The 72089-nt window shown below is 48.9% G+C and overlaps 1 protein-coding gene across 1 annotated transcript; it reads left to right on the top strand.

The window, feature by feature from the left end:
- The first annotated feature begins 44039 nt into the window (after nucleotides 1–44039).
- C3H16orf82 (chromosome 3 C16orf82 homolog) lies at nucleotides 44040–64696 on the top strand. The gene is made up of 2 exons (XM_041748526.1): nucleotides 44040–44069; nucleotides 64175–64696. Exons 1-2 carry the CDS (start codon nucleotides 44040–44042, stop codon nucleotides 64694–64696), a joined length of 552 nt encoding a protein of 183 aa, XP_041604460.1.
- Nucleotides 64697–72089: the final 7393 nt, after the last annotated feature.

Raw genomic sequence — 72089 nt, 5'->3', positions numbered from 1 at the left:
CACACAGAGTGAAAGCCCTAAGGCATAGGGAGAGGGACAGCAAACCCCCTGCCTCCCAGGGCCCAAGTGAGGACCCTCTGTCCTCCTCCACCAGGGAAGGGAGCAAAGAATAACCCTTCCACCTAAGAGGGATGGGCAGTGTCAGTGTCAGCCAGAATCGGGCCAAGAATTCTCATCAGAACTGCCTTCACATGCAGAATCCCTCTCAAGCCCTGACAGTCACAAAGCCCCCATCACCCGCCCTTTAACGTGCTCCCCGACTGCATTTCTCAAATTTCCAACACCCTACTTTCTCTGTACCAGTGACAGGAGTACTCACTAACTGCTGTGACGACCCTAAAGTATCAGAGGGTTAACACAACCACACGATCATTTCTCCCACACATCACACAGTCTGATGCTGGTAAAGTAGCTGGTTCAAAGTCAAACAGCCAGTAAGTGGCAGAGCTGGAACAGCCCAGCCCAGAGCTCCTGCCCCTAATTACTGCATTAGTGTCAACCTCTGGTAAGGTTCTGTTGTGTTTGTTTGGTCTGGTTGGGGCGACCAGCTCTACCAGCATATGGGGCTGCATGTGATGGGGGATAGCCAGTGGTCTCCCAAATGGATGCGCGTCAAGGCCTGAGGGACCCCTACCCCAGGGCAAGGAGATGTCCTGTTTGCCCTTAAGCTTTCCAACCATGGAGCACAATTCAAAGTTTTGTGAGGCTTGCGAAACAACAAGATTTGGACAAGGGCTTGATCAGGAACGTATGCCCAAGACCATGTGCAGAAATGCCAGCTTAAAGCATATTAAAGGCTGTTTGTCTCAAACCAGGAGACCCCAGCTTCAGGTGGAGCTTTCTGGAGCTATGTCACATCTTCTATAGAGTTCCTGACTCCCCACTCCTTGAGTGGACAAAGATGTATTAACGGCTAAGCTAATAGACCTGTTAGCCATGCATATGGTAGGTGCTCAATAAATACATATTTAAGAAAAAACTTCCTACTGGAAACAGTGGCAAATAACTGAATAAAGGAACGAGTGATCAGCATGTAGAATATATAAGCTGCCTCTTCTCTGCAAGCCTGTGTTGAGGTGGGCTGAATGTGTCTCCAGCACCAGATAGAGACCCTCTGGCCCCAACAAACAGCTTCTAAGCACCTTTACTCCCTCAGCACATCTAAGTGGTCTTGATCAGGGATTCTAAATGAAAAGAACTCATCAAACCAAGTAGACATGAGTGACAGGTTAGTGGCAGAAGAGTGTTTTGAGTATGTCAGGAGCCAGAGGCTTGCATGTAAATCCTAAGGGCCAGATAACACTCCTTTTTCCCCATCTCCTCATTCATAAAGTGTGTGGGGGGTCAGGGGAGGGAATGACGGTATCTGCCTCATGCAGTTGCCATAAATATTAGGTGAGCTCATATTAAATGTGAATTAAATGTTTAGAACGGTACCCAGGAAATGAAAAAATTCTGCGGATGTGTTTTTGACTATCAAAAATCTGACCAGAAAACCTAGCTGAAAATGGCCATTTTTTTTTCTGTTTGGCAATGAAATACCGTTCATTCATCCAGGGCCACAAAATGCTCCAGCTCCTGCCACAAACCTGCTTTGAGAAGCCACAGATACAGCACAGGATAAAACATTGAGATCCCAGATCCAAAATGTCAACTTCTGGGCAGTCTAGACAAACATCTTGGTCTTACTAATTCCCAGGAGTCTGCTTTCCCATCTTCATCCCAACAGACAAGAAGGTCCACCCATGATCCCTTATGCTGCAGCCCTGAAGGAAGTATACTTCATGGGTCTTCCAGGACCTTGGAGAGCTGCCCTAAAACTATAAAGTGCTGAGATCAATGCCTTTTAGGAGCCTCTAGGGAGAGTATTCTGGAGTCCCCAGAAAGTCAGTGCCCCTTTCCCATCCACCACGGCAGTCTCCTTCCCCACCCCATGCCTCTTCCATGAACCCAGAGCCCTGATAGGTTAAACAGCCATGGCTCCTGTGAGACCCAGAGATGCAGAGGCCATTTGTCCAGATGCATGGGGCTGAGAATCCGAGAGAGGCGAATGTCAGGCAAGATCAATAAAGCTCAGAATGGATTGGAGAAATGAGGTTTGAGCTTTAGCGTACATGTTTAGCCAAAGCCCTGGAGACCAGGATGGATAACAGGTGATGAATGCCGCAGTTGGCATTGTGGCAGCCCCAGGAGAGAGGGCAGGGAAGCCAGCCAAGAGGGGGGATCAGGAGGACAATAAAGAACCTTGGGCTGGGAACAACAGGACGTGGGTTTCAGTGTGAGGTCACCACTAATTCCCCATCTCTGGACAGAGTTCAGGCTCTGGAACCAAAGCTCTAGGTTCAAATCCTGGCTCTACCTCTTACCAGCAGTGTGACATTGGGAAAAATCACTTCCCTTCTCTGGTTTTCATGTGTTTCCTCTGAAAAAGTGGGGGTTAGGCATAGTACATGTGTCATGGGACCTTTGTGAGGATTAAATAAATCAGTAAGTGGAAAGCATTTGGAAGAGTGTCAGGTGCACAGCAAGCACCCAATAAATATTAGCTAATGTTATTAATAACAAAGAGCAGGTGGAGAGGCTGGTTGTTCTGGGAGGGATACAGCCAGCCCCGCGGACAGCTATTCCTATGCTTTCAACTTGGAATTCAAAGCACGTATCACAGAATGGCTCCTAAGAGCAGGTCACTTCCTTCATCCAGTACTCAACGAAGCAAGAATCACCTGTACCAAAATTAGGTCAACGTTTGGTTCTGTCATACTCATTGAGGAAAAGCACAGTGCACACAAAATAACAGGCAGGGGACTTCATGAGTAATTCAAAATCCTTTTCCAAAATGTGGGCTCTCCACTATTTTCTGTTCACATGCTGGCTAGGGAATCTAATCTCCACACAGAAAGCAATGGTCCATGTTTCACTCACCTGCCAAATCTGTAATGGCAACTCCCTGGGATGTTAGGTGGAGGGTGATTTTAAGATGTGGTGAGGAGGAGATCTGAGATCAACTGGCAATGCCTGCCATGGGCATTGGTGGAACAGGGGACACGTAATGCCATCCCTGGTTGAGTTTGCCTCCAAGGGGCTTCCACTTTGGAAAATCTAGGAGCTCGTGAAAGTCATCAGTGAGATGGAGGGTAAAAAGGCAGAATCAGAGAAATGGCTAACTAAGGGCCTGCTTTTTAGTGACAGGGTCCAACCGATAGAGCCATCTCTGGGATGTAGTCCCTTCTCCCACGGCCAGAGGGATCTATGAAATCATCTCAGCACAGAGAAAGGGGATGACGGATCTGCCACTTACATGCTGTGTGATTTTGAGCAAGCCCTTTCCTCTCTGAGCCTAAGTTTCTGCATCTATAAGATGAAATGGATAGAATTTAAAATTTAAGGAAGGGGTCAGATACTTATACTATTAGTATACTTGCTTCTGATGATACAGGAGAATGGGTCAGATTGGGGTGACATCGCCCTGAAGAGGGAGCCAAATGTCCACAGGGGGACACAAAAATTGGGGACATCGCAGCAGCTCTGTGGCTGTAATCAACATGCCCAATGGTCTATTTGAATTGCCTGGATTTCTCAGAGGCATCTGCAGTATGATATATCCAAAGTGAAGTTCTGATTCACAATATCTGCCAAAACTACTCCTACCACATATAAGTCAAGGTAACCATTTCTCACCCAGATATTCAATCCAAAGACCTTGGGAGAACCTTTGATTGCTCTCTCTGTCACAACTGCCCATCAGCAAACCCTCCTGGGTCTACCTCCAAGGATAGCCTGAAGCTACCTCTCTGCATTCTGTCCCACACCTGGGGTCTCCTAGTCTTCTCTCCTACTCCTCTTCCTACAATCTCTTCTTCCCACAGACCCACAACAGTCTTACTCTGATCGTGCCACCCTTGTTTAAAATCCCCCTGGTGAATTCTATTACACTCAGGCTAAAATAATTTAAATCTCCGACTATGGACTGCAAAACCATGCCGCCCACCTCACCAGGTAGTATTTAGCTCCTAGGAGAAGAAACATTTCTCGGGAGAAAAATAGAATCTCTATGGACAGGAGAAAGGCCTGGCATTTCGTGACTTTTTCAAAATATTTTCAATAGCAACTTGAAGGCTGTTTTGCTCATCTGACATTTATCTTCATTTGGCGTGGGAATGGTTGAAAGACATGGAGGGTGGGGGCGGGGGAGGGCACTGCTTATGAATGTTGGGTGGCGGCAAAAGAAACCTCTTAGGAATCCATCACAGACAGTAGCTGTGGCCACTCGGCTTGATGAAATCTGCCCCATCTGCTTTGATTTATTCAGCCGGGCTGCCCCCTGGTAGCTTGATTCATTTGAAGGATAATTATCCACTGTGTTATAAACGTCAGTCCCTTGTCCCCAGGACGTTGGTGTCAAGGAGGTTAGACAAGTGACAAGTGACAAAGCATGTCCGATCATTGCTCACACCCGGGAGAGGTGGCTAGCTGTGGTCAGGTCACTGGGCCCTGGGCATGTGCGCAGGGCTCGGCTCTGTCTACCTGTGCTGCTGATGGCGGTCCTTCTCCTGGCTCCCGCACTTCAGAAGTGCACACCTCGTGTCCAGCCTGCTCCTCCCCAAAGTGACATCTTCCAGGGCGGTGCTGTGACTCAGGCCCATGCAGCACAAGCCCACCTGGGGGTAGCAGGTCACTGTTGCCGGGTTTGTGCCCAATGTTCTGTTTGTCTCTCAAGATTCACTCTACCTGTTTCTACCTTCTCTGGGCCCAGGAGGCTAACTTCTAGCCTCAGTTACATCCTCAGCCTGCAACTTCTAGCCTCAGTTGCATCAGTTAGCTCCCTCGCAATCCAGCTTTAGGCTTAGTGTGGTGCCGATAGTTGCTGAGAGATCAGGAGGGAGAGGTCAGAGAGTTCTTTCTTCCCAGGAGGCCACAGATTGAAGTAGTTTTGCTTCTTCTAATCAAACCCACAGGTCCTCTAGGTGGCTCTCCTGCTTGCCTCCAGCTCCCTCTGGACTCTGCCCTGTCAGGCCAACAGGTGGTGATGGCTCCGCTTGCTGCTAGACTCAGAGAACATTGCCATCTTGGGCTGCTTGCTCTTAACCTTGCCCAGGCCACTGTCTGGAGTCCCTTCTATAAACTGCCCTCAAGTGTCTCTTGTAGTGTACCGTGTGCTTCCTGGCAGCACTTGGAGTAACACTGGGCTGTACCTTGAAGGCCCATGACTCCTCTGCTCAAGGATACAGGATGTCTTGGAGCAAGACATTTTCCAACAAATCTTTACCAAGCCATGCCATTTACGGGCACTGTGCAGAGCTGCTGTGATGTAGCCACAAATAAACACACGAGGAAAGCTCCTTGTCCAGAAGGGAGACTGGTGAGTAGTCAAGGAGCCAAGGGCTACAGAGGAGGAGGAGGAGGAGACAACTACTAGATGAGAGCTGAAAGTAGATTTGGAAGAGTCTCAGGCAGAAGGAAGCCACAGTGGCGCTGGAGGTGAGAGTATAATCTGGAAATCTAGAAGTCAGTCCAGCTGCAGAGTGAGACTGCAGATGCTGGGATTCAAGTGATAGTAACTGTATTCAAGCTAGTTTAAAATGGAAGGAGAAACTATTTGGTTCATGCAACTGGGAAGTTCAACATAGAACTGACTCCAGGTATAGCTGGATCCAGGGCTTCAAATAAAATTGTCCTCTCTAGCATCAAATGCACCTGGGTTGTAGCCCACCTCTGACCATGAATAACTGTGCAACAAGTAACTCAAACTCTCTGAGCTCAAACTCTCAGAGAATAAGAAATGGGTCATAAGGTCTTTGTGCGAATAAGTTAGAGAAACCACTTAGCACTGTGCCTGTAGCTTTAATACTGATCATTGTTGTATTGCTATTGGTGGCATTATTTTAGAGGAACACTGAGCCATGACCACCCAGGCCCCCTCCTACCAAATGCTTGTATTTCTGACTCTTGCTTCTTTACTGAAGCTGTAGATTGGTGGGATCAGGAGGAAATATTTATTTAAACCAGAGACTCTCCACCCTGGTTGCACACTTAGAATTACCCAGGGAGCTTTGTGAATCCTTATACCCAGATGGGAAGTGGGACCCAAGCCTTAGAGTGTAAGTCCTTGAGGTGTACAGGGTGAGCTGAGGATTGTTATTGACATGTTGTTCCTGCCGGCCGATTTTCATATATAAATCATCAAAGCCTCCAACAGATTTTGGAGACAGATGTGAATCTGCCCTCATTTACTCTAGAAGGAAACTGAGGCACAGAGTGGAGAAGAGACATAACGGATAGACTTAGTGATCATCATCCCCATTTCAGAAACAAGGACGCTGAAGCCTGCCCCAACAGTGGCTATGTGAGGGAACACATGGCATTTGTGCAGGAATCACATGGTGGCCACCATCCAGGTGGCCAGGAGCTCCCTGTTGGTAACAGCAGCTTCAGTGGAGGCACACGGCATTACAAGAGCTCCCAGGGGTTTCCACTGTGCAGCCCAGGGAGGAAAACAAAGAGCTGGCTTTCATCTGCCTTTGCCCTGGAACCCGAGCCAGGCCAGGCCCTCCCTGCTCTGTGTGTCAGTTTTGAAATCTAGCCAAGTGAAAGGGTATATGCAACGGAGGATTCTGGAACAGGAAAGAGAACATTAGTAATGAAATCTACATAAAGTCTATAGGTTATTTAATAACAACGTCCCAAGATTAACATCTGTTTTGATAAACACACCACAATAAGATAAGACGTGAACATCACAACCACATCCCCCAGGAAATCATGCTGAAGCCCCAACCCCCTGCACCTCAGAATGTGACTGTATTTGGAGGTGGGGTCATCGAGGAGGTGATTCGACTAAACTGAGGTATTAGGGTGGCCCTAACCCCATTTGACTGGCATCCTTACAAGAAGAGAAGAGGACACAGGGAAAGACATTAGGGATGTGCACTCACTGAGAGAAGGCCATCATCACAGGCCATGGGGAGGGGCCTCGGGAGAAACCAACCCTGCCAGCACCCTGTTCTTGGACTTCCAGCCTCCAGAAGCCTGAGAACACAAATCCCTGCTCTTCACATCCCCTCAAGCTGTGGTACCTCATCTGGCAGCCTGGCAGACTACTACAGCCTCCTAGGCATCCTCCTGCCCACGAGGGCTCCTGAAGGAAAGGGGAGAAAAAGAAGAAGAGGAGGAGTAAGGAGGAAGAGAGGGAAGAAGCAGAGAAGGAGGAGATGAAGGCAATGAAAGGGAAACAAGAGAAGTTTCCAGAAGAAAAAGAAGAGGATCCCTGTGTTTGAGTCCTGCCCAGGACCAGCTGTACAGGTCATGAAAACATTGACAACCTTCCCTAATAGTTGGTGAACAGCTGCCCCAAGTGGTCCCCAGCCAGCCTGTCCCCAACAAGACCCCCCAGCTCTCCTCCAATCCACAGGGCTTCCTGACACAGTCTTCCAGCCGCCGTTGTCCTGAGAGGACGGAGACATTCAGGCCAGTAATAAATATTGAGATCCTCATCCTGTCCCCCTACTCCTTACCCATAACTCCGTGTGGCCTCAGGTGGCCTGACTTCCTGGTACCCTGTTTCTTCATTTCTAAAATCTTAGAGTTTTTTCTGAGAGTTCAGAGAATTTGCACAGGGAAAGGTCTCAGTACTGGTGGCTGAGGGGTCCTATCTCTACTGCCTATTAGGAGTCTTGACTGTAGTTGTGGTCACTAGGGGACAGTTACAGTTGACAACTCACCTGTGCCTCCTGGCTGCTGTGTTGCTCACACACCTGTCATAACCAGGAGGAGCTGGGGTAAGGAGTGGTCTCTTGGGTTGACAGACCAGCCCTACGGACAGTGTGCCTGGACCCCACAAGAGCATATCCACTGACCTCAGCCAGCACCACCAGGGTCTAGGGACCTCAGGTTCCAGAGAGGCTCCCCAAGGGGGCCTGATGATGTGATGGGGACTCACCCTGGGAGTCGCAGGGCTGGATTTGGGAGGCTGAGGTCAAGCCAGAATAAAGAACACAGGCCAGGAAAGCTGAGACATTGGCCAAGAATGGGGAGACAGATGTTTAGGGGAAGCCAGCTGGTGTTCCTCAGATCCTCAAGATTGGGTGTTGAGGCTGCAGGGCTGGGCCAGCCCCCTTTCTTGATAATGACTTACAAGCACCTACTAGGTGCATGTGCTGAGCTAGCTGGTCTGCAGTTACGAGTAGCTCAACCTCATCTCAGTCAGGTCTTGCCAAAGCCCTGTAAACCAAAGTCCATTTCACAGACACAGAAAATTGAGGATGTGGAATAAACACTAACTTGTTCAAGGCCAAGTAGAATACATGATGTAATCCAAAAGGTGACATCCTGTTCAATAAATGTTTAGACACCATCAAAAAAAAAAAAGTCAAGTAGAAAAGCCAAGATGGAAATCCAAGTCTCTGTGACTCCTACACCCATGCTGCCCCATGAAATCCTAAAATCTTCCTTCACTGGGGCTGGTCTGCTTTAAGGTATGGGCTGCCCACTGGGTAGCTGGGCAGGAGCAGGCCAGGCAGGGTGAGGCTGGTGGCCCTGGTGTCTGTGCCCACACCTGGAGGCTGGTTGTCCATCTCTCCCAGGGTCTCAGACCAGATGGGAGGAGGGGGAGGAAAACCAGTGAGTGGCCACATATGAGGCCCTGACTGCTGGCGACAGGTGGGGTAACAAACACCATGGCAGTGTGACCATGTCAACAGTAATCGCTTCCGCCACACTGCTTGCTGGGCTGCGACATGACTAACAGGGCTGCAGGTGGTGTGACAAGTCGGAGAATGAAGATTGAGAAGCACAGTGGAGGAAGCTCAGTGCCCTGAAGTAATTACTTCCTGCAGTAAGAGAAGAAGAGAAGTCACACCCACACACTATAGCTGGAACACATACCACCCCTCCTCCTCCTCCTCGTCCACAGGCACCTACAGCCTGGGGGTGCCTGAGCCCCTGCCATTCTTTGAGGCTCCTGACATATTAAAAAATAAAAGAATGCCCCCAAAAAACCTCACGAGTCACGGCACATCTCTAGTGAACATATTAACATTTTAAAACCCTCAGGAGAAAAAAAAAAGGCAAAGCAATGTAATTATACTTTTCATAAGATAATTATGGGAGTTCTAAAATATTATCAATTCCGTGTTCCCTATGGGCAGTGAGGTCCGGGTTTGGGACAGAAATTTAAAGTTTGAGAATAAATGGCTTCTTTCGAACCTGTTGGTGGATCTCTGAACATAATGGTATGTAAGTCTTATTTGGATGTGATGTCAGGAATCTAAACCGTGTGTACATGTGTGTACATTTGTGACTACACACACGCGTGCGCAGCACTTATACGCCAGGTAGGGCACACGATAGAGCTTTGTCAACAGTCATGCATTTAACTCTCAAAAACCTTAGGAGTAGGTACTGCTATCAACCCTATTTTCCAGATGAGGATACGGAGGCAAAGAAGGGCTGATGACTCGCCCAAGGTTACACAGCTACTGAGTGGCACAGCTGGGATTTGAGCTGGGGACATCTGGCTAGAGAGTGCGTGTTTGTGACCCCCACGATAGGTGCATCTCTAAGTCTTCGGAAAAGGTGGGGTGTGGGCCACAGGGACCTCCTGATCTTCCTCCTCCACCAGAGGAACACAGAGGTCCTGCAGGTCAAAGCTATTCCCCCAGAATAAAGGGGAAAGGAGAGAAAATGAGTGGGAGATATCAGAAAGGGAGACAGAACATGAGAGACTCCTAACTCTGGGAAACGAACAAGGTGTGGTGGAAAGGGAGGTGGGCAGGGGGTGGGGGTGACTGGGTGACGGGCACTGAAGGGGGCACTTGATGGTGTGTGTTATGCTAAATGTTGGCAAATTGAACTCCAATTAAATAAATAAATAAATAAATAAATAAATAATAACCAAAACTATTCCCCCAGAGCATGGCTGCATTATTTTGGCATGTCCATCAGCAGCAGACCCTGCAACACCTGCTTGCCCTCCTCAGCTGAGCACTGCCCGGTCCCTAGGCCTGGAGAGAGTGCATCTCAAGCTTCACCAGGGCTCCCCACTCCTGCAATACGCCCCTCACCCCAAAAGCTCCAGCTGTTCTGCTTCCAGTGGATTCACCGTGCTGAACCAAGACTGTGCATTCCTGTTCACCCACTGGATCGGTCTTTTGACATTAGCACTGACAAAAACTAATGGGGGCTGGGGCGCCTGGCTAGCTCAGTCGGAAGAGCATGCAATTCTTAATCTCTGGGTCATGAGTTCAGCCCCATGTTGGGCACAAAGATTACGTACATAAACTAACAAACTTAAAAAGAAAAAAAAAGAACTAATCAGGTCTGTGGCAGCGCCTCCCAGCTTGGGCTCCACTCACAGGGTCCCCACTGGTCTCCCCACCTTTCTTCACATGCCTCGCTCAAATACCTTCCCCAGAGAGCTCTTTCTCCTCTGGTTATGTTCACTATCACCCTGTTTAATTTTCTCCATGATACTGAATCTAAAATGCCCCAATCTATTCAATTACCTCTTGGCATATTGACAGTCAGTCTCCATCCAGCAGAAGTTAAATTCAAACGTAAAAAAGCTACATCCCTAGCACCTAATGGTTGGCACATTCCGTTTCTTGAGGGCTCGAAAAATGTTTGTTGAAGAAGAGAAGACTGAGGACCCAGCCTCAGCAACATTTCCAGGGAAGAGGAGGAGATGGTTATTCTATAAGTTAACATTCTCCAACAAGTTGTAAGTTACCATGTGGACACAACTATTATTAAGACCTCGGCACAAAAACCTGGTAGAGCAATCAGTATGGACATAGGAGTGGGTCTGCTTCACACAGATTGAACTAGAAGCGGTCAGACTGTGAGAGAGTGGTCCATTTGCTCACTCCCCACCAAATAATAGCCTAAGCCCAGGTCCCTGCTGTCTCCCGCTATCCTCAGGCTAGCCCAGGCTGGACTTTTGCCCACATACCCAGCAGTGGGAGGGCACCAAAGAGCAAAGGGAAGGGAGGGCCACCACTTTTGCTGTTCCGAAAGGAGTCGTAGGAGAGGAAGCTGCCCTCCCCTGAACACCTAATGTGTGCCAGGCTTTTTAGTTCAGAGGTCTGTGCCTTCAGAACCTCGGGGTTTTATCTCCATAACATTTATAGTGCCCGTTGTACAGATGAGAAAAGCAAGCTCAGAGAGGCCCTATAATCCACCCAATGTTCACAGCAAAGGAGATGAGTAACTCAGGCCTGCCTGGTGCCCCAAAGTTTCATCACGTGGCAGGGACGGGTGCAGGCTGGTTTAGTGCTCCCTTCTTGCTATGTGATTGTATTCATTTCCTATCTCTGCTAGAACAATTACCACAAACTGAATGACTTCAAACAGAATATTGTTATTTTATAGTTCTGCAGGTCTGAAGTCCTGAAACAGAGGTGGCTGTATTCCCACGGGAGGTCCTAGAAGAGCCTCTTGCTCTGCCTCTTTCTTATAAGGACCCTGGGATGACACTGGACCCAGCAGATAGTCCAGGATAATTTCCCATCTCAAAATCCTTAATCTCAACACAAAATCCTTCATGTGTTCCCAGGGTGAGGATGTGTGCACCTGTGGAGGACCATCATGCCATCTGCCACAATGACTTGGAAGATCCGTCACCCCGATCCCCATCGGGAGGAGGGTAAATGTTGATCCTATAATATGAGAAAAAGTATCTGCGCCCAAGAGAGAGTCAGAAGAAGTGCTGAGGGCAGCTACGGGGGGAGCCTCGTGCGGTGCTTACATGGTGTGTGCAAGGGGCGAGGGGCCAGTCCAAGCTCTCTCTACCTCTCTATGGTTAACTCACTGAATGGCCAGAATGGCTTTCTCAGGTAAGCCCTGACTTTACGCCGCTTTATAGATGAGGGGAACTGAGGTGCAAAGCAGCCAAGGGTCTTGCCCAACCCAGCTGGTAAGTGGTGGGGCTGAGCTTCCAACCCAGGCCCAGCATCTTGAGCACTCTGCCTTGCAGCAGGACCCTCAGCCAGGTCCTGGCTCCTCCTCCCCACCACCGCCACCTGCATACAGCATCCAACTTTCAGGAACTCCTTCCTGACATGACTCAGCTTCCGTTTCTTGAGGACTTATGATGTGCCAGGCTCTGGGGCTCTAAAGTCCCTTGAGCACATTCTCTCTGAATCCTCACACAATCCTGGATAGAGACTCCCTGCTTTGTAGTGACAGGATAATAAGAGGACCAGAGGGGTGAAAGGGGTGAGAAAGACAAAATCGAACCCTTGAACTTTAAAATCCAGGCTGTTACCACCACGGAGCCCTCTACAGCTGGGGATGGTGGCGGGGTGGGAGGAGGATGCCAAACCTCCAGACAGGCTCCCTCCCCCCAGTCCAGCGGGTCTGTGGAGCCATCACCTCCCTGCCCAGAGCCCGCTTTGCCCTTCAGCAGTGGCCCAGGGGCGGGGGAGGCAGCGTCAATAATGTATGACATCCGAGAGATAAAGCGTGTCCATAAATGCTGCTGGCAGAAGCTCATCAATGGTGCATGGGGGTTTTATGTTTCCCAGCTCGGATGAAGGCAGTTCCTGCCTTGCCTTGGGCCAGCATAAAGATGTGACCTGCAAAGGTTACATTTATCTCCAGAGACAGTCCCCCACCCCGGGCGCTGGGGCTGGCACTCCAGTGACATGTCAGCAGCATCCCCTCTATGTCCTCCTCCCACCCAGCTCAGCGGAGCCCAGCTCAGGGCCATGGGAGTTGCTCCAGCTGGGTCCTACACCACCTCCTCCCATGATTTAAATCTCTGCCCATGAGGCTTCAGTCTCTGAGGTGGAGCCCCATGACTCTAGATTTAAGGATCCCTCGGGGACTGAATGGGGATCCTTGGACATTCAGAATGCAGGTCCTAACCCATACTTACCTTCATTTATTCATTCACTTCTTCATTTGTTCATTCCCCAGAAATGCATCGAGCAACTGCTTGGTGCCAGACCCTGCTCTAGGTGCTGGCAAGGAGTGGCAACCAAGACAGAGACTTCCTCTTAGGGAACATTCGATAAATGAAGTACACAGCATGAAGAGCTTCGCGCCGATTTCCATATGTGGCATTGAGGAGCAGAGATGGGGCACCCCCATTCAAGGTCACAGTTTGAGTCACAGAGCTGGTTGTTTTCTTTTAAAGTTTCCTGACTTGAAACCCCATTAAGGGATGACAGCCCTGTCTGGAAACCAGAAAGATGCCTTGAATGTAAATCTCAGGAGGGGAAATCTGAACTTGGCAAGAGTCCTGGCCCATAGTAGGTGCTCAAGAAAATATTTACAGAAGGAAGGGTCCAAGGAAGGGAAAGAGGGAAGAAGGGAGGAGGCTTAATTTCAGGGGTGATCATGTTTTCTGCTGAAAGAGACAGCGAAGCTGACAGTTTTATTGTTCAATTGTTTCGTATGGATTTTGAATAAAAAATAAATTGGCTTCTTTTAAAGAGGACAATCCTGAAAAGCCTGGGAGACTGGTGGTGAATCATGCATGACTCCCTTTGGCTTTCTTCCTGGCAGTGGGAACTCCCTGTTTGTAGCCACGAGGTCTTAATGCTCAGTGGGGGTGGGATAACCCCCTGCCTGCCCTTCCCCAGGCCTGGCCCTGGGGCCCCAGGGGAAGGAAAACAGTCTCCTGGGGGAGCTCCTCTACCCCCTCTTGCTGCTTCACTCTGCAAGTAACAGCCTGTTGAGTGCATGGTGCCTCTGACTATGTGATCTGCCTCAGACCAGGTACCTGCTACCTCCAACCCACTCTGGGATCTTGGGCAAGTCTCTTCCTCATCTGTAAAATGGGCATAAGAGAATGTGCCTCCCAGGACTTCTATAAGGATTAAATGAGATATCCGTGGCATGTGTGGCACAGAGCCAGCCTCAGATTAGGTCCAAAGCACGAGTTAAAGGGTTCTCAAAGGTGTGAAGGCGACTCTCTTCACCAAGGAGAGAATAAGAAGGATTAAGTGGTTTTAAAAAAAAAAATTCAATAGAATAAATTTAAAGATCTAATTGGCTTTATTTGGTGATTCATGAATCGGGTGGCATCCCATCTAGCAGGTAGGAAGGAGCCCTGAAGATGAGCTGGACAGGCTGGCAGGCTTTAGTAGGCAGAAGGAGGTGGGGCGAGAAAGTTGTTCTGGCGAAGAGCTGATTGTTCCAAGTCAGGTCACCTTCCTTTGGGGGACCACGGGGCGTATCAGGGGAATACCCCCTAGTGCTGACCGTAAAATTCGAGGCTGACCCCTTAGGGGTACACTCCCGAGAGAGGCTTAAAGTTTAGTTGGGTTAGGGATTAAGTCTGATTGGGTGATATGAGTTTAGCATGAGTGACTCCATTTTGGGCACAACGTCCCTTTTTTTTTTTTTAACAAAATAAAGGAATGAAACTTGGTTGGGGGCAAACCTGGAGAAACTGGCTCAACTTGAAAACAGGCAGATGGAAGCCTTTCCCAGAAAGACCCATTTGTCTTTTGTGAGGGAGGGAGGTCAAAAGGGAACCTCTAAGAAAGGGCAAAGAGTAGAAGGAGAAACCCAGAAATCAGTTAGGATTCTTTTCGCTGTCCTTTGGAGAAATCAACTTAAAACAATTTCTTTGAGGGGAATGGATTGACTCAGGTAACTTTGAAGTCCGGCTTCAAGCATAGCTGTATCCAGATACCAAAGAGTGGTGTCAGGAAGTGTCTCAGTGCTGTTGTTACACTTGGGCAAGCTTCTCCCCTCCCAATGTAGCTGCAGTGGGCAGCTCCAGTGTAAAGAGAACCTCTTTTCCAATAGGTCCAGCAGAAGTCCCAGTGCTGGCTTCCACTGGCCCATCTCAGCTCGTATGCCCATCCCTGAACCAATCACTGTAGCCAGGATGGGTGGCATATGCTAACTGTTCAAGTATGGGTCACTCATCAGCTTTGAGGCTAGAAGATCGCAGCAGCCCCCCACCCCGGGAATCAGTAGGATCAAGAGTGGAAAGGACAATTTCCCACAGGAAGATCAGGGTACTGTTTCAAAAGATGGAGACCTGGCCGCTGGGCAGGCAACAATGGCAGAAGGCTTCTGGGGATGCAGTGGGGATGGTTTGCTTGGTGCTGACTCGATCCCACCACTACCTGCTTTCATTTCCATCTCGAGCCATATAACACCAGCTCTGACCTGGGGGATCCAAGCTGCTCGCCCACCTCCTATCCACGTGTGGAGGAGATGCTCATCAGTCTCCCCTTCTGTGTCTGGAAGACAAGCTCCCCCTTTGCCCATCACATAGCCAATGGCTTATATAAACTAATTCAATGCTTGTCACCCCTGCCCCCATTGTTAATCTTGGGCTTCATCTGGTTTAGCTCTGGGATTGTGCTTCTGAAGCTCTTCTTGCTCTTCCCTCCACTTCAGACTGAAGCTGGTTCTTCAGACTGGATGATGTTTGACCTTGGCATTCTCTAAAATATGACCTGGACTCTCCCCTATGGCACTTCCTGACCACATGGAAAATCATTTCTCCCAAACAGGCACAGAGACCCCAGGTCTACTAGACATGACACCCTCACCCACTCCCAGAGAGGAAGAGCCCCTGTGAGATAATAGAAAACATATAGATTGGTCTCTGCCCTGGTTCCAGACACAGAGCTCCTAAAACTCTTGGAATTTCCTATGACAAAGGGCTTTAAAGGTGTCTTTTGTTATGTTTGTGAGGTGGCTTTTGAACCTCACCTAAGGATGGGGGTTGGTTGCCAGGACAATCAATCCTGTGACTAGGGGACTGGAACTTTTAGGCATAGCCCCTTTTTCCTGGGAGCCCAGAAAAACTGGAGGTTGAAATGATCACCAATGGCCAATGATTTAATCAAGTGACTATACAATGAAGCTTCCATGAAAATCCAAAAAGACTGGCTCAGAGAGCTTCAAGGTTGGTGACCACGTGGAGATTTGGGGAGACTGGTCCTCCTGAGAAGGGCATGGAAGCTATGTCCCTTCTCCCATGCCTTGCCCTATGTGTCCCTTCCATCTGGCTGTTCCTGAGTTACATCCTTAAAATATATATATTTTTTAATTTATTTGAGAGAGAGAGAACATAAGTCAGGTGAGGGGCAGAGGGAGAAGCAGTTTCCCCACTGAGCAGGGAGCCCAATGAGGGGCTCAATCCCAGGACTCAGGGATCATCACCTGAGCCAAAGGCAGACCCTTAATCAATTGGGCCACCCAGGTGCCCCCTAAGTTATATGCCCTTTTATTTTATTTTATTTTTAAAATTGATTGATTTCAGTGAGAGAGTGAGAAGACGGGAAGGGGAGGGGAAGAGGGAGAGAAAATCTCAAGCAGATTTGGTGCTGAGCAGGGAGCCCAACATGGGGCACATTCTCATGACCCTGAGATCATACCTGAGTCAAAATCAAGAGTCAGATGCTTAACCGACTGAGCCACCCAGGCACCCCAAGTTATATTCTTTTATAATAATCCCTTAACCTATGGGATCTGATGCTATTTCCAAATAGTGTCAGAATTGAGTTGGATTGTCAGTCACCCAGCTAGTGTCCCGAGAATTGCTTGTTGGAGGTATGGGGCACTCCCTACACATGGTGAAACTGGTTCCCAGATCTATGTTAGCCCCTGGTGACCAGAATAAGTTCAGCTGCTCCCAGACTCCAGGAAACACACTTACACAGAGACAGCTCTAAGTCATTACTTTTTGCCTTTTTCCATTTGCCACTTGAGACATCCTCACCCGATTATAGAAATGTTTCTGACAGGCATATGTATTCATTACAATAAAGCTAGGTGATGGAACAAATAAACCTCAAAACTTCAGTGGCTCACTATACACTGAACTTTTTTCTCCCAAATGTGCATGTTCCCAGCCAATTGCTGACATTGCTTTCAGGGAATCAGCAACCCAGGCTCCTTCCACCTTGTGGCTCCATTTTGTGGCTCCAGCACCCCTTTGGTCCTCAGAGCCTTCTACATCTCCCTAGACAGTGAGTTCAACTTACTTCCTAGAGGTCCCAGACCAAATGTGACCATTAATGGGGCCGCTCACATTCCATTGGTGACTCTAGTCATGTGATCACACTTGGGAGCAAGGGAGACTTGGAAATGAAGCAGCTGTGGTGACAGTCCTCACATTAGGGAACAAACAATTCTGCAAGGTATCTGGCTATCTCTGCCACAGCATAATCTTATCATTTTATCATTAGTTGCTAACCGCAGGTAAATTGCTTTTTAAATTGATTTATGTTGTGTGGAGTCTCCATGTATTAACATCCACATTTCGGTTCCTCAGTTATGATCACTGTGTTAACCAAAAATGTGTGGCCTGCAGCAAATCAGGGCATTGCCAAGTTTCAACTTGTTGGAAGCTTGTTGAGATTCAGAATGGTTGGATCCTGAGGCATAGCCACAGGAAAGGATTCTCACAGTGATGCTGGGTCATAAGAGATTTAGATTTTACATGGCACACAAGAGGCTCTATTTGACATAAGTCAGCATCCATAATATCCCTTTAAAACTCCCCAAACCCAGTCTCCCCCTTAGAAAATCTGGTAAAAAAGTGACATTTTTTAGTATATTTACACAGACTGCCCAGTGGGGATGAAGCAAGAGTGTGCCCACACATAATGATCAGACAATGCCAATTGGATCTACCTCTTATTCAGTCTGTGACCTTGAACATATTACCCAGCCACTTTGAGCTTCTGGTTCCTCATCTGAAAAATTAGAATAACAATATTACCTATCTCCCAAGAGTATTGTCATCACCCAGTGCCTTTACAGTGTTTGGCACAGGGCCTGCCACATAGCAAGCATTCAATAACTATTAGCTGTTACTGAGCTTCAACTTAGGAAGGAGTAATGTCTACTGATTTACATTCCCTGGCTTTGGAACACGTTGGTTCAGGATGTGTTGGAGGATGCACCTTTTGGGAGCACTAGGTGATTCGATTTTGGAAGTCCTGGAGTGAGAAAGGCCAGGGGGCCCTGAGGCTGCCTATGGCCCACTCTAAGGAGCCCAATCACCTGGCAGTGCGAAATGGTCATCTTGACCTCAGTGGGGTCTGTACTAGCCTTCGCGTGAGGGCAGGGCAGGGACAAGACTCTGCAGGACCCGAACTAAGCACTGAGCCTATAGGCCACATAGGAGAAGAACCATCGTAACTTATGCACCTGTGCCAGCCTCTTCTGACCACACACAAGTGTGCAGGGGTGTGCACACACCTGCACACACACATACACACATGCTACAAGCCCTGTTGTATCAGCTGCACTTCTGGAAATTTTCCCACAGGAAATCATTGGATTGGTGCACAAATATTTATGAAGAGGGATACTGATAAGGATGGAAAACTGGAAACAACCTAGCTATCCAACAACAGGGGATCCGTTATACAACATTATACAACAAATGGGAAGCCCACAGCATCCATTAAAAAGGATGGGGCAGATTTCTATTGAGATGGGAAAACATTTCTGATGCCTCATTTAGTGGAAAATCAGACTGAAATAAGCTTCCTGATTAAAAAAGCACAGAGCCTCTGCCATGTACCAAGAACTATACCAAAGACTTTACATATATTAACCCACTTTAATCCTCACACTAACCCCGAGACCCAGAAACTGCATGATGATAACGCCTACCAGTGAAAAGCAGAGTCTAGGTCCCTGATGGGGTCTTTGAGCTGTGCACTAGCCCCAGAATGCCTATATAGTTTTCTTGTTGCAAATAAACAGACAGACAAACCCCAACCTCCCTAAGCCAGAGTCAGTGAGGTTTTCTGTTCATTGCAGCCAGACACAATCCTAATTCATACAATCTGTAAATGGCAAGGATGGTATCTAACCACACCCTGCAAAGGTGGCAGTACAGAGTCAAAAGTACAGAAGATGTGAGATCAGACTTCTCTCTGGGCTGCACTGATCCACTGGATTCTTCTCCAGGCAGATGATCCCTGCTCTCCTCATTGCCTGGCACACACACCTGTCGTGGCCATCACTGGCTCCAGCTGGCCCAGCTGGGCTGCCCCCACGATTAGGCAGCGGAGCCCAGGGGAGCCAGGATGCTCCCCAGGGTCACTCCTCCCTGAGCTCATGGCTCAGGCAGGTTCATCTCCGGAAAGACACTTTGCATCTCTTCTGCTCATTGCAATTCAGTCACGTCAGAGCAGCCCACAGGACCTGAATGCAATTTTCTCATTGAATTATGCTAAATCCTTCAGGGAAGGAGGCGAAATTATTTAAAACCTATAAAAACTAAAGCAACATTCTGGCTCTATATTTTAACTTTCTGATCATTATTTAGAGTTAACCTTTTCTGCTGCTAAATCACAAACCCATTTTGCTGTATATCAGGCAGCATGGGCCATAAGGCATGGAAAAAAAAAATATCCAGGCAAAGAGTATACCTGGGGATTGCTTCCTGGGCTCAGGCAGATAATAGAAATCGAGGTGGCATTTTGCTCTTACAAATCAAAAGTATCAGGAGGTGATTCATTGAAGCAGCAGAAAAATGAATTGTTGCCGCGTTGTTATAAATATTAGAGCAATAGATTAGGGCTGAGGTGTGTTTCTGTGGAATAATACACTGACTGGCCAGACGAGAAGTCATGGAGCAGGCAGGTGAGGGACTGAATCCGGTGCCTGGGATCTCGGGAAATCATTTCTTCCCTCTGAGCCTCAATCGCCTCATATATAAAACGACAAATATATCTATAACTCATTCAATTATGAAGTTAGTACTGGTTTTTATCATCATTTCTGAAGTGGACAAAACAAGGCACAGAGGTGCCCCGTGACTTGCCTCTGCAGGGAAAAGTGGCCCGATATCCGGCTGCGGCTTCAGGGACAGAACTGCTCTGCAGGGTAAGTAAAATAATGAACATAAATTGCTCAAGACAGTGCTCATTAGCATGTTGTGGGTGCTCAATAAATGCTGGATAAACAATTTGTATAAATTTGTTTTTATAGGGGCACCTGGGTGGCTCAGTTGTGTCTGACTCTTGATTTTGGCTCAGGTCATGATCTCATGGGTCATGGGATGGAGCCCCATGTCAGGCTCTGAGCTCAGTGCTGAGTCTCCCTCTGCCCCTCCTTCCGGGGGCTCGTGTGTGTGTGTGTGTGTGTGCGCGCACACACTCTCTCAAATGCATAATTTTTTTTTAGAATTGTATTTGTAATCAAATACATATGTTTGTATAAGGAAGTTGTGCCAATAATCTTATCAGTAGATCAGCCTAATTCCCATTTATCATATGTCCAGAGCACCTACAGCAAAACCCCCAAATCAGTCAGATGCCCCTTATTTGATGTTCTTATAGCACCCTGTATTTTTCCTTTGTGGCATTTTAATGCAATTGATTATTCATGTGATCAGCTGGATCATACGCAACTTCTGCTCCAGCCCCATGAGTTCCAAAATCATGGCAACAGGTGTCTCCTGCTCACATCCACAGCATCTAGCACAGCACCCAGTATGAGTATTCATTCACCCATTCGACAATGTCAGTCAGGTGTTTGCCATCTGCCAGGCAGTGTTCTAGGCACTGGAAACAAGCCCCCCTCCTTGAGTCCAGAGAGGGCATCCAGACAGTAAGTAAGCAAACTAGTGAGGACTTGGTATATCAGTGCTGGCCTAGCCCGTCTGGGCTGCAACCAGAAAATATTGTTGACTTAGTGGTTTAAAGAACAAATATTTACTTGTCATCACTTTGGAGGCTGGGTGTCCAAGCTCAAAGTACCAGCAGATCTGGTGTCTTCGGAGCCCCCTCTGCCTGGTTTGCAAATGACTATCTTTTCAGTGTATCCCCCACACGGCAGAGAGCAAGAAGGAGAGAGACCCTACGTCTCCTCCTCTGTGTATAAAGGCATTAATCCCACGATGAAGACCCCACCCTCATGGCCTAACTACTTCCCAAAGGCCTCATCTCTTAATACCAACCCACTGAAGGTTAATATCTCAACGTACAAATCTGTGGGGATATGACATTCTGTTATAACAAAGGGTGGAAGTGAGGGAAGAACCACACCAGGGTGGGGAAGGGGCATTATTTTATGGAGCATACAGAGAAGTTCTCTATTAGTAAGATGGATGGGATGGGGCGTGAAAATTTCTGTGGAAAGAGCTTTTCAGGCAGAGGCAAATGCCAAATGCAAAGGCCCTGAGGTGGAAACGTGCTTGGATGCTCAAGGTCGGTGTTGCTGGCGTGGAGTGGGTCTGGTTCTAGGAGTGAAGATGATGAGGACATGGGGCACAGATGGGGGTGGCTAACAGATGGATGAGCATGTGAAAGAAGTGACAAGAGACAGGGACGATCCCCATGTTCTTCTCCACATTCCCAGACAAACATCAAGTGACCTACACAACTCGGGGTTCGTCAACTTGGCAACACTGACGAGCTCCAAGCAGCTAACACAAAATCTCAGGGTCTCTGGACTAACAAAGAGGGACAGGGCATGGCCACAGTCTCCCAGTTTCCAAAAGGCTGTCATTGAATTGGTTTGGGATCATTCCAGGGGCAAGGCTGGGACCAACAGCTCACTCTCCCATGGAGGCAGAAGACAGGGACAAATATTCAAAAGTCACAGTAGCCAGATTTCTTTTTCTGGAAAGATGTGATAGACATGCTGTCCCCTTTCCTTCAGTGAAGCACAAGCAGAACTCTGGATATGGTTCAGACGACAAACCTCAGAAGCCTGAAAGGTAGAGATAAGGACCAGTCAGAAAACTTGGTACCCAAGGGGAAACACGAGGGTGAGTTCGTTGGGTTTTCCTTCCCCCTCACCCCACCCTGCACAGATCTCTTCCCTGCTTGGAACCTGAGAATGCAGCCATCTGGAAAAACCAACAACAACAAACAAAAGTAAGCACTGACAAAAGCCTAATCTGTCCAGTTAGAAGACAAGGGAAGGGGAGCCTAGCACAACAGGAAACTTCCAGGCAGTAACCAGGCTACTGCAGCCAAACACTACAGAACAAAAACCCGTGGCCATACCACCACCCACACCAGCAAATACCAAGGGGAGAGCCCACCTCTCCACGCTTGTGAGGCAGTAACAAGCCTCTGATCTCACCCCAAGCCTCCCATTGGAGTGAGATCAGAGAAGTCAGAACAGGGAACAACCAAGCTGCTAAGTCGACCTCAGTATTCTATTTTCTAAAATATTGTTGAAGATAAAGCACACTCATCAAGCATAGCATTTGTGCCTAAATTAAAATTGCTACAATATAAGCAAGGTACATCTGCCTGGTGACTGAACAACAACAACAACAAAATACTAATATCTGATAGTAAACAGCAGAAAGAACCCAAAGATCCCAAGCAATCAGGAGGCTAAGGTGATTGGTTCAGGGATATGCATGCGGGCCACACGGTCCAGGAACAGGTCAAAGACTTTCCTTCCAGCTTTAGAGCAGAAGTTTTATGCCGCTCCAGGGAAAGAAAGTCAGTCTGAGATGGAACCAACACAGAGAAAACAGAGCTCAGTGACGGAGACAGACTGAACTGAGTGACAGCCTTTAGGACCTGGATCAAGCCAAATCTGAAGCTATTCTCTGTCTCTTCTATTACCTGAACTAACAAACTCCTTTTACATTTAAGTTGCTTTGGTTTGCTTGGTTTTTGCATCTGGCAACCAAGAGTCCTAACTGACAGAAACAGGTGTTACATGAGCTCCTCACGCACTGCAGATGTGCAAGCAGAGGTGGAATGGTAGTCTGGGTAGGATATGATAGCAGCATTTCAGCCTTAACAGGAGGTTAGACAACAGATCCTCTCTAAGGTACTTTCCTATTCAAGGGATAATCTTCCAGGGCCTTCTTGGTGAAGTTCTAGGACTCTTTGTTAAGTAGTTAGGCCTAATGCCAAAATTAACCAGAAGGATGAATCAGCCCAGTGATCACTGGCTTATCTAGGCCCTTCTCTGAGATCCTGTCTGGTGACTCCTCACTGTGGACTGCAATGTCCTGTGTGATCTGGCCATTGCTCATCTCTCTGACCTCACCTCATCCCACTCTACCCAAAACTCCCTCTCTTCCTCATCACTCCTTAAACAGAAGCATGTTCCTACCTCAGGGCCTTTGCACATGTTCCCTCTGCCTGAAATGTTCCTCCTCCAGACCTTTCCATGGCTAGTTCCTTCTCAGCTCAGCTCAGAAGAGGTCCCCTCCTCAGAGAAGTTCAGTCATCCCTGATTGTCAAATCTAAATTGCTTACCCCTACCCTTGTGCCAGGGACTTTCTGAACCATTCCCATGTCTTATTTCTTTCATAGCATTTTTAGTCTGAAATTACCTGAAATTTCTCTTGTTAATTATCTACATCTCCCAGATAGAATGTAATCTCCATGAGAGCTATGACTCCATCTGTTGCATTCACTGATATATCCTTGGAGTACTGATTACTGCCTGGTAGAAGGAACCAAGTAAAGAAAGAAGCAATAGGGAGAAAATAGAAACAAGGGACAGATGCCAAAAGCTAGGATTGGGAACTGCCATACACGAGGACTTTCTATCCCCTGGGGACCCCCTAAAGCAACCTCCAGGAATTCCGAGGTCCCTGATGGCCACGCAGGGAATCAGCTCATCAGCACACTTAACATCCCCATTCCCTCTCTTATTTTTCTGCTCCCTCATTCCTGCTTCCTGGAATCACCTCCTCAACTGAGTAACTGCACCCAAATCTTTGTCTAAGGCCCTGTGTTTAAGGCCACCTAAATGAAGACAAACTCTTAGCCAGTTCCACCCAAATACATGTAGAAATGTTCATCACAGCCTTGCTCATGGTAACTTGGGACAGGAGCTAAGGTAGGTGCCCAACACCAGAGGAACAGATACTATGAGGGAGTCAGATGTTGTAAAATAAAGGAAAAGCCACAGGGGAAGGTTTCTGATACATAAAGTTAAAGGAAAATATAATGGGATATTGCTGCCATAATTAAAAAAAGAAAACAGGGGCTTAGTCAATTAAGCATCTGACTCTTGGTTTTGGCTCAGGTCATGATCTCGGGGTCATGAGATTAAGCTCTACATTGGGCTTCACAGTCAGCGTTGAGTCTGCTTCAGATTCTCTCCCTCCTGGATCCCTGGGTGGCGCAGCGGTTTGGCGCCTGCCTTTGGCCCAGGGCGTGATCCTGGAGACCCGGGATTGAATCCCACATCAGGGCTCCCGGTGCATGGAGCCTGCTTCTCCCTCTGCCTGTGTCTCTGCCTCTCTCTGTGTGTGTGTGTTACTATCATAAATAAATAAAAATTAAAAAAAAAAAAAAGATTCTCTCCCTCCCTCTCCCTTTGCCCCTCCTTCCTCCTGCTCTCTTTCTGTCTCTAAATATATGAACAAAATCTTAAAAAAAAAAAAAAAAAGAGGTGCCTGGGTGGCTTCATCAGTCAAGTGTCTGTCTTTGACTCAGGTCATGATCACGGGGTCCTAGTCAAGCATCAGGCTCCCTGCTCAGTGGGAGCCTGCTTCTCCCTCTGCCCCTCCCCACACTGTGTTCTCTCTGCTGAACACACACACTCTCAGTCTCTCTCTCTCAAATAAAATCTTAAACACACAGACACAAACACATACACACACACATACGGACTTAAAACCAGCATGATATATTTCTCCAAAATACATACTTATTTAAGAACACATTTAAAATGCATTAGAGTGGCTGCCTCTGGGGGAGCAGTGACATGGAACAAGAAATAGGAGAAAACGTCTATGGCACTTCAACATACATTGTGTGTCAGCACCACACAACCTGAGAAGTGTGGTTTATTCACTTCGGTTCAACTGAGGTCCAAAAATACAAATGAAAAATCATGTTACCCCAGATCCATCCTCTCTTCACCTAAACAGCTTCCATTCACACAGCTTCAGAGCCCAGGGCATGACCTACCCGACTCAGACAGCATCTTCACTATGTGCCCCCAACAGCATCCAGCACCTCTCCCTCTGCACATCCATGCCCAGGACCATTTCCCATTTATTCTCGTCATTCCTAGTCCGTCTCTGTCTCCTCCATTCCATTCTGGCTTTAGGACAGCAACAAATACATTTCCTCTCTCCCTTCTTGCCCCACCCCCTGCTTATATCCCAACACCTGATGTAGCATTTGGTACTCTGCAGATTGCAGACTGCATGGCTGAGTGAGTCAAGACGTTCATGAGAAATCCAGTCTTCAGAGCCATATGCATGCACACCAGAGTCACACTGGCTTGTGTCACACAGATCAGACAACATGTACACTCAGAAAGCACGTCACAGAGCCAGGCCACACGACACACACTAATGACATGGAAGCACACATCAAATGTGCCCAGATGTGCACACACGCAGAGGCCTGCACCCCACAAAGGCACAGGGCTCCAGCTTCCATTCACTGTCAACTAACTCCAGCCTGACCCCTGCTCCCGCATCACCTGGACCTTCCCCGGGAGCATCCACACACACCCCTCCCTGGGCAATGGGAAGCCCCCACTTCCAAAGGCAAACTGCATTTTCTATCCACTGGTTTTTCCCTTTTAAAATGTCTTGTCCAGCTCAGGCCCATACCCAGATTTGCTCTGGAAGTCCCATACTTCCCTCATGAGAATGTGCCCAGCTTAGCTGGCAAAACGAATCAAGCTGCCTCCAACCCGCCCACCCCTTCAAAGCCTGGCCTCTTGGGGGCGGGGGGAGGGTGGATTTGGCAGGATAAACAGATAAAAGGCAGACTGCTTTGTCCTTTCAGAAAACAAAAACAAAGGGAGCAGTCAAGGAAGGGAAAGCAGATAACACTAGAGGCGTCTAGAGAAAGGTTTTCACGAAAACCATGGTCCAGAGAACTGTATGCTCTCCTGCCCTTGGAAAAAGAACCGGTGTGCCGTTATTGGAGGTAACCAAAGTTTTAATTAGAGCCCAAACCCTGAAGAGTAGATCCCAAGAAGGCAGGAGCTGATCTGCTTGGCATTGCATGGGGCCTGAAAACACAAAGGGCACTCAGTGAATATCTGTGTTTTGGACAATCAGACGCAGACAAGACCAAAGCCTGTGGGCACACACACCTTATTATCAGCATTAAGTAAATGTCAACTATGATAAAGCAAGGGCTTTATATTTGTTATCTCATTTAATCTTCACAACTCTGTGTGAAGGATCAGAAAAGTTTATTCACTTGTCAGAGAACACACAGCTAGCAGGAAGCAGGTGCCAGTTTGGAAACCAGATCTTTCATTCATTCATTCATTCATTCATTCATTCATTCATTTGGTCTTTTTTTGCTTCTAATACTTGCTGAGCACCGACTATGTTCCAGGCTCTGTGGTGGGCTCAGAGAACAAAATATTGAACAAAAAAGAATATTCCTTAAGACAGTCTTCAGAATGGGAGAAGATGTTTACAAATGATATATCTGATAAAGGGTTAGTATCCAAAATCTATAAATAACTTCTCAAACTCAACACCCAAAAGACAAATAATGTAGTTAAGAAATGGGCAGAAGACATGAATATACATATTTCCAAAGAAGACAAACAAATCGCTAACAGATACAGGAAAAGATGTGCAACATCACTCAGCATCGGAGAAATACAAATCAAAGCCACTGTGAGATACTACCTCACACATGTCCAAATGGCTAAAATTAACACCACGGGAAACAAGTGTGGGTGAGGATGCGAAGAAAGGAGAACCCTCTTACACTGTTGTGGGAATGCAAACTGGTGCCGCCACTCTGGAGAACAGTATGGAGCTTCCTCAAAAAATTAAAAATAGAACTACCCTAAGACTCAGCAATGGCACTACTAGGTATTTGCCCAAAGGATAAAAATGTGGTGATCTGAAGAGGTACTTGCTCCCCAGTGTTTATAGCAGCAATGTCCACAATAGGCAAAACATGGAAAGAGTCCAGATGTCCATCAACTGATGAATGGATAAAGAAAATGTGATACACACAACACACAATGGAATATTATTCAGCCATAAAGAAGAATGAAATCGTGCCATTTGCGGTTGACATGAATGAAGCTAAAGTATGTTATGCTAAGCAAAATAAATCAGCCGGAGAAAGACAAATACCGCATGATCTCACTCATATGTGGAATTTAAGAAACAAAACAAAAGAACATAGGGGAAAAAAGAGAGAGAAACCATAAAATGGATTCTTAACTATAGAAAACAAACTGAGGGTTGCTGGAGGGGAGGTGGGTGAGGGTACAGGTTAAATGAGTGACGGTGATTAAGGAGGGCACTTGTGATGAGCACTGTGTAAAAATATGCATTTATGTATATATATTCCCCTGTGATCTAAATGAAAGTGGTATTTAAAGAACTGGAAATATGTGAAAAGACTTACTAAAATTTAGTAGGTAGATCAGAGGTATTTGGGGATTGACTGTATATAGAGGAGGACAAGTACGAAGTGACAAAGTGGCGGGGGGTGACTTGTCCTATTATTGTTATTATTACTAGCAAATATGTAACACTTGCTATGTGTCAGGTACTGTCCTGTGTTAACTCATTTACTGAGTTAATTTATTCTCGGGAAGCCTCTCGGCCTATACCACTGTTGAGCCAACACACAGAAAAATAAGGCTGAGTGACTTGCCCAAGGCCACCAGCTTGGTAAGTGCTGTGGCTGCAGATCCCACGTGCCACATAGCCACGGATAACACTACATACACTCAGAGAACTTCTCTTTCCCAATCCCAGATCTGTCTACCCCAGATAGGTTGAGAAGGAGTGAAAGGAAGGCAAGCCAATGGTAATCATCCTTGCCTATTTTCTCTGCTCCAGCAAAGTGTCCAAGAGATCCCAGGATCCAGGACACCTGAGGTTGGCCTTGATCTGGCCTAGATGCAGACCACCACTATTTTTGCTGTCTGCTTAAGGGTTTAAGGCGATGGCTACTTCCAGGCAGGGCAAAGTGGAAGGTCTTGGAGTTAATGTGCTTAACTCCTTGGGGAAGCTCCATGGTGCTAACCCAAAACTACTTGTCCCTGAGACTAAAATTGCCATCAAGAGTTACAGACAGAGAGCAGCCCCGGTGGCCCAGTGCCTGCCTTTGGCCCAGGGCCTGATCCTGGAGACCTGGGATCGAGTCCCACGTCGGGCTCCCTGAATGGAGCCTGCCTCTCCCTCTGCCTGTGTCTCTGCCTCTGTGTGTGTGTGTGTGTGTGTGTGTGTGTGTGTGTGTGTGTGTCTGTCATGAATAAATAAATAAAATCTTTTTAAAAAAAAGTTACAGACAGAAACAATCCCTTTACTTATTAATAACACTGCTTTCACTAACCAATGTCATTCACATTGATACTCAAAGTATGGTTCTGAGATCTTGTAAGAAATGCAGAATCTAGGCCTCACTCCAGACCTACTCAAGTGGAATCTGCATTTTAAACAAGATTCCCAAGTGACTGTCCACACGTCAAAGTTTGAGAAACACTAGTCTAGGCCACACTTTGGACCTCAGGCTCAATCCAGGGATTTGACACCATCCTCAGAGAAATCCCATCTCATTATCCATTAGCCTCACTACGCTTGAATATTCAAGCTATTTCCCCAATACACCATTCAAACAATTTGGCCTATTTGTGAATAAAGTGTTGACAGCAATCAAGACCACCCAATGGTCTCTCTAAACCCTCCTGTGGAGTATGTCAGGTTTTTTTACGTTTCCTATGGGGACCGCTGAAGGAATTCCTTATATCTTCCAGGATGAGAGACAAGAGAGCATTCAAAGAAGAGGAAATTGCGTTCAGTGATATGAAACCAATCCAGTGAATGTTTGCCCAATGGTCTTTCCAACAGACAGTCACCCATGATCTTTAAGAAATAAGAGGGTGGAGGTAGAAAGCAGACAGGCTGTGTGGGAACAAAGCAGAGAATGCAGAGCCCTTTTCCAGAAGCAAAAGTGACCGGGCAAGGTTGAAGGAAGAAGTGGTGATAGGGTCATCTGAGACGTCTTGCCATTGCTTTTTTATTCTTATGTTTGTTTTTTAAGATGGAGAGACTTGAGGATCCCTGAGAGTGGACTGGACAACCCCTATGAAGACCAATGTGGTTCCAGCTGGAAGCATTATAAGTGCATGTGCTCAGGCACCAAGCAATTATGCTTCCAGGAATGCATACAACAGAGGTGCCCGGCACGTGTGAGAAATGATGTGTATGCCCCCAACCTATGTTGGATAGGCACAGCAGCCTCCTCTGAACCTGTGGAAGATTGGACAACCCAAGTGTCCATCAGTAGGGCACTGGTTCCATCAACTATGGAAAATCCATCTAATGTGATGCCATATGGCCGTAAAAGGGCTGGGGAACTTCTTTGTGTGCTGATATGAAATGATCTCCCAAGACACATGAAGTGAAGAAAGGGAAGATACCCAACAGTGTGTAATGGGACCACAAACGTAAGGACTGGTTTGTGTGCCGAAGATTCTCTGGAGACATACATGGCAAGTTTGGGAGTCTCCTGGAGGGAAATTGGGTTGTAATGACAGGGTAAGAGGAGGACTTGCACTTTTGAACCTTCTGCTTCTTTCTCTATATTAATCAACTATTGCTATAAAGTCAAAGATCACAAAATCTCAGACTGGGCTTCGCCAGGCTGGACTGTGGGCTACAGGTTGGATATGGGTGGTGGGCTGGGTATGCTCCACACATCTCTGTCTCCTGGTTTCCCAGGCATGATGACAAATAAAGAGCAAAAGGAAAAAAAAAAAAAGGACAGCACACACACAGCTACTCTAGAGACTTATGCTCAGAACTGACTTGTCACTTCTGCCAAAGCGAGCCCCAAGTCAAAGGGCAAAGATGCACACTCTATCCCCAGGGCAAGGAGCTTCTGAGGTGCCTGGCAAAGGGCACAGGCATAGGAAGAGGTCGCCCAGAGATATATTACCTGTCCAAAAATATGTATTTTTTAAATGGAAAAAGATGATATGTAGGCAAAGGCACACACACACACACACACACACACACACACTAGTACCAATGAAGAGGAACCAACAGAGGGAGTAGAGGGGCCTGACCACACCCAAGAAGAGATCCTCTAGAAGTAGAGGCCTGAGAGGGGGAGCGGATGCATCCAGAGCCCGGCTGGAGAGCATGGAGCAGCCCAAAGGACATCATGAGGAAGAATGCATGAAGGAATGGGTATACGCACAGGAAAGCTCATTCTCCACGCAGCAGCCAGTGTGCCCTTTTAGAAGTATCAACTAGATCATATGACTTTCCTGCTCAAGACCCTCTACTGTCCTTTTAGAGAAAACCCAGAGTTCTCACTACTGTCTTCAAGGCACAGTGCGATCTGCTCCTGCCCCTCTGATCTCTTCTCCCCCACTCTCCTCACTGACTGTGCTCTGGCCACACAGGCCCCCTTTATTCCAGCCCCAGGGCCTTTGCACTGGCTGCTTCCTTCCTTAGAACACCCTTCCCCAGCTCTTCTCAAGGTTGGCCTTTCAGTGGTGTTCAGAGCTCACTGTCATAGTCACATCTCTGTAAATGGACTTTCCCAGAGTGAGCACACACGTGTACACAACCAGGCATGCCTATCTCTCTTCTCTGTTCCATTGTCTTTCCAGCACTCACCACTGCCTGAATCACCATGTAAATGAATTCACTTGCTCACTTGTTCATTATGGCCCCCTCCATTCACACACAAGCTGTATGGTGTCAAGGACTCTATCCTACTCATCACTGAGCAGCAGCATCTAACACAGTGCCAGGAACACAGTAGGTGCTCATTTAAAAAAAATAAATTAAGTATGAATGAATGAAAGGAGGTAGGAAGTTGAAAGACTCTCCTGATAATTTCTATCATCTCTATGAGCTAGGAGATCAGATCATTTGCTAGGAGGGAGGGAGATGTCATCTGTTACAGGGAAAGGGAAGCTAAAGAGGTCATTGGGCGTATCTAGGAAATATGAAGGATGCAGCTGAGGCTGGAGACTGTGAGATTGTAGCCATATCATTCAAACAGCGTCTGTGGGTTCTTCTCCCTGCCTGTACAATGAAAAATATGAAGGAAAGTCCGAGATCCTGCAATCAGATCTCCAGGAAGATACATGATAGATGGATTGCTGTCATGACTCCAGTCATCTCTGCCTCCTTCTATCCATGCCCTTTGGCACTGCCCTCCCACTGGACACTGAGATTGACCCCCGGACTTGCTTTGGCCAATAGGATTCCAGCAAACTCGGCACAAGCTGAGAATTTTTTAAATGTTTGTATATTTTGATTCCCTCTCTTGCCGCTCTGCTTCTGCCATGAGAACGTGTCCAGCCTAGCTAAGGCTATCCTAGATCAACCAGTCCCCAGCGGATCCACCAGCTGACTGGAGACGCATGAGCAGCGACCCCAGCCCAGGACGGCCAACCTCACCAACTGGCCCACAGACTCATGAGGAGCCATAAAGGGTTGTTGTTTTAAGTCATGAACTTTGGGTCGGTTTGTTGTGTGGCATTATAAGGACAATATGTAACTGATAGAGGGTATGGCATAAGGACAAGGTCGTGAAGTAACTAAGACTATTGGCCAAGTGAGCGGATGACCCTAAGTAATGTCATACCACCACTTTCTACTGTATCACTCAGAGAAGATCACCCAAAGGCTTAGAAAAGACTGGCCCCAAGTGTTTGAGGCTGGTGGAAAACTCTATGAATACAGAGTTCAGTTCAGGCAGATCTCCCCAACTATGGTCCATAAACCCCAGGTTTGGGTGGTGAGAGAACAGATAACGAAGGCTCTGGATAATGTGACAGGAAGACAGTTGGGACATCATCCCATCTAATCCCAGCAGCAACCCCAGCTGGTAGATGTTTTGTCCCCATTGTACAGATGGGGTAACTGAGGCTCAGAAGGAGATGGTGCTCGTCTGGAGTCCCACAGTTCTTGAGTGGGAAAGCAGGCATTGGCCAGTCCGGGTGGCTTCCAGCACATGGGCTCCTGAGACAGAAGGCCCATGGAGCAGGACACCCCCAGCCCTGTCCTCTCTCCATGCCACTTCCTAGCACCCAAACCCACTCTTCCTTGCCCTAACCGGTCTGCTGAGCATTCAGCCTGGTAGACCATCCCCTTTGTTTAAAATCTCTTCAACAGATGGAAGGAAACTTGGCAATTACCTCTGCACACAGCTTTAAGTACACATACTGGCCAATCTTTACAAATTTAATTGTCTATAAAATTACTCTGTGTGCAATTCCCATATGGATCTTCAGGGCCTGGCCTGCTTCTCAGCCAGTGCTCTCTCCCAGGCGGGGGCACAGCTCCTGATTAGGAGCCATCAGCTCTGTGGGGTCAACACAAAATGAAGCTGCTTACCATATGTGTGACTCCGAGGGGTGACAGACCAACCTGGGGTCTCGGTTTCCTCATCTGCGAATGGCAATAGCCACAGTATTTGCCACAGGGCTGGAAAAGTGAAAAGCAACACAGGTAAAACTCTTGGTACTGTGCCTCACACAGTGCGGCAGCTACTACATTTAAAGATCTTAACCCATGCTTTCCCCTTCTATCTTCTGGAGCCCTTTGTCTCTGCATTCCTCAGCCCTGGTACTTAGGCACGCATGCACAGACTCAGGGGACAGGTGGCTCTGAGGAAGAAATGAGATGCAAGAAATGAGAAGGCTTTAAAGCTTCCAAACACTGAGCCCTGCCAAATTCAAGGTATAAGGTTCATACCATAAGGAGCAGACTGGAAAAGGAAGAAATGAAGAGCCAGGGTACCAGTGAGGAGCCATCCATCCTCCAGAAGATAACAGAAAACTGACCTTGACCTAGATAAAACCTCAGCGGGACTTCAATGGTCCAGGTGATGGACGAGGCCAGCAGGAGAGCTGTGTCAGAGGTGGCAGCATCATCCCAGATGGCCAACTGCCCTCCCTGTCGTCGAGGGGAGCTGCTCCAAACCAAGGCTGGAACCTTCCATGGAGACAAGACAGCTATTGGGAGGCTTCCAGGACGGCCTTCTCACAAGAAGGCAGGCAGGCATCATGTCCAGGTAGCTTCTCCCAGAACCCTCCAGCTAACATCTCTCGTCTCATTGGTCCAAAACGGGTCACCTGTCCACCTGTGAACCAATCCCTGGGGGAATGGCTCCAAATCTGTATGAGATTGGATAAATCCAAGGAGAGCTCATCCTTGGGACTATGGGTCTCTCCCCTCCAATCACTGAGGGGCTACTAGGGTCAAAGTGGAGCTTTTTAATTAGTGAGTTTATGTAAAAAAGTTTATGCTACAGGGCCTAGACTAGAAAAAAAAAGAGCTTACTAGATATTATATTATCCATCCTAAATTACCCCTACTCTGAACAACTTCTGTGGGACACACTTTAATTCATTCAATAGTTCTTTATAAGGAAGTTCCTGTGGGGCTTTCATGGTCAAGGCAGCTGTCATTGTCTCTTCTAGAAGACGGCACCCAGAAGGCAACACAGCTCTCCAGGAGATCTGACCAGCACAGAGCATTGGGGACCTATCATCTCTGGTCATGATAACAACAGGTAGCTAACATGATTGAGGGGTACATTGATCTACATAAGAGCCCTCTGACAGTAAGCCCTATTAATTACCCCCATTTTACAGAAGATGAAACAGAGGCACAGAAAGTAGCAGTAACTTGCCCAAGATTACACAGCTAATCAGTAGAAGACTGGGATTTAATCCAAATAGGCTTGTTCAAGCTTGTAGGCTCTACTGCCTCTCCTTCTGTGGTGCCACGGAAGTTCACAGAAGACTTGACAGTAGTCATTCATTCGTTTGGCAAACACTTATTGACGGTGGCATGCCAGACCATCTATGATACATTTACAATTCATTCATCCACTTTTTCAACAAGCATTTCTGAATGTCCGTTCTGTACCAAGCACTGTATTTAGTGCCAGGAGACACAGTGGTAAAGAACCCTGACCTAGCCCTCACCTTCATGAAATGCACAATCTACATTTTCTTGCTGGTAGTGCAGAGCACACAGTCAGCTAAAAGCTCAGGACTGTCATGTAGAGTTGTACGGCGTGCACACTGCACAATGGCACCCAGCAGATGGGGTGAATGAGGGCTGAAATCCTCACCTCACCAAATCGTGTGCTCTGGCACTCAGCGGAATCCATCCCCAAAGGCATTTTTTCTGTCAAGAAAGTTGCCTTGGACCTGCCAAGCCATGGTCGGGCAGTGCCACATCCACCCAGCAGGGGGCACTTGCTCTAATTTACACAAACGCAATATGTAGAATTACCTGACCTTGTCAAAGCTGCTCCCACTCCCACCTTCTGTCTTAGCAAGTCAGGGTTTTGCTTGTGTTGGTTGCTTGTTTTCCAGAAGACCTGCTGCTAAACTATGCCTTTGGTTCCACTAAGTGTCCGTTAGAGCATGTTTGACTTGAACCCATGACTTAATATGTGCTGCATTTCATCTCCAAAGAGCTGGTCCTCTTGCAGCGTACCTGGTAGTAAACTCTTCTTCATGAGGTTTTGCATCTTAAGATGCCCATCACTCACTCAGGAGCCTCAGGGCGAACCAGGGACACCCACTTCGGAGGTACAAAACTCTTCCCCTGAAAGGGAGACAGAACATAAAGACTCCTAACTCTGGGAAACGAACTAGGGGTGGTGGAAGGGGAGGAGGGCGGGGGGTGGGGGTGAATGGGTGACGGGCACTGAGTGGGGCACTTGACGGGATGAGCACTGGGTGTTATTCTGTATGTTGGCAAATTGAACACCAATACAAAATAAATTTATTATAAAAAAAAAACTCTTCCCCTATAATCACAATTGAGTATCCATCAGCCCAGAGAATCCCAGGCCTGTCTACGTCCACCCCAATCCCAAGCAGAGTTGAAGCAGCAGAGACCAGTGTTGCCACTGGATGCAAGCACTGCCCAGGGCCCCATGGCAGAGGCTGTCAACCCTGCACATGTCTGCTTTCAGCTGCCTTCACCATTCCCAGGCACCCCGGCTCCTGACGTGCTTCATCCCGACAGCCAGCACCTGCCCTGTTCTCAGGAGACCCGCCTGCAGGCTGCTGGAACCACTCTGCCTGCATGCATGAAGGGCCAGAAGTGGCTGGGGGCTATATCCCACCTGCCCCTCGGAAGCCCTTAACCAATGACTTGTGGTGGGGGAATAAATACTCTCCTGGCTGGCTCCAGTGAGAAGGTGTCACCCACATGTCTCTGGGGCCACCCTGTGGAACTGAGCCTGAGGTCCACTGCGTGGGGTGGACCTTGCCTGACCACTTTGGCCCCGGCCTTCTACCTTTCTGTGTCATTTCTCTCCCCTCTGACTTTCCCTGGGAATGCTTCCCAATAAAAATCTTAACACACAAAGCTTCATCTGGGGATAGGATTCAGGGAAACTGAACCTAGAAATGGCCCAGGCCATGCATGCTGGGCCCCCCTTTGTCCCTGCCCCTTTCAAAGCTTGCTCCAGAATTTCAGGAGACGTATGTCAAGTACCACTTGGGGCCAGGCCTGAGCCATTTACCTAAATCCGATGGTCCCCTATGGAATCGATTGCTCACATTTTTTTCCCCAGACCTCCATGAAAAATGATTTGCAAAGCTCTCTCTCTCCATCCTCTCTCTCTCTCCCTCTTTTTCTTTCTTTCTCTCTCTCTCTCTCTCTCTCTCTCTCTCTCTCTCTCTCGTTAAAGTTGGGTGATGGTGTTCAAGGACTCCCCGAGATGTTTCTCTAACTGACAGCTTTATGGGACAATAGCCACTGATGTTATATGTGTCCTCAGATAGGCAGGTCTTTTTATACTGTGTGTGTCCCCATAAAAATGATTGGTTTTAAGTTGTTATTCTAATATTGCTGTGATTGTAACATTGGAGCCGACAGTCTCCAAAGGAGATGCGTATCGAAGCCTGATGAATAGAAGCGGGGAGCTTCCATCTGTCTGTGCGGCAGCAGGATGAGGCTGATAGGCCACTGTCCACCGGTGGGCCGGGGTTCGAAGCTGGTTATTTTGAGGTTGTTATAAAGATGATGATTAATAAGTGATAGCATCGTAAATAATCAAAACTGCCTCCCAGACTGGATCCACCCAGAAGCGGCTCACTGTGGCCAGAGAAGGAGGGAGATGAACAGCATCCAGAAGAAGTGCAGAGAGAAAAACACAGATACACACAGAGGGACAGGCTGGGGGTGGGGGAGGGACGAAGCAAAGAGTTCAGAAAGAAGCAGGGACACAGGGACACGGGACAGACAGACAGTAGTGGGAATAAGGACACAGGGAGACCCGTGGACAAAAGCCCAGGGCTGACACAGGGACATAGAGCACCCCAGACACAGCAGACACACACACAGAGGCAGAGACACGAGCAGACTTGGAGACAAGAAACAGATGAGACGTCGAGGCAGAGAAGCAAGGTCAGCACAGACGGGGAGATGGGGGCAGAGGTGAAAGAAGCGGAGAACAGCGAGCAGGAGGAAGCGACACAGGGTGACGGATCAGAAGGCATGGGGAAGCCACGCTGACAGGCAGAAGTAGGCAGCAGATTTCAGAGGTGGCGGAGGAGGGGAGGAGGGAAAGCAGACTGCAGGCAAACCGGGCGGGCGGCAGGGGAGCTCCCTGGCCAGGCAGAGTGGGGACAGCCTGAGGGTTGGAGTCAGGCAGCCTGGCCCCAAGCCTGGTTGTACCACCTCGGGCATGCTACTCAGCCTTTCTGTGCCTCAGTTTCCCCATCTGTAACCTGGGGCACCCACTCAGCCCTCACCAGTGGTCCCCAAGCCCCTCAGCACGCCTCTGGGACCCCTCTTCTGTGGGGTTCACGCCCTCGTGTGAAACCCTGAGGACCTTCGTGGACCCCAGGGCTGGTAACCAGCTTCTACCAAACTGGATATGGCAAACCTGCTGGGATGTCACTTCTGAAATTCGGTCACCAAGGCCTGGGACTAATCCCATCCCCGGAGCTCTGACTGCAGCAGAGAAGACCACCCTATGGGGCCCTAGGGAGAGGCCCTGGACCCGAAGCTGCCAGCAGCCACAGGAGTGAGCTCAGGTGGGGATCCCAGAGTGTGGCTCTGGAGGCACCCTCAGCCAGGGCACCCAGCTCAGATGGACTCTGATTCCTGACCCACAAACTAAGGTGCTTGTTGTTTGCAGCCTCTGCAGTGGGTGGAAGGGGCAGTAATTTGTTCTGCAGCCACCAGTAGCTGACGTAGACTTTGGTACCTGGGAGCGGAGTTCTGCTGTAACAGGCGTGTGGGAATGGCCGGTGGGGGCGGGGGGACAAGCAGAAGGCAGGTGCTGAGCGGGCACCGAGGGGTGTGTTGGAGGGAGCCTGCGTTGCCTTGGACGGGCCTCAGAAGTCTGGACAGGGAGGACACAGCGAGGGGTCAGGAGGACATGAGCATGGGATCGGAAGGGGTCACAGAACACCGGGCAGCATTCCTGCCCTGGGGAACACGGAAAGTGGGAAGTGGGCCCGTGACCAGGGTGCTGGGCAGAGCTTCGGAAGGCGCCCCCTGGCTTCCCCCTGCTGCTCTAGTGAAGTGCCACAGCGCCTTCTCTCACGGTGCCCCGCATGACGGGCCTGCCAATGACGTCCCTGCCTGTTGCTGCCATCGTGATTCACCACAAACTTAGCGGCTTAAAGGATGCAAATTTATTACCTCTTGTTCTGGAGATCAGAGGCTAACATGGGTCTCACTGGGCTAACATCACGGCCTCGGCAGGCGTGCACTCTCTGGGGGAGAATCCACTTCCTCCAAGTCCTTGCCTTTGAGGTTCCTAGAGTCGTCCTGCTCTTGGTGGCGCAGCAGCTTCCAGTAGCTCTCTCTCTGACCTCTCCACCTCCCATCATCACGTCGTCCCTAACTCTGCCACCCACCAACCCGCCTCCTCCTGGAAGGACCTTGTGACTGCACCCGGCCCGCCCAGATACTCAGGATGATCTCCCCATCTCAAGGTCCTCAGCTCAATGACGCCTGCCTTCCTGCCACATGAGGAAACACAGGTTGGAATATGGATGTCCTGGCGGGGGCAGGGGGCTGTCACTCTGTCCGGTACACCCATCTTCGAGCATTTATCCTGGTTGAGACCTTACCCAGAATCCAGTCGTAGAGACTGTGCACACAGAGCTCGACACAGCCTCTTACTAACAACATGTCACATAACCTTTCCAAGCAGTTTCCTCATCCGGAGGCCAGAATGCTAGCTCCTACAGGCTTTGCCCTTTGTCAGTTATGTTTGCCCGGGGATCACCAGTGCCTAGGAGAGTCTGGCATCACATCCGGGGCCTAATAGAGACTTACTAAATAAGAAACAGTACCTACTGCATAAGGCCGTCATGAGGATTTCAAAACATCAATGACACCGAGTGCACAGTGCCAGGACTGAGGGCAGGGGCCTCCACCTGTCAGCCTGGATCATTACTAGCTGGGGCAGGGAGAGACCGACAGACAGCAGACAGATGGACCAACAGAGGCCTCCAAGCAGCAGAAGGTGGAGCAGAAACAGTGGGAGAAGGTGAGGGAAAGAAGCAGGAGACCAGCTCACCTGGTCTCTCACATCATCCACTCAGCAAGGTGACTGCCTGGAGGCAGAGTCAGCAAGTCAGGAATAATTTGTTCAGATAAGACCCCCATCCTAGAAGCAGAAAGGGGCAAGCAGAGACAGAGATCTCCTGCAGGGCTTGATACTGGGGAGGGAGAGGCTGAAAGGCTGTCAGCTAGAGGCAAAAAGAGAGAAGCTTCTAGGTCCTAGATTTGCCCCATATGAAAGATCCTATGATTTGTGAACACTCACTACGTACACTGGGTGTTGTGTTATGTGCCTGCTATATACATAAAATCTCCTTTATTCCTCTCAACAACCCTGTGGGGTGGGAAGTACTCTTATCACTGCCCTTTTACAGATGAGGACAGGAAGGACAGAAATGTTAAGTAACCTGGCCAAGGTCACACAGCCAATAAGTGCTGGAGGGATATTCAATCCTAGGCAGATTGGCTCCAGATACCTTGCTTGGACTTCACAAGGAACTGCATTGCTGTCACAAGGTGACACAACAATGCTGTTCCTTGTGAAGCCCAGAAGTTCTTAACCCACAGCCCATAAAAAGCTTTGAAGAGGTTCACATCCTCCAAAGTTACATATAAAATCACAGTGACCTGCAGAGGTGTACCTGCACATATGCCTATACCTGGGGCAGCAGTCTACATCTTGTATCAGATTCTCTGAGAGAATAAACCTCTGAGAGGTTTATTGCTCAAAGAAAGGTCACACACTGATCTAATGTAGCTCACTTCTCCTCATACCCATTTTACAGAAGAAGAAACTGTTCCCCAAAGAGATCATGCCTGGCCCAAGATCATCTAGCAAATGAGTCTTGGAACCCCTGGGCCATGTCCAGGACTCTCCTTCCCCAGAGCTCCCCAGGGGAATGGGAGGGGACCTCTCTGGGCCCCGCCCATTATCCTGTGCTGATGGATGCAGCGGGACACCATATTCAACCCCAAATCCCTATCCCTATGCTGCCCATCACCGCCCAACAAAGAACCCACTGGGTTCCTTCTCCTACAGAATACTCATGTTGAGGAAGTGGGGGCAGGGCTCAGTAACAAAGGGGGTGGGGGCTCCTGGGTTCACCCTCCCACCGCCAGATGAAGAAACTAGCTCAGGGATGAGAGCTAAATTGATCATGAACTGATCACCTTAACCTCACAAGTGACCAGCTGAACCCAGTCAGAAAAATATCACCAGGACTTTGCCCTGCCGAGACCACCTCCTCCTCAGGTCCCCCAAGTGTTTTGTTTTTTAAGATTTATTTATTCACTTATTTATTTGTTTGTGAGAGAGAGAGAGAGAACACACAGAGGGAGAGGGAGAAGCAGACCCCCACTGGGCAGGGAATCCAACACGGGGCTCAATCCCAGGACCCCGGGATCAAGACCTAAGCCAAAAGCAGATGCTTAACTGACTGAGCCACCCAGGTGCCCCTTATCCCACTGTTTCTAAGCCAAGCTAGGGAACTGCTGAAGGAAATGAGGTCTTGGACTTAGCCAAGGACCAAATCATGTGGGGTCCTGTAGACCATGGTAAGGAATTCAGATTGTATTCCCAGCACCATGGGAAGCCATGAGAGTATTATCAGCAAAGAGCGTCCTAGGTGCACTTATGTTTTAATGGATGTCTTTCTGTTGGATGGTAAAAAGACTGGAGAGGAGAAGAGGTGGAGTCAGGAACACTAGCTAGAAGGCTATTGCAGTGTCCACATGAACCAAGGATGGGAGAGGGTAGAGGGGTGGTATACCCAGAAGATGCTGAGCAGACAAGATCACAGGTCCACTGGTCTCACTGTATCTCCGTGTATTGGTTAGCGGCTGCCAGGAGAGTGCTGTGTAACAAGCCTCACTTATACCAGTGGCTTAATATGATCACTTCTCTCACTCACAGGGTTGCAGGTTGCCCACAGAAGTTCTGCTCCTTGCATCTCAGACTGAGGCCCAAACTCAAGGGCATGTGACTAGGTGAGGAAAGCTTCTCCCATGTCATAAGGCAGAAGCTCCCAGAGTGGCAAACAGAATCCCTGCTGCTGCTTAAGGCCTGGGCTCAGAACTCCCACGTGGTCCCATCAACTTACAATCTAGTGACCAAAACAAGCCAAGCCTTTGAGCAAGCCTGACATGGAGGGGCGGGGTGGGAATATCTTCTGAACAACCAACTAATCCACCACCATCCTGCAGATACTCCTTGGTGCTCAGCTACTCTCCACTCCTCACTATCCTGCTCCAGGTGGTCCCTTCCCGAAGCAACCAGACCTTCCTGCTCAGGGAGTCTCAAATGCTAAGCACTTCTGTGATATATGCTTTCTGTAGAGTATCTGTCTTAATCCTCACAGCCATTCTAGGAAGAAAGGACATTGGCCTTTCTCCATTTTACAGATGAGAAACAGGTTCAGAATGGTGACACAGTTCATCCAAGGTAAGCCAGGAAGTATCAGAACCCTAAAGGCCAACTCCAGAGTCTGGCATCTTAACTAACCATGCTCTTTGCCTCCCTAGACCTGAGGCACAAGTTGGGACTCACCTTGGAGGATCCAGAGTCCACACACCCCAGAAGGGGAAGCGTGGCTTTCAGCTGACTGCATTTAAGCAAATCACTTCCCACTCAGGCTCCTCACCTGTGAGATGGACACACGCACACTTTCCTTACATAGATGTGAAGGTTAGAGCCTAGGTATGCCACACACCTAGCACATGGTAGGCTCTCCACGGAAGTAGGAGACAGTCCCCCAAAGGCAGTATGTGCCAGGGAGGCAAAGATCTCCTTCCAGATAACTATGTCTGTTGCCTCTACACCCTGCTCTCTGCTCGCCACCTCTCCAAAAACGTCACAGTTGACCCACAGCTGGAGAGGACCGTGTCAACAGTCAACAGTGCCCATTTTCTGAGACCCTTGTCTGTTATGCAGACAGAGAAACAGCCAGCAGAGCATTTCAAGTCCATTTGACAAATGCAATTAATTTTTTCTGCATTAAATTGTCTTTTCCTGACCATCCATATGGACACCCAGGTAGGTAGAAAGAGAAAGGGACAGAATGAAAGGCTATTAATGGCACTCCTTGGCCAGTGATGGGGTGTTCTGAGGGTAAACTCCAAGCAGTCCCCTCATCGCACTGGAAACCAGGCTGGGGCCCATCAACGTGGCACTTGGGCTGAGGAAATTTCAGGGCTCTCACGTGCATGGGCATGTGCACGGGGATGCAGTGGCACATACTGGCCCACCTGCCCAGGATTCTCTGAGCTTCCCCCTGCATCTGTAGGGAAGTGTCAGATCCTATGGCTATGGCATCCTACTCTGTGCCTCAAGTGCTCAAGCTGCAGGCACATCTCCGATCGAGGTCCTGAGCCAGGCCTGATCACATTGGAAGTGCATCTCACAGTGGAAAGAGATAGAAGGAGACTTGCTGCCCCAGGATCTCAGAAAACGGGCACTGTTGACGGTTGACACGGTCCTCTCCAGCTGTGGGCCAACTGTGACATTTTTGGAGAGGTGGCGAGCAGAGAGCAGGGGAACAGACATAGTTATCTGGAAGGAGACCTTTGCCTCCCTGGCACATACTGCCTGTGGGGGACTGTCTCCTACTTCCGTGGAGAGCCTACCATGTGCTAGGTGTGTGGCATACCTAGGCTCTAACCTTCACATCTATGTAAGGAAAGTGTGCATGTCTCCATCTCACAGGTGAGATGTGCCTGGAGGAGGCTCCGACAGCTTACACCCAGGGCCCCCACCTCTCTAAACCCTGGCCTAATCCACCAAGCTGTGCTTCTCTCTGAGGAGCTGCCCAGGCTCTTTTCTGGCACCTCCTTGGCCATTCCCTGGCTTTCTCAACACAGCTATGCCATGAGCCACTCATGATTCCCAAAACCAGCAAGCCTGGAATGATCCCCAAAACCAGCAAGCCTGGGCCAACCAACAAATCTCTTCCCCAGAAACAGTCCTCTGCCCAGAGCCATGTCGTACCACATGACCCTGATAGGCACACCCACAAGCCAACTGAAGTGGGTTACTTGGGACTCTGTGCACTCATGTGAAATCCTGGGCTCCAAAGACAGACCTCCTACTCAAACTGGCTGAAGCAAAATGCAAATGTATGAGTTCATGGGGACAAAACTCCTAGGAGAGTAGAGCTGAGGCTTAAGCTGAATCCAGAGGCTCAAAAAACAAAAATTTATCAAGACTCCATCTTAACTCTGCTTCCCCCTAGATCGGCTTTATTCTTCAGTGTCGTGGATGACCTCTACCACTGCTTGGCTATCCTACCACCATTGCAACTGAGCACAAAAAGAATGTCTCTCTCCCAAAAGTCCTAGCAAAAGCTCCAAGGTGAGGACCTTACCTAGCTCATCCTTACCTAGCTTATATGACCATCCTGGAAAACAAAATCACAGTGGCCAGGGGCTAGAAGGTGGTGACTGACTATGCCTGGGTCACAGGCTCACTCCTGGAGCTGGGGCATGGGGGGAGGGGAAGAGTCCTGCCTCAGTCTCATGGACTCAGGGGCAAGGGGTCTGGGAGGCATTCCCCAATAGCAAATCACGGAGCTACTACCAGAAGAGTGGGTAGATGCTGAACAGACCCCAACAGACATTCTGGAAATCTCTCAGGGACGGGGACTCCACATCCATCAATGCAGGCTCATCGCGTGGGTAGAGGTATAAGACGGGAATCTGTAAGGCAATGATCCGTCCACAGAGAGCAGGAAAAATGAAAAAGGAAGTAGGGAGCAAAGAGACAAGAAACCAAGTCCTCCCTAGCTCAGTGAATATTTCCAACTCCTCAGTCCCTTGTAAGGCTAGACTGCTAACATTCCCATTAAGTCCAGGAGGAAAGAGATTGTGGCCAGCACATGTTTTTCTTCAAGGAGCAACAATCCCTTTCCCTTTGTGGAAGCACTTCTGCCCCTCCTGGCTCATGGGGTTCAACTGAGGCTGGCCCTCCCTCCGTCCCACCAAAGCCAACAGGGAACACATGACCCAGCCTAGCCAACCATCTCACTCCATGTCTCTTCTGGAGGAGTGATTGGTTCAGAGACAGGCACACGAGAAAAGTCAAGCCCCTAGGACTCCATTTCTAGGACCTTTGTTGGAATCTCTGGGGCAAGGATGGTCTCTCTAGGAAGGACGGCTGGGATGAGGGCTGGTGTCACCTTAAAGCCATGAGGGAGCCTGAGGAAGAAGCCAGCAGAGAGGGAAGCAGACGAGGCAGGTGGAAACATATTCTGAAGACATTGCTCAAGCTTCTAGATCCAGCTATGCCTGCAGACAGACTCCATCCCCTGGAGCTTTTGGCTATGCAGAGCAATGAATACCCCTTTCTTGATTCATACTTTAAAATTGGACTTTCTGACACTGGTAATCCAGAGGGTGCTGATTAATGGACTCTCCCTCAGTCCCTTCAGTACCTACTGTTCGCTTAGTTACCCAGGAGGAAGCAGATAGAAATCAGATGGAGCAGTAGGAGCCTGAGGAGGGTATCTCCCAGGAGAGCCTCAGTGGCAGGTCCTAAGTGCCACCAGCTTATCTATAAGATCCATCCTAACCCATCCCAGACAAATCTGCCCGATGTACAACATGGCCCTACAGCTCTGCCTGGCCCATCTGGTGGGCTTTGGAGAGAAATCTCCCACCCATGGCCCTGGACAAAGCCTCCCTGGGCCCGGTACTCAGGTCTCCTTTTTTCAATCACTCCATGAGTGAGGACAGGGTTAAGACCCTAGGGCACTGCCTGATTCCTGTCTATTTGTAGAGGAGTTACAGAAGGATAGTGGTCCCAGGTTCTCCTCCTGCTGGTGCCACGTGACATTCCATAGACAACCCAAACCCAGCTCATGGTCGGCCTGACTCATGGGCCCAGCAGCCATCTGAACTCTGCTCCTGCTGCATTCCTCGCTCCCCATGGGAGCTCTGGGAACCAGACTGCTAGAGTACACGAGAGTGTCTGTTGTGCCATTCGCTGAGGTGAAGGTGAATGTGATGCAAAGAGCACAAGCTTTTTTTTTTTCCCACATATTTTTTTATTGGAGTTCGATTAGCCAACATATAGTAACACCCAGTGTTCATCCCGTTAAGTGCCCCCCCCCCTCAGTACAAGCTTTGAAGTCAGATCTGGGACCCCAGGCAAGTCATTCACCCTCCCTGACACTTAGCTCCCTCATTTGTGAAATGGAGAAGTGATGTCTATCTTGTAGGAGTATGTAAGGAATAAGTGGGAGAAACATGCCTAGCCCAGGGCCTTGTGGGCTCTGAGTAAATTCATGTTGCATAGAAGGAAGGAAGGCAGAATAGAAGGAAGAAGTGTGGGAGGGAGAGAGGGACCAACCTAGCATTAGATTCAGCATATTACAGATGCTCAGCCCTCTCTCATCCCCTCCTACTCCATCTCCCATTTTGCCCCCTAACAACCCAACCACTTCCTATAGTATTCTCCGATATTGTCTGGTCCAGTCCTGACTCCACCCTTGTAGCCATCAGCCCTTGTCATAGATTACTCTGCAGCCACACCCCCCAGCTCACCTACCAGAGCCACAGCTATACTGCTGCCAGAGAGAAAGTGAAGCATCCAGCCTGGTGGTTCCAAGCCACAAGAATCCCAGAGCAACCCTTCAGATGCAGCTTTGCCATAGGCCTTCTCCTTGTCCATCCTGGAAATCTGGAGCAGATCAGCTGCACGTGCAGCCTGGCACATCTCTTGAGCACCACCCACCTGAGACATCAGGCAGCAGAAGCAGGTGCTTCTGTTTACAGAACACCTATTTTATGCCAGGTTGCAAACTGGTACAAACTCACTCCAGCCCACAGATGTGTTCTGTTTGGCCTGACAGGTGTTTAAATATTTGAATAACTTACCAATATCTAAATATCAGAAAATCCAACATCAAAATCTCTTTTAACACAATCTAGACATCTGGACCCACATAGCTGGGTAGTAGCAGCCCCTCTTGACTGGCATGGACTCCCATTTTCCAGTCTCTGCTACAGGGGTCCTTTCAAGCATTTGGGTGTAGGATTTCTGATATAATAATAATAAATTCCAACATATAAATTAGAAAGGAAGAAATGAAACTAACTCCCTGTTTGCAGATGACATAATTATCCATGTGGAAAATTCTAAGGAATCTATACACACCTCTCTCTCTCTCTCTCTCTCTCTCTCTCTTTTTCCAAGAACTTAAAAATGAGTTCAGCAAGGTCATGGGTTTATAAGACCAATATACAAAGATCAATTGCATCTCTATATACTAGCAATAAACAAGTAGAATCTGAAATTAAATACCATCTACAATTGCTTAGAAAAATAAAACACTACGCATAAATCCAGCAAAATATTATGATGATTCTATGCTGAAAACTACAAAATGTTGATGAAAGAAATCAAAGAAGATCTAAATAAATGGAGAAATATACCGTGTTCATGGATTGGAAGACTCAACATAGTAAAGATATCCACTCTCCCCAAGTTGATATACAGGTTTAGCATAATTCCTATCAAAATCTCAGCAAGATTTTTTTTGTAGATATAAGCAAGCTTATTCTAAAATGCATACGAAAAGGCAAAGAAAGTAGAATTTGAACATTTTGAAAAAGAAAAGTAGGAGGAGCCATACTCCCCATTTTCAAGACTTACTATACAGAAATCAAGACAGTGTGTGATTACTAGAGGGACAGACGGAGAGATCAATGGAGTAGAAGATCCAGAAATAGCCACACGCAAGTATGGCCAACTGGTTTTTGACAAAGATGCAAAAGCAGTTCAATGGAGGAAGGATGGTTTTTTTCAATAAATGGAGCAGGAGCATTTGGATAGTCATAATGAAAAATAACATTATATGTTCTCATTCATTTGGGGAATATAAATAATAGTGAAAGGGAATAGAAGGGAAGGGAGAAGAAATGGGTAGGAAATATCAGAAAGGGAGACAGAACATAAAGACTCCTAACTCTTGGAAATGAACTAGGGGTGGTGGAAGGGGAGGAGGGCGGGGGGTGGGGGTGAATGGGTGACGGGCACTGAGGGGGGGCACTTGATGGAATGAACACTGGGTGTTATTCTGTATGTTGGCAAATTGAAAACCAATAAAAATAAATTTATTATTAAAAAAAGAAAAATAATAATGAATTTAATGATAGAAGGGATGCTCTGTTGCTTTGTTTTTTTTTAAGATTTATTTATTTATTTGAGAGAGAGATAGCATGAGGGTGGGGGCAAAGGGAGAGACAGTCTCAAGTAGACTTGGTACTGAGCATGGAGCCCTAAATGGGGCTTGATCTCACAGCCCCAAGATCACAACCTGAGCTGAAACCAAGAGTCAGACACTTAACTGACTGAGCCATCCAGGCCCACTCACTCTGTTTTGTACACAGCTCTATGCCAGGCACCTGGAGGAGTATTTGACACATAGTAAGTCCTTAGTATTTGCCAAATGATGAATAGTTATAAAAGCACTGTATTCCAGGGACAGGTGTTGTTATCTCTGTAAGATAGGAGGGATATGTGAAGCACCGAGAGGTCAGAAAACTTGTCCTATAACTCACCGCATATAAGAGGTAGAGCCAATACAGAACATTCATAATTTAATGTGATCCTCCATTGATCCCCTACTGCCCCCTTTCTGCCAATGGAAGAAAAGTTCACAGAGATGGCATGGATTTCAGAAGCCCCACAGCTAGCAGGAGTGGGAATTTTAGCAGAGCCAAAATTCAATCAAGAATCTGTCTGACACCAGGACACCTGCCACTACTTTCCGAAGCCTTTCCGAGTGCGGTTTCTCAGACCACCACGCCGAGCCATGCTGTCCCTCTGCACAAACCCCGCCTTTCCCAGTCTGCGCTCAGAGCCTGTTGGCATATGTGGCTTAAACACCAAGGCTCCCAGTGGGGCGCAGTTCACAGAGCTAGCTCATTTATTCATTAATTTGCTTTCCATATTTCCAAACAGAAAGCAGCCGTTCCAGGCAAGGCAAATCAATACTGTGCTCCGTGATTCATCTTCATTCGTACCACATCCCTGCGTGCTATCCCCGGCGCTTTTCACCCAGCCTCCTCCTGATGGGTTCCTAGATGCTGACGAATAGGATTCTCGGAGGCAGCCACGCCACATTAGCAGATTAAATCATTAATATCTGCATCGGTCATTTTTACGAGCCTCCCTTACCCCAAACTCCTCACCACCCTCGTGTTGAGTACACTGTTAGTGATACGGGCAGGCACGGTAAAGATGAAATTGCCACTCCTGAGATTTTATTGGCTGCAAGCTTGGAGTTATTGATTTTTTCCTTCCCCTGCTTTTCTGAAATCAGGTGTCTCCTGCCCAGAGTTGCAGAAATTATTGAGATGGGGGATGAATATGGACTTGATGGTGCCACCGGCTCTGTTTGCCACCGACTTTTCTTGTCTTCCCACAAAGGGGGAAAAGGTGGTCTCTTCACATTCCTTCTGTAGATACAGTTCAAAGTTGACCATTTACTCTTTGCTGACCCCTGCTAAGCATTGTCCAAGCAATGCTCACTGGGCCTCCCAGCACCCCGAAGAGGGGGAATTACCATTAGCTCTTTCGCTGGGGTTCTGGAATCTCCCTCAGATTACAGGGACTTGAAGTCAGGTGTGTCTAATTCGGGTGACTGTGCTCTTGACAGCACCCAACCTGCCCTGCTCCAAGAGAAGCCACAGGTACAAAGAGAATAGATGTTCAGTGGGATGGATGGAATGTTTGTGTCCTCCCCACCCCCAAATTCATGTGTCAAAACCCTAAGCCCTAACATGATAGTATTGGAAAGCTGGGCCTTGGGGTGGTCATTAGGCCAGATGGATCATGAAAATTAGAGACCCCGAATGAGATCAGTGTCCTTTTTATTTTTTTCTGTTTGAGTTTTCTTTTTTTAATAATAAATTTATTTTTATTGGTGTTCAATTTGCCAACATACAGAATAACACCCAGTGTTCATCCCGTCAAGTGCCCCCCTCAGTGCCCGTCACCCATTCACCCCCACCCCCTGCCCTCCTCCCCTTCCACCACCCCTAGTTCGTTTCCCAGAGTTAGGAGTCTTTATGTTCTGTCTCCCTTTCTGATATTTCCCACACACTTCTTCTCCCTTCCCTTATATTCCCTTTCACTATTATTTATATTCCCCAAGTGAATGAGAACATATAATGTTTGTCCTTCTCCAACTTACTTCACTCAGCATAATACCCTCCAGTTCCATCCACGTTGAAGCAAATGGTAGATCAGTGTCCTTATAAGAAGAAGAAGCCACCAGAGCATGTGCTCTCCCTCCCCCTCTCCCCAACTACATGAGGACGCTGTGAGAAGCTGGCCATCTGCAAGCCAGGAGGCGAGCCTCCCCAAGAACCTGACTATGCTGCCACCTTGAGCTTGGACTTCCCAGCTGCCAAAACTGGGAGAAACAAATCGGCGTTGAAGCCACCCAGTCTATGGAATTTTGTTATAGCAGTCAGAGCAGACTAAGACATCATCAGAAGCGCCACTCTGTGAGGGAGCGAGGCGACAGGTCAGCCCAGGGAGGCAGGAAGGTCAAGGGGCAAGATGCTGGAAACTCAGAGTGCCCTGTGGGTCTGCAAGCGCTCCCTTCCACTGCCCTGACACGAGTCCACCCACCTGAACTTTCTCAACCCTCAAAGCAGGAGAGAATTGAATGCATTCCCTCTTAAGTTCCAGAAGGTTTAACTTTATCTCCGAAGGAGCAGACAATAAATATTTTAGGATTTGCGGGCCATCCAGCTCTTTGACAATGTCTCGGGCTCTGCCACTGTAGCACAAAAGTGGCCACAGACAATAGGTGGATGAATGGGCATGGCTGCATTCCAATCACATTTTATTCACAAAAAGAGGCAGCAGACCAGATGTAGCCTGCAAGCCATAACCTCCTGTCCTGGAGGATGGGGTTTTTAGGAGCAAGAGTGGTGTGATTTCTAGACCTGTGATGTTGACCTGCCTTGCATCATGCAGTGGGGCCATGAAGTAGGACCTGTCAGCACAAGGAGGGGAGGAGCAACGTGGCCAGATGAGATGCAAAACCTCTTTTGTGGAGTGGAAGCCAAGCCAGAGTCAGCCAGGGTAACAGAGCAGAAAACAAGTCTCATGGTAATAATAAAATAAAAACCCTAAGTCCTTACAGCAGTCTGCAGAGTGCTTGTGATATTTTCTCCTGAGCACTAGCCTCCGGTCTCCTCTCCTGCCACCCTCCTCCCTGTCTGTGCAGGCTGCTATTGGCCACACTGGCCTCCTTGCTCTTCCTCAAACATCCAAGCTTGCTCTCACCTCAGGGTCTTTGCACATGCTGTTCCCTCTGCCTGGACCACAACCACTGGGCTAGCCTGCTGGAGGATTAGACATAGGGAACACTGAGAAGCTGTCTCAGCCTAGGCCATGCTAGACTGGCTAGCCCCAGGCCAACCTACCAGCTGACCATGAATGAGTCTGTTCAAGGTCAGCCACACCTGGTCCAGACCAGAAGGACACAACCAAACTGTGGACATAAGAAATAACAAGTGTTCACAGCTTTTTGCCATGTCTTCATTTTGGAGCTCCTCCTTACACACCAATAGCTAACTAGCACAGAGCCCATGCCGCCAACTTGCTGTACCAATAATACGAGCATTGGTCCTCCAAGTTATTCATCAGGAACATGAAAGCATCATAAAAATTTTACTCCTTCCCTTACTTGACTTTCAGCAATATTCAGCAGTGCAGTTCACCTCCTTTTTCTGAAACTTCCTCCCCTTGGCTTTTATGACACCAGAGTCATGTGGTTCTCTGGCTTCTTCTCTCTGTTCCCTGTTTGATCTGACTCCAGAGTTGGAACTCACTGCCTTTCACCAATGGTTGGCTAACTAGATTCTCAGGAGCTCTGGGGTTTGGTGGGTACGAAGCATCAGGGAACAAGGAAAAGCTAAGCAGAGTCAGCACCCTGTACTTTTGGATTATCTCCTTGACTGCATGTTCTCCCAGGAGTCAGGAGCCCTTACTTCCTCTCCTTATCCACAGCCTTCATCCAGAACCATGCACTTCAACTAATCTTGAACTTGGCTATCAACCTCTTATTGACTTCCCTGGTTCCCAACCCTGGTTCCTGTCCAAGGCCTTCTGCTTAGCCCTTGAATTTGAGACTCTCTGTACCACCACGACCTTTCATCTCTGTCCTCTGACTTCTTTCCAAAATCTCCAGCCAGACACACCAGTTAGACAAGGCCTCTTCAGACTGATCTGTTCCTCTGACTGACATGGCTCCTCTCAGATCCAGGACCCAGTGGTTGACAAATGGTTCACCCTACCCTGTGAGTGGGCCTGGGGGGGGTGGTCCATGGTGATGTTTAATACTCATTAATAACTTGGCAGCTGATTTAGTCTTCCTCTCCATCCCCAAGCCCTTGCGGACTTTGACATCCAGTGTGAATGAACCAGTTCCCATTTTCACCTCCTTGGAGGTAAAGTCCAATGGATCTCCCTTTCTATCTGCTTCAGCGATCCACATCCATGATTATGATGTGCTCAAGCTTGAGCTTGAACTCCAACCTCCTCCTTATAAACCACAACTTCCTATCATTTCAGCTAAGCCCTCCACTTATATTCGTATTCATAACCCCTTCCATCTCTTCCTGGCCCACTCTCCATCAGTGATCTCCTCTCTTCCTCTCTTCCTTCCATTCAATAATGACAAACTATTTTCAGTCTGGAAAAAATGAAATCCCTCAGTAGCAGATGCTTTGGTACCCTACCCATATCCCTTCAGTTTTTATTGTTGGCATTAAGTCGATCCAACGTCCAATACCATCACCTTTGTCTTTTCACACAAGAACTTTATCTGATTGCCAGAGCCCATGCTCCTCATGCACCTGTCAGGCCACCTGCCTGGGAACTGAGGCTTCCTCAACCCATGAGGTTCAGCCCTCAACCAATGACTGATGAGAACTGGAGGATAAATACCCCAACTCCCTCACCATTCAGACAATAATTCAGTGCACCCTCTCCACCATTCTCCATCAAGTTCTTTCTCAGCTCCTTGAAACTTCAACTACCCTCTAAACATTGAGATTCCTAAAGACTCCACCACCCTTCACTTTCTTCTCTTATAGTGAGGTTACACACTCTCCTTGGATGACACCTTCCAATAGGAATCACAGTTGACTTCCCAGTTGCTCTGTCCACATAGGGCACAATTCCAAGTATCAGACCTCAGCTCCAACTACCAATCAAATCCCTCCACAATGTCCTGAACACAAATTATCCTTTCCTCACCCCTCCCTGATTAATGTCACAACTACCCACCCAGTCATCCAAGTCACTTGGAGCCATCCTAAACTGCTTCCCCTCCTTCACCCAGGGTGCACGTTTCACCACCCAATCCTGTCACTATGCAACCCAACCCCTCCTGAATATCTCCCCTTCTCCATGCCCAGGTCATGATCCCCTAGGCCCAGGCCACATCATCTCCTGTTCAGGTCACTGTCATAGCCTCTTTACCAGCTTCTCTGGCTCCAGTGATTCCAGCCCCACCCATCATCTACACTGCTGGCATAGTAATTCCTTCTGAAGTACAAATATGAGCTCCTTCTTCCCTTGCCTTCAACCCTTCAGTGATGTCAGTGCTCACAAGTAAGGTTCAAACCCCTTCACAGGTTTCCAGCTCCCTCCAGGATCTAGCCCCTGCCTACCTCTCCAGCCTCACCTCCCACTGCTTTGCATGCTTTAGCCTAGTGACTCCCAACCCTGACTGAGCACTACCATCACCTGAAGAGCTTTAAAAAAGTTGCCAAAGCCTGACCCTACTCCCCCAGAAACTGATTGACATGGTCAGAGATGAGGTGCAAGCACTGGTATTTTTCAAAGCCTCCACATGATTCTAACATGCACCCAGAGCTGAGAAGCAGTGTCCTAACCACAATGAATGGCTTAAAGTTCTCCACACTTCCTGTATTCTCCCAAGCCTTTTGCCCATCTGCATCATCTTCCTCTCTCTCTCTGCTTCACATGGCTGACACCTACTTATCCCTTAAAGCTCAGCTCCAGGGAAGCTTCCTGACCCCTAGCTTCCCAGTCTGAGCTAGGAGCTGTCCTCTGAGCTCTCACAGTACCCTCTGCTTTAGCCTGTCCACATTGAGTATTTACTACATTGAGTATGAACTGTCTCCAGCACCCCAGCACCCCAACACCAGGACTTAGCAGTTAGTAGACTATTAGTAGACTCAAAACATGTTGGTTGAATAAATTTATGAATGGGCCCCATTCCCTTCTGGCCATTGAGACAGGAAATTTATTTTCATTTCACTCTTCCCTCGTTCTCTCCTACTTCGATGCCAAAGCATATAGCACATGCTCAGTAAATATTTGTCAAGTGAACCAGTGAGTATAAGACACAAGAGACAAGCATCCACCCTGTCCTTATTTTCACAGGAGAGCTCTGGGGAGCAGAGACAAATCAGACAAAAAAACCTACAGTTTTACTAAAATGAAATTTGCCAAAGACGTCCTGAAAAATGGATTTAATTAGGTCCTTTAATAGGGGAGTCATTGGTAGCTAAGATTTAAAGCTGAGGCTGGAAAAGGTATCGATGATTTTACCATTTTAAATTATATAGGAGGTTATTTCTTACTCCCGCCTTAATTAGAAAAATGCATCTCGATGGAATCTCAGATTTGGAGGGAAATAAAGCCAAAGGTAGAGGCAAGATCTGATACTTCATCAAAATGGAGCATCAGGTATCACAGCAGACCTCAAACTGACTCCGCCTAGGTGCTCAACCTGGGCGAAGGTGCTTCATGGCACTGCACAGCCGGGTCTCATTACACTAATGATTGTCAGTACAACCTGATGTGGCTTTTAATTGCAAGAAACATCCAGAAGAGGGACAGGTGCAGTGGTCTCTAATGACAGCAGGAAATTCCACATTGGTTTTCAGAGCCCCATGGGCTTCCTGCATTCCATTCTTCCATTAGGCAGTCCTAGAGGTCTGAGTTCTAACTGGTTCCACAATCAAATCCTGGAAGGGACACGCCCTTACTCTTGAGTTTACCACCAGCAGAAATACTCAGTCATTCCCAGATTATGGAGCTGAGTAAAAGCAGCTCAGTGTGGGGCTCTGGCTTTCTTTCTTCAGATGCAAAGAAGTTTGAATTCCCTTTGGAAGATTTCCCTGGGGATCCAGGAAATGTCTTGATACATAATAGGGCATCATTCATTCTACAAATCTTTACTAAATTTAAGTAGGTGACAGGTGCTGTTCTAGGGCAGAACTGGGACTAGAGTAAGGCAAGTGAGGTACTCAACTCAAGTGAAAAATTTAAGAGAGTGATTTAAAAAAAAAAAACCTCAGCAATCAGGATAACCAGTATTTTATACAACATTATTAAAAATAACAATGAATGCAAAAGTATCTACAATGAACAAAATAGCAAAATTGATCAAAACCCTCCCTCACATCAGTGCCAGGATGAGTGGGAGACAAACAATGAACCAAGTAACCGAGTCAAATACACAGGGCTGGTGAACGGTCTTAGGGAGGCAAAGAGCAGACAAGGGGTAATTCCATTATCAACATCTCAAAACCCCCTCCCCACCCCAAGCTCTCTACTACCCAGTGTAGAAGAAAGAACAGGGACTCCTGGGTCACTCCAAGGAGGGCTCCCAGTCCCGTGACCCACTTGCACTAGGTCTTAGGGGAAGTCACTTGCTTTCTGGGCTTCCTTCTTGCACTCCATTATCTCACACATGGAAAAGCGGAAGTTTGTAACAACAAAGACATTTGTGAGCAGTCACTCTACAGGGAGCCCAGTGTCAAGCCCATCATGTCCATTCCCTCTTGTCGCCCTCACCTCAGGGCAGCAACAGTGGGGATTTCTACCATGTGGCCCGTTGACACCTGACGCTGAGCAGCCTGCCCACGGGAGAGTGACGGTTCAAGGTTCTCCAGGCCAAGTTCACAGCTGTAACGCTGGGCACCTCAGATGGAAGCCAGGTCCTGTGCCTAAATGACCCGGAGCAAGTCTCTGGATCTTTTGGAGCCTTGCTGTCCTCATCCACAAAATGGGGATACTCGGGCAGCTCCCCTCCCAGGACTGCTGAAGCCAGGCATCTGGCATGGGGTGGGTGCCCCTCAAGGCTGAGCGCCCCTCGGCCCTGCCCCTGCCCGGGCTGCAGTGCCCGTCTCCAGGGCAACGGGGCAGCATCAGCAGGTGAAGTTCAAATGCAGCCCATTTCCTCTTTTCCTGACAGCCTATTTCATGGATCACAGAGACGCAAGCACAGCTGCTTATTCAAGGAGGAAAGAATGAATTCATTTTCATTCCTTAATACCCGATGTGACCTATTCTCGGTTGATCTCTCCTTTCCAAGGCTGCAGCCCTTCCCGCGGACTTTCAATTTGGCCAGAAACAGAAAATGGGCAGTAATGACAGAGGATCCTGCCCAGAGAATGCTGGGAGCCGAATCACCACCGTGCTGGTAGTAAGTCCAAATGAAAGATATTATGTCACCTCGTTTGAATTAACAGATGAACTATAGTCCTCGACCATTAAAAATGAACCAATCTGCTGGAATGCTTCCAAGTGCTCAGTGTTCAGTGCCCCTAGAAGGTGCTCAGCTCTAGCGGGGTTTTCTATCCTCATTTTCTGCCAATAATTCCTCCTTTCTGCGAACGTGGAGGAATAATTTGATGAAAATGAAGCTGGCCCTTCAGTGGTGGCCCCTTTCCAAGGACAGCCCCGGCTGTGCTAACTTGGGGCCAGCCCCTTGCTGGTGCACTCTGCCTGTGAGCCGCCCGGTGTTGGGGCAGGGGGCTGTTAATTGAGAAGAACCAGGGAGCCAGAGGGCAGGCAGCCAGGGCCCATCTTCAGACTGGGTGATGTTTTCTTCTCCAGGAGTTTGGGGGGCTCCCCATCTGTACCCCAAAAGCCCAGGGAGAGAGGCATTTGGCAGCATTGCCTCCCTTTACCATTAGGGAAACCGAGGCACCAGAATCCAGCATGCCCAGAGGCAATGGCTCCATGCCAGTGCCATCTGCCACTCCCTATATCCCTGGGCATGCAGCCCCACACACTTTCCACACCCATCCTCCCCTCCACTTGCTTCATGGCTCAGGCACTTCTCCTGCAAACCTGTAATGGAGTGCCTCTCAGAGTAGACTGGACTGGGAGCCAGAAGACTGGGTCAAATCCCAGCTCTGCTATATGCCAGCCATGTGGCCTTAGGACATCTCCTTCTCCCCCGAGACTCAGTTTCCTTATCTGTAACTTGGGACTTCATAAGCCCGGGCTGCTCCCCAAAGCTTCCTCCATCCTGACACCCCACCCCAGCAACCAGAATCCCACCCAACACGCATTCAAATCCCTCTGGCTTTAGGACGCAGCACCTGCTTAAGGTATAACGCCCCCCACCCCCGTCATTTCATTCACCCCCGATATGAGCAAGTCTACCTTGCCTTCTGTTGATGACAAAGAGGTTTTTGTATCAGAACAGAATAAGAATAGTAATTAAACATAATGAACTCTCCAAGTATCCATCACTGCTCTAGATGCTTTACCCATTCAGCAAAACTTTCTGGAACACAAGAGCCTCTTGCAGGCTCTGGGGACTCAGCAGTGTCCAAACACATGCTCCCTGACCTCAAGAATATCAAGAGCATTTACTGGCCCTCTTGCATGAAAGAGGAACCCAGGCTGAGGAGGTTTGGATAACTTGACCAGGTGGCACAGCTTGAAGGAGGCAGGGCCTGGGTGGAATCCATGTCTGTGTGACCCCAGAGCCCACACCCCAGAGCCCTTGCCACAGCCACCACACCAGCAAGGACTTGTGGGTAGTTCAGAGCCTAGGGGCTGGCATGCCAGGGCATCTGAGAACGGACTTCCCACCACCTTACATCTCGCCAGACAGTTATCGAGCCTGAGCGTGCCTGAGAATATCTGAGGAGGAATCTCTTCACAAAACTGTGGGCCCAACAGATCAAATAGGTTTTCTGGGGTCATTTTGACTATATGTGACTTCAGGTTAGGATGGCCAACTCGTCCCAGGTTTCTCAGTACTGTTGAGTTTAAAACAGAAAGTCCCACATCCCAGAAACCCTCTCAGTCAAGTGCTGAATGGAGACATTGATTCGCACAGACTGGTTACTGCACTGTGTTCTGTGCTCAGTGGCCTCTGCTAGCCAGAGAGGGGACCCCCACACACAATCCCTACCTGGTGCGGGGGACCCTGCTGTCTCCTTGCTGGTCTCCTGAGACCCACTCCAGTCGGTACTTATGTGCCACCTGAGGCTGACGAGGCAAACAGCCGCCTGGCATCCAGCTCTGGGGGGTGCTGACCTCTCCATGCCCTACAGCCTGAAGCCCCCAGAGTATGAGACACGGCATCCTCTAAGAAGGCCTTCAGGTCCAAATCGTGGGCCTGCTATCCAAGACTCTGGTAGCCAGGGCCTATTTACCTCATCTCTCTGGGCTTCCATTTCCAAGCAGGTCCTACCACAACCTTCATCTTCTGGAGGCATACAAGGGAGCATAAGGAGTACTGATACTTAGTGCTTCCTGAGTGCTGACTTGCCTCACAGAATCATCACTACAACCTATGGAACAATCACCCTGCAGACAAGACAACTCTAGCAGACATGCCCCCATCCATGTCCTCTTGATCCTCTGGGATGAGCCTCAGGTACAGACAGTGCTGAGTGACGGCTTCTTACCCAAGCACTGCGTCTGCCACCCTCCTCCCTCTGTCCCTCTCTGCCTCAGGGCTTCCTCAGACACCCCAGAGGCTTGCTCAGGGAGCTGATGGCTAACCTGCAGGCCAAGCCTGAGAGGTACTCCACGTAGCATCTGATGGACCCAGAAACAGAAGCCCAAGCCTACTGGCACCTTCTCTATGACACCGCCTTCACTGGCTTTCCTTCCTTCCTTCTCTGTCTTGCTGCCCCATCTCTTCACGGGGCTTCCTGGGACCACTTCCTAAATGGACTACTGGATCCAAGTCCATGCCTTAGGGCTGCTTTGGAGGGAACTCAAACCAAGGCAGGAAGGTTAGGCCACTTGCCCAGGATCACAGCTGATAAGCGGCACATCTTGGATTTGAACTCCCACCTCTGGCTTCAGACACTGAGTGCTCGGTTCAGGTGCTGTACAGTTCTCACGTTTGTTCTTGGGAATATGCATGTGCCCCTCTTCATCCTTAGGCAGCCTCTCCCCTTTCACACCAAGAACACAAGACAATTGTTTTGCCACAGATTCCAGGAACTGGGTGAAGAGCCCTGGGCTTTCAGTGCCCCCAGCCTCCCCCCATTTCCTGCCACCACCCCCCACCCCACCCATGTGGGGCAACTCTGTGACCTCATCTTCGGCTAAAGCTGAACATTCTGAATGGCCATGTTTTATGACCAAGTAATGCACGCTGAAGATATCCCAGTGGTTCGGCCCATCCCTAAGCTGAACCTCACAGAAACATTCAGATAGACGATGAGGCCCAGGGGTTGGGGAGAGGTGTCTGCTCTATTCATTATGTGCAATTAAAACAAGCTGAAGCTTTCACAGTCTGTTTGGGAGGAGACTTCTCAGAAATCCGTAAGGGGAATATCATGTGAGAGACACACACAGAGGCACGCTTATTGCGAGGGAGAAGGGGGAAATGACCTAAATGTTCAACAGTTAGAATGGATGAATTATGACACTCATCAATAGGATACTCTATGGTAGTGAAAATGAACTTGAGCCATGCAGGTAGCACAGATGAATCACACACAATATTGAACATAAGTTGTAGAAGCGTACATAAAGAATGCCATTTATATCAAGATTGATAGCATATAGAACAATTCCATGTTGGTTTAGGGGTACATCCTTTTCAGTGTGCACCAAGTTCAATGGTGAGCATGAGATTCTGGATTGCCACAGAGAAATGCCATGGGGAGCAGTAAATGGGTTTGGAGTTTATCAGTATTGTCTTCTTTCTTGAGTGATGAGCACAAGGATGACAAGGATATTTTCATCCTATTCTTCCCTTTTCATTTTTGTAGATCTTAAATAATTTTAACAGCTTGGGGAGGGGGGAATCAATCATGTGACCCACCCAGAGGAAGAATTACCTTTCTTCCTGGCAGATCACCTCTCCAGGCCATGGTTAAGCTGGCTCTCCCTGTCTTGCTCTCCAGAGAAGGTAGAAAAGTCCAAGATCCTGCCATCGGGAATCCACCTGTTCAAGGGCCAAGTTGCACCTGAGTAGGGAGATGCCCACCATGTCAGGCCCCCAGAAATGCCTCCCCCTCTCCCCATGACTTGGCCCAGCAGCCAAGTCAGATAGTCAGGAGCTGGGCTTTGGGGCAGATGGAGAATGGAGTGAGGTGAAATGAGACCATGCACGCCAACATCCAGCTCAGTGCCCAATGTGCAATATGTCCTCCCTCTGTGGTCCTTCTACGGCCCTAGCACTGGTCCAGGGAGGTTCCTGTGCTTACCTGCCTGCGCTGACTCTGTCTCTTGGTGGAGCACTCATCTCACTGTCCAGGGAGCACACGACTGTAAAGGCAATAAATGCAGGTCTTCATCCACATGGAGCCAGATGATGGGGGCTCCTGGAAAGAGAACAAGGCATCTATCAGAGGATCACAGAGGAGGCTCTGGGATAAGAGCCCTCTGCGTGGAGAACCTCAGGGGAGAGTGGATGCTCCCGGAGGGTGATGCTGAGGGCCAGAGGGTTTTGTGGTTTCAAAAGTGTGCACATTTACTACACTTAGATGTGTCTTCATGTGGATATACTTACCTATGTATATATGCATACGGATATATATTATGAATTCATCTACACATATTCCTATGTATTCATATATAAACACATATACTGTGAATGTGTTTGCACACATATACATACGTACTTACATATATGTTCATATATGTGTTTAAATATACTTGTGTATGCATTTATGAATTTTTTCACACCAACACTTATATTCCATCTTGAAGTAGAAGGTTCCATGAGTGCTGGGCAGCAGCGATGTGTGCTGGAAGCTCTGGGCAGACCCTGTCCAGGTGCTTCCTGTTCTCAGAGCGTCCCTCCGGGGAGTGCTTTAACCAGTGTTGCTCCATTTCCCAGGACAGGAAGCTGGGGTTCAGAGAGGTTAGGTTGGCCACAGGATGCCACAGATGGAGGACACGGGATGTGATCTGCAGGATGCCAGAGCCCCAAGATGGAGAGGGATGTTCTGCTATTCACAGAGCCCTGTCCAGGCTACCCTCCCATCCACTTCCTGCCCCAGGGGCCTGTGGCCCCAACCCACACTTGACTGCGGGGTCTACCAGGGAGGGACTTCTTCCTGGCTATCTCTGGAGGGTCTCACAGGGCACTTTGCATTTATTTCCTCTCAGTTCATGTTTGTGGAGGATGTAACCTTCACCATTCATTTGGGACATCTTTAAGCATGACTCTAAAGTGGGGAAGCTGAGACTCAAGCTCATGTTCATCTGACTTCTAAGTCACTAGGCTCTGCCCCTGTCTGGGTCATTACGAAGCTACACATCACTCCATGTGCTTCAGCTGTTTCTAGAAGACCATCTTGCCCCTAACCCAGAGGCCCCTGGACTCCACACCTGGCCTTGACCCTGCTCTTCCTCTAACCCCCACATCCCATCCCTCAATGAGCCCTGAGACTTGCCTTTCAAATACACCCCAGATCCCAGCACTGCTGCCCAGCTCTCCTACCGCTCTGGTCTGGGCCCTTCCTGTTGTTCCTGGGACTCCTGTGCTATAGCCTGACTAGCTCTCAGACGCACCATGCCTGTCCCAACTACCCCCCACCACCACCACAGCAGCCTGTTCAAACTCCAGTTCACCTATGAATGCTGAAAAGTCTCCACTGTCTTCCAACTCACTGGAGCCACAGATCCCAGCCTCCCCATGGCTGCCTCTATGACCTCTTCTCCTGGGGCCAGCTGGCTCTGCCTGAGAGACAGTGGCCCGGGATGGTCACAGGCACATAAAGACACGTACATCACACACAAGTACACACACACCCTCAATCTCTGTCCTTGTGTCCCTGCTCTATTTGCCTTCTCACATTTATGATCACACAACAGATACTTGTTTACATCTGTCTACCCATCTCTGAGGTCAGAGCCTTGCCCACTGCCTGACACAGAGCAGGCACTCAGCAAGTATTGGTGGAAGGGAAGGAGAAACAGGATGTCAGGAAATATTTGTTGAATGAATGAATGAAAACCAGAAAAACATCTGAGTTAGAAGTCATCCCAGTGTGTCATACTCAGAGAACTAATGCCTGACTTAGCCAGGGCTTCTGCTGGAATATTAGGGATAAATATAGAGGGGGTTGCATTTCTGGGCTACTGAAGCTCTTTCTCATCCCCATCAGGGCACACGGATGCTGAGATGCTGAGGGTAGACGCTGGGGCAGGAAGGCAGCCCAGAAGCCCCTGCAGACACCTTCAGAAATAAAGCTCAGTCCAATGAAATGCATTGGCAGTGTCTGAGCACGTGGCACATAGGTGTGTAAAGCTCACTCTGCTGTGGTAACAAATCCCCCATCTTGGTGGCTTAGCACAGACATCTCTTCTTGCCCACTGACATTACAAATATATTTGGTGGGGCGCAGGGGTTCTCTATGTACACAGCTGCTCGGGGACTCAGGCTCCAGCCATTGGGAGGCCCTGCCATGTTCAGTGCTTGGCTTCCCAGGGCCCTGCAGAAAGGGAAGAGAGGGCAGCCTGGGTGGCTCAGCAGTTTGGCATTGCCTTCGGCCCAGGGCATGATCCTGGAGACCCGGGATCAAGTCCCATGTCAGGCTCCCTGCATGGAGCCTGCTTCTCCCTCTGCCTGTGTCTCTGTCTCTGTCTTTCTCTGTCTCTCTCTCTCTTTCTCTCATGAATAAATTAAAAAAAAGAAGAAGAAGAAGAAGAAATGGAAGAGAGAGGCAGATGTACATGAGGTGTTTCTATCTCAGGCCTAGAAGGGTGACATGTGTTTCTACAGGCCTAGGAGAAATGAGATGGTTTGCTGAACACAGAGCATTGTCTGTAATATCAGGAAAGGGCCAGTCTTCGGGATGTACAGATCACGGGGTCTGTCACCAGGTTTCCTGTCTGAGTCTTGCCCGGGATGCAGGCTGAGGTCCTGTGGGTCCATCATCTGTATGAAGTATCTGAAAGTCTTGAGGGAAAGGGAATCTGGAGAAAGAGGTTGGAATGTGTGTGGGGGCACAGGAGAGGTTTCGAGGTGGGGCAAACAGCAAGAAAGACTGGAAATCAGAGAGGTAGCTGATACCTGGCCCACAGAAAGAGAAAGGGCCTTGTGGAGAAGCACCCTCCAACCCACTTCTCCCCAGACATGGGAGTGTTGAGGCTCTGGGACCATGCACTCAGAAGGGTGCTGCTCTGTTTGGCCCTCAAGCACTTGCCCCCTGAGGGTATCTTGAAACAGCGTCTGAGCAGGTCAGCTCTGGTCTGACCCCTAGCCTGGAGAGGGACAAGGGCACCACCCTCAGGTGGCTTCAGGTGTACATAGGAATGAGAGGACTGGACCCAAGAATGAAAAGCTCACCTAATATGCCTTCCCAAGACTTCACAAGCAACCAAGAGAGACTTCCAGAGGAGAGTGTTGGGTCAAGCCACAGCTATTGACACAGTCCGGCCATATCCATGGGCTACTACTGACTCTGGTGTTAAATAAGCCAGAGAGTAGGGGTGGGGGTTCTGGTCTCAGCACAAACCCCCAGGTGTTCACTCCACTCCCCTGGCCCACTGTGCACTGTGACTGGGGCAGGTGGGATGGGGACAGAAGTGAGTCACAGTACACTCCCCATTAATTCCCAGCACTGGGGCACCTGCCCTGCTTTGTATTCATGTAAGGGGCAGAGCCAGTCCTGAGCCTCAGCCTACGTGCCTGGTGCCCAACCCTGCCTCTCTCCTGCCAGCCCTCTAAAGCTAGACCTGGTCCCTGCTTCTCACAACACTTCAGTCCCACCACACTACCTCCTCTGGCATCACTGCTAAGCCACCATGTCTGTCCCTTCCCTTCTGACCCCTAGCAGCTATGAGAAGCCCCTCATATCTCCCAGAAGGATCAGGATTTCCACAGCAAAAGAGATGCCTCCGTGTACAGCAGAGGGAAGCTGAATGGCCCCAGGCAACAGGAAAGGAATTCATAATAAAGACGACAGTGATAATTAACACAGACGCACTGATGACTGCCAAGGGGCTGAGTGGCGCACTCTCCAAGGAGGGCCTTCCTCCTCCCCACACACTGCATCCCAAGCAGAGCCAGCCGCCCTCTCTAGACCTATACAGTCAGGCTAAGCACCAGGGCCAGCTGTCTCCCAAATTCTAAGACAACAGTTGAGTTGTTATGCTTCTTGCTCTTTTGCAGATCATGGCTACCCTTAAGAATCTGACAAAAGCTGTGACTCCTTCCTGGTGGGAAAGCATATATGTAGCTCATCACAAATTCTGCTTACAATTTCAATGAATTCCCCAAGCCCTTAAAACCCAACTATGAACCCTTTAGGGGACAATGAATTTTGTTTTGATTCATCCAGTAATTCAGCAGAAATCTATTCAGCATCTACTAATAAGTACCCTGTCAGGTGTTCTCATCTACAATGCTACTTAGCCAGAGTAGCACACAGAATCACCAACGAGAAGCACACCAGGCGGAGCCTAGCCTCCTGGCACGGTAGTGCTCCATGCTGGCTGCACATTGGAATCACCTAGAGAGCATTTTAAAATTCTGGTGCAAAGCCTCACCCAGATCAATTAACTCAGAACCTCTGTAAGTGGGACGCAGGCATCTGTAGGCCATCCTGATGTAGAGCCAGGGTAGAGAACCATGGTCCTAGAAAATCCAAACATGTTTTTTAAAAGTTCCCTAGGTGGTTGGGATGCACACCCCAGAGCAGTTCATTCATTCATCCATTCAGCAAATGTCTAATGAGCATCTACTATGTGTCAGGCAGTATGCTGGGCATCGGAGTCACAGCAGACAATAAGAGATCAAAATCTTTGCCCTCACTAAGATATCTAGCAGAGGGAACTGGCAGGAAGTAACCGACACATAAAAAGACTCGCAAACTGTGTTTGATGCCACGAGGCACATAAATTAGGAAGTGACACAAAAAAATTATAGAGGGACCTTGTTGTAGAGGCCAGGGACACTTCCTGGGGGACACTTGAGGTGAAGCTTGAAGGCCAAGGGGCTGAGGGAAGAGCATTCCAGGTGGTAGGAATAGCCAGTGCAAAGGCCCTACAGCCAGCCAGAGCTCAGAATAAGAAAACAGCCAGTGTGACCCCCCTCGAGGTGAGGAAGGAGTAGGGTGTGATGTGGGACCAGGCTGAGAGAGAGGAGCCAGACCAGCCGGGGCCTTGGAGGTCTGGCACGGAGTTTAGGATAAACTCCTGACTGTCATATTCCCTCTGTCCTCCCAAAGTTCTCAGCATGGAACAAGAGGCTCGGAAGAAGTGGCATCCTAAAGAAATACAGCTCAGAAGGGGCTCAGCTGGGATACACACCAGGCCTCCTGACATGACAAAGCCGAGGTCATAGGCCTTGCATGCAATGTCCCCAGCAAGGTGGTTCTCGCCACACTCTCTGGCCCTAAGCCCCTTCCTGCCCACCTCCAGCCCCAGCCACTGATGTAACTGGTGCCAGGTCAGCATTGTTCTCCCTCCCACCCCACCCCACCTCATAAACCCATCACCATGGGAACCGGGCCAGCCAATCAGAGCACTCCCCTTTGAAAGGCCACCCTATAAATTGAGCCTCCTCTCCCCAGATAAGCCAGACACACCACTCACAGGCCTCCCAGGGCCTCCTCCCCCTGGATAAACCAGATCAGTTGCCCCCCACCTTCCTCCAGGGTAGAAACGGGGAGTCTGCTGCCTGGAATGCTCAGGGCCAAGCTCCAAGCCTCTCGCCCCCCAGCGTAGAGTCCCAGCCACCCACTTGGCCACACCATGACACAGGAGCAACTCAGAAGCCCCTGAGAGTTTCAGGGGGTAGCCTAAGAAACCCATGGAGCAGTGAGAGCGGCTTGCTGAGCCTGCAACAGTCCAGCTTGGGGAAATGCAATGACAGTGACATCAGCCTGTTGAGCAGTGGATATGCAGGGGATGAGGAGAACAGTGAGGTCAGCCTGTTGGGCAGCACTCCAATCTTGAGGTTGCAGAGAAGGCTCCTCACCCAGGCCGGCAGCGCCCCGACCAGCCAGCTGTGTGCTATCTACTCGCCCAGCCAGATAAGGAACCGGCTAGCCAGCCAAGCCCACAGCATCGAGCAGACTGGAGGGGAAAAGTGAGACCAGCCTGCCCAGCAGCAGGGACAGCAGCCTGACCAGCATGAGCTTCATCAGCCTGGGCAGCAGTGCCTTGAACTACCGGGTGAGTAGTGGGCTGCTCAGCTCCGTCAGCAGCCTTCCCACCAGCCAGGCCAGCAGCTGCCAGAACATCCCAGTGGACGGCAATGTGCAAAGTGGTGTGCAAAGTAACACCAGTCCTCAGGAGGACAAGGCTGGGGGCAAGGTCAAAGCTGGTGACCAGGTTGCCAAGGGGGAGCAGCCTGCCCAGATGTGTATGCCTTTATGAGCAGGCCCATTGGCCACCAGGTTCTTGAAAAATACAGATGTGAGGACCCAGCCAACCTAGACTTCACCCAGAGTGGTTATTGCCAATACAAATGCCTTTAAAAAAGTATACACTGACAGTTCGGAACCATGGAGAAGCCTCATTTGTAGCAGGGTCCCGTGTAGCGAGAACTATTGATGATGAGCACCATCCACACTGACAATCAGCAATCGACGGTGAGACCATCTCTACTGAGAAGCACTGTTGAGGACATCTGTATGAAGAGCCATCGATGCTAGGCCTACCTGCATCAACCCCCCCTGGCCATTGTGAGCCCCAGTGACCAACCATCCCTGACAGAAACCATCAATGACAAAACCATCTGTATTGAGAAACATCGAGGTGGGACCACCGGTGCCAAAACTCATTGGTGGGGACAATTGTGATCAGCAGCAAACCAACTCTATTTAGAACCATCTGAAGTTAGAAACTCCCATGAAGAAACCATGCTAAGCGATGAACACCATCTTATAACCAATAGCAACCGTGATCAGCTCCGAAGAAGCAAGCACCAGCCACAGCCGGAACTGTCCATGTCGAGAGACAGCTGAAGGAAGCACCAACCGCGGGGAACCGCAGCCTTGGGGTTGCTGGATCCCTGTCAAGCTCGGTCAGATGTGCTGCCCACAAGAGCCAGCAGCATTCAGAAAGGACACTTATGACGGCTGTGTTCCAGGAACCCCATCCCTGAAGAGCATCCTCCAAGAGAGCTTTTCCCTTTCATTTTGAGCGTTTCCAGGTAGCTTCAGCCCAGAAACTTCCCAGAAGCAAACGCTCCCCAGTGCCCCTTATCTATCTCTATGTGCATCTCAGAGGAGGATGAGACAAGAAGGGAGGCCAGAGATCGTCTTTGTGGAGACGGTTGGACAGTGCTTCCTATGGCAAGACAATGCCATGATCAATCCTTAATGGTGTCAGAAACCAACCCAGCCAAGAATGGCCGGGATGAGTCAGCTCTGGACCATTTAGCGAACATGTCCTAGTTGGGTGGGAAGACTGAGGCCTCTGTCTGCCCTTTCTCAGGACAATGAAGCCCTTCCCTGGGGGCTGACCACACAGACCCTGGGGAGTGAGGGTGTCCACTGAGGACTGGAAGTCAGAACAGTCAACAAAAACGTCCACTAGGTTCCAGAAAGAAAGCGGAGGGGGCACCAAAGACAATAAAAGGTGTCTGGAGAGGCTGTGAGTGTGTGTATGTGTGTGTGTTCCCGGCCGAGTCAGCAGTGAAATGCAAACACACCAAAGAACTATGTTGAGAGGAGGGCTTAGCTGCCAGCTTTGCTACCTCCCAGCTGGTGATCTGGGGCAAAATGCTTAACATTTATGAGCTTGGTTTCCTCACCTAGAAAATGGGAACAATAACCCCTATTTCATGCATAGGTTATGTGAAAATATATATTAAGTACCTTCTATGCCGTACTAAATGTTTAGACCCTTCCCTTTCCTCGTTTATAAAATGGGCATGGCGGTTTCTGCCTTGCTTCACTCACAGGCACACAAAGATCAGGACTGCTAACATGGACAATGTATTCTTGACCAAAAAAACAAAAAAAAACAAACAAAAAAAAAAACACAAAAAGCAATAGAACCATAGCAATAGAACCATAGCATCTGCTTAGAAGTCAGGATGGATCAGCAGATGGTTTGATAGGTTTCAGCCATCAACCCAGCTCTCTCGGTTGGAGAGCACCACGTGTCCTCCTCGTCTAGGCCAAGTCGTTCAGCAGGAGCAGAGCACTCATGACCTAGGCAGACCAGAGAAGCTCCCGGCAGGCTCCGGGGCTGCCTCACCTCCTCACACCCCCATCGCTGCCTTGCTCTCCTTTCTCAGAGGTGGGCAGAGGGTGCACAGAGGCAAAGCTGTAGGCACAGCAAAGCTGAGCACTGCACACTGGAGCCCTCAGCCTGGACTCCTTGGACACAGTGTGGCCAAAACGAGCTCACCACCTTCCCCTGACCGCTGCCTCCTGCATCCCTTCTCAGCAAACAGCATCATCCCCCTCCATTGTTCAAGCAGGGACCCTTGTCACAATGGAGCCTGCCCCTGCCTCAGCCCCTGAGGGTCACAATGGAGCCTGCCCCTGCCTCAGCCCCTGGTCCCATCAGTCCCTAACATCTCCCCTCCCCCACTGCTGACCCCCTATCCAGGCTGTCATCTTCCCTGCCCCCCAGACCAGTGGTTCCCAGCCCCAGCTGCACAGCAGGACCACCTTGGGAACAATTACAAGATACAGATGCCCGGGCATCAGAAGTGTTTAAAGCTCCCCAGGTGATGATAATGTGTAGCCAGGGCTGGGAAGCACCGTTGCCCTTGCTCTATTCCCCCTCAAATGCCCTTTAGCCCCCTGGAGCCTAAAACTGACATAGGTATGGAGCTCCGGCACACTGGAGAACATGCACCCTGTCTAAACACAAGCCAGAAATCCAGAATTCTATGTAAAATCTCCTGATTTTTCAATATTAGTCACAGATTCTAATTCTTTTCAAAAAGAGGGAGGAGTCAATGAACATTTCTGAAGGTAGTTGCAGGACCACACACTCAAAGGCTTCTGCTCCTGGACAGAGAACGCAGAGATCTTTCTGACACAAAAATCTACCTATATTCCTTAACTGCTTAAAAACTTACGATTCCTCCTACTGTCCAAAGGGTCTGACACAGCATTCAAGGATCTTCAACAAACTGACCTAAATACATTTCCCTTCCCTGGACTCCTGCTACTTCCTTCAAAACCTCGATATATACCACCTCAAACCTGTTGGAATTCACACGCAGTAAATTTACCCTTTTTTGCGTACGGTTCTATGATTTTTGACAAGCATGCATATGATGATCAGGCATCTGCCACCACACCCTGAATACCAAATAAGTTTCATCACACCCCCAAAATCTCCCTCTTGCCCCTTTTGGTCAGTTCCTCCCACCCCAGCACTGCTGACCAGTTTCCTGTCCGTACGGTTTTCCAGAATGTCACACACGTGGAATCACACAGTACATAGGAGCCTTATAAGCCTGCCACCTTCACTTAGCCATTTAAACAGCCACATTGTCTGTTTAGTGCTGAGTAATGTTCCACAGTCCATCAGTTCTCTGGTTGAGAGGCATTTGGGTTGTTTCCCAATCGAGGAGGTTACGAAGCGAGTAATAAACATTAACGTACAGGTTTCTGTATGAACATAAGTATAGCATTTCATTTGGGTGAACACCCACAGGTGGGACTGCTGGCTGGTACGTAAGCGCGTACCACATTGTAAGAACCTGCCAAGTCACTTTCTGAAAGTAGCTTTACTTACAGTTGCCAGCACTTTGTCTTTGTCAGGGTTTGGGTTTTTCATTTCGCTCTCAAAGTCTCTATTCATTGTCTTAACAATAAGGAGTAGTTTGTCTCAGTCTCCCATTATTAACTCAGTTTTATACATGGGGAAACTGAGGCACACAGAGGCCAACTCTGTGTACATGTGTGGTGGGGCTGGGATTTGAACCCAGGCAGTCTGGCCCCAGAGTTCATGATCTTAACCATTAATTGCTCTACCTTGCCCTCCCTGCTTTGGGCATATAGGGCCATGGCATACCCAGGCGACAGGCCTCCCCCACATGCAGAGCCCCCGGCCAGCTGTGCTTCAAGCCCCTTAAGCATGGCAGCTCTCATTGTATGTGTCTGCCTCCCTGACAGGTGTCACTCCCCTACTCTTCCTTTATCATCAATGTTCCTTGCTCATCAGTGGCAACAATGGTTGCAAAATGAATGAATGAATGAATGGTAGAGACAGTGAGTGAAGGATAAACAGCTGAATCAGAAGAAGAAAGCTGGGTCCTCCAAGGTCTGCACTCCAGCAACTACATCCCACTGTCCGAAAACAAATGTGGCTCAGGATTCAAAAATTAAACACCGTTCCGTGTGCACGCCTGCACCCTCGGCACAGCTCCAGCTTTCTCTCACTGTCTGCCCAGCAGCTATGTCTCAACTCAGCTCTCTCCCACCCCAGCACGGGGGACACAGCAAGCACTTGAAGCAAGGACCATTTTTCAAGTGGGTATGGTGATTTTTTCTTTCCTGTCCACTAGCTTGGCGTTCAGGGTGCAGCGGGGTTGGAATGATGGGTTGGCTGCAGGCGCTGGCTCCTGAATTATTAACTGGGCCAGGGAGAGAGTTGCTTACAAATGCTGTCCATCCAGCAGCCCAGGCAACTCACAGACTTCAAACAGGCCTGGAGCAGGGAGGCGGGAAGGGGAGGGCCTCGCTCGGCTGGTGGGCACCACACACTGACCAGATCTGAAGCCTCCCTTCCTGAGCACTCCCTTGGCCTCCATCCCCCAGCCCAGCCTGGAAGAAGTTTATTTTTCTTGAGTTCTTCACACCATGGGGCCTGCCCTGTTGGAGTCAAGCACTGGACCTCTCCTCCCCTGTCCACTGCAAAACTGTGGGTGAAATGGATTGAGTCTAGTGATTAAGGTTCATTCTGAGCCAGGAGCCTGGTGGGTAAGCCAGACTCTTAGTCTGTGGCTCATTGTGGGGAGAGAGCAGAGCAGGGTGTCTAGAAACAGAGCCTGAGATGGGGGTTCTTGTAAGGTTTATGGATAGGGTGTTCCAAGGAGAAGCGTAGTAAGAGACACAGGATGGGGCTGGAGATTGTCCTCAGACAGACCCCGTGGGGGGCTCTGGAGCATTTACTGAAGCTTGGAGTAGGTCCCATCAGCCAAAGGGAGGCAGGCCCTTTGTACCTCCACACCCTCACCAAACATAACCTCCTGGGTGGAACAGCTCCAGTCCAAACAGGCAACTCTCCAGAGAAGGGAAAGCTGTGAGCCATTAGTGGCCATGTGGGGCCAGCGGTCCAAACTGGTACAGTGTCTCCAAAGAGTGATCAGGACCCCAGCTCCTCTGGATCTCCATTCCACCCTCCATAGGATGAAGTCTGCACCCTTATGGTCCAATGTGGCTGCCCAAACTCCACCAATACATCTCCATTCAACACACCAAGGAGAGCAGGGGGAAGAAGGAGAGAAGAAAGGCTTGACCTTCTTTTGTGAGGAGACTCCCCAAAAGTCTCATACAACACAGCTACATGGAGCTGAGGAAGTCCAGTCTTTATTCTAGGAAGCAATGTGTAGGAATAAAAACTGGCTTTCTGTTACTAATAATGGCGGAAGGAACAGATATTAGGTAAGTACTGCCTCCCATCCATTCTCCCCTCAGAAGCTAAAGGGATCTTTTTAAACCTCTAAAAAATAAAATCACTCTTTTTCCTAAAATCTTCATGGTAGTGGGCAAAAATGACCCTAATACTTAGCAACTCCTTGCATGGAGAGGAGGAGTCTACTTTTTCATCCCTTCAACCTGGGCTGATCTCGTGATTTGCTCTGACCGACAGGAAGTGATGCTCTGCACTTTTGGGTCTAGGCCTTAGGAGGCCTGTGGCTTTTGTTCACACACTTCACACTCTCCAACCATCCTGTCACCAGGCCTGGGCTACCCTGTCACCTGAGGAGAGTTTCCAGCACCCCCCCCCCAATCCTTACCGAGGCCACCATAAACCAGCCAGCCCGACATGACCCACCAGCTGAGCACAGATGCTTGAACAAGTCCACCTATGATCAGCCGGGCCTGACTCAGACCAGAGGAGCCACCAACTGAGCCCAGAACAAATTTTTGCCCTACCGGCCAGCCCCAGCTAAATAAGATGTAGTTGCTTAAAATTATTACGTTTGGGGATAGTTTGTTACACAGCCAAAGCTAACTGATAATGCTCTGCTGACCTTCCCCTGCTCTCAGGGTAAAGAACAAAATTCCCACCACCACCATCAAGGGTCTGACCTTTGCTCACCATTCCAGCCTCATCACAAAACTCGTTCCTCTCTGTGAGGCCTTCAGTTCCACAAACCCACCGACCCAGGACCTTTGCAGCAACAAGTCCTCTATCTAGAATATGCTCTGCCCCTTCACCTGGTTACTGACTACTCTTCCTGCAGAGCTCAGCTCCTATGTCACTTCCCTGGGGAAGGCTGTCCTGCTCCCACCACCCCACCAGTCTCCCCAGGACACACTCTCAGGCCACCAAGTCCCTCTCTTTTACAGCACATAGTGCTAGTTGTCACTTACACTTCCTTGTGTGATTCTTGGATTAAAATCTGCCTCGCCTATAAGTCTCCCACTCCATAGGAGCAGGGACTGGGTCGATTTTGCTCACTGCTGTGTCCTTGGAGCCTAGAATAATGGCTTTTCACAGTGGGTGTATCATTGTGTCTCCAGCATCTTTAGAAGCGTGCTCTGCACACAGTAGGTGCTCAATACCTACTTCACAATGAATGAGTTGAATCAGCATTGCTGGGGAAACTGGTCAAACCTTGGTTGTAATATTAGTTCTCAAAATATGAAAGGTGACAATACGGGAAGCAACAGAGGTTGAAAGTCGTACATTCATCAAGTTTGTCAAGGTCATAAATGTGACTGTTGACAAGAGTTACCTTGTGGGCTCATCTGAGTCTCTCCTCAATGGATGTCAGTTGGACTTTGTGAAAACTTGCCTAGAATCCTTTTCTTCCTGGTGAAAATCTTTCGCTTCTATATCATGTTAACCCCAGTGTGGGCACAGGGTGGCCTCAAGCCAATCCTAGACTGGGCAGTGATTTTGAGGACAGACTCTGGATGCAGAATCCCTGGGCACCAGTCTTCGCTCTGACACATGCAAGGAACATGTGCCTTCACCTTCTGGATCCTCAGGGTCATCCATCATCATCATCTGTAAAAGGGATGAAAGCAGGTCCTCCGAGGGATCGTAAAGGGTAAACTCATTTGTGTAAAGTCCCGTGGGGCCCGGCGCACACAGTAGGCCCTCAATAAACCTCAAAGACAGTTGACATTGCAATGAGCCCAAGGGCCTGCGTGACTCTCCTCACAGGCAGCTCCCTCCCCACTCAGGCTGCACTGCTGTCACTTGGCTGCTCTTTCTGCCCAGCCCCTCCCTGCCCTGGCCCCAGGTCCCCACCTACGGCCTGGCACAATGCAGATGGAGGTGAATGTTTGCTGAAGACAGGAGAAACTGAAGAGGGATGGATGAATGAATGAATGA

The sequence above is a fragment of the Vulpes lagopus genome, chromosome 3 (assembly GCF_018345385.1).
Source record: "Vulpes lagopus strain Blue_001 chromosome 3, ASM1834538v1, whole genome shotgun sequence".
In the NCBI taxonomy this organism is placed as follows: domain Eukaryota; kingdom Metazoa; phylum Chordata; class Mammalia; order Carnivora; family Canidae; genus Vulpes; species Vulpes lagopus.
The sequence above is the reverse complement of the archived record's forward strand: the minus strand, read 5'-3'. Positions and strand labels throughout refer to the sequence as shown.

What these genes read in the sequence shown, in the direction of transcription:
- C3H16orf82 (XM_041748526.1), top strand. Translation starts at nt 44,040, where the DNA reads ATGGCCCTGGACAAAGCCTCCCTGGGCCCG. An exon ending in ACAAAGCCTCCCTGGGCCCG is followed by an intron (nt 44,070 to 64,174) that starts GTACTCAGGTCT and finishes TCCTCTCCCCAG; the next exon opens with ATAAGCCAGACACACCACTC.